Genomic DNA, 68,896 nt, shown 5'->3' with positions numbered 1-68,896 from the left:
GGAGCAATGGGGGACCCCTGCCTCTGCAGGAGTGAAAGGGAGCCCAGGGGATGGGAGGGCTTGGGGAGCAGAGACCCCCTCATTACCCCACCTGTGGGACCCTGGGGCTGTGTCCCACCAGACTCCGTCTGACAGATGCAAATCTATGTGCAGTGAGGACACAGGCGACACCAGGTGTCTCGGTCCGCTCTCTGCTGCTGTGACAGAATCCCACAGACTGGGGCGATGTCCAAGCCACACGAGCTGATTGGCTCACGGCTCTGGAGGGCCTTCGTGCTGCATCCAACATGGTGGCCAACATCCCATGGGGGTGCAGGGAGCGGCGGGTAGAGTCAAAGATGTAGAGAGAAAGAGGGAGAGAAGTAGAGGAACTTGCTTTTATTTTGAACTTTAATTTTTATTGTTTAAAGATTTATTTATTTTAAGGCCTCAGCCACTGGCCACTGCAGGCCTATGCTGAGGGGAACAGTGGATGGAAGCAACCACCCCCCAAGATCCATGAATTAAACATATGTAACAACACCTTGATGATAAGGAAACATTTGTAGCAACAACAATAGGAACTCACCCCTGTGCACCCTAAGCCACCCCAGGAGGCCAGCGCCCGTCCATGCAGGAGCTGGTTTGGGGCCCATGCACCCATGCTCCCTGCACACGGACTCTGGGGAAAAAACCTCCCCCCGAGTGAAGGAAAGTGCAATGTGGAGAACACTAAGCCTAGGCATCTGGAGTTTGAACTCAGGCAGAGAAAGGAAAACAAATGGGCGTCTTCCACCCAATTAGGAACATCTGACTGCTGAAGCTGAGTGGTCCCCATTCAGCACTCGCTGTGTTATTTTACAGCACTTTGTGAGTCTTCCAAAGAGTTTACAATGCAATTTAAAGCTGAGAAGCTGAGTTGGGGGGGGGGGGAATATAAGAATCAGTTAAAACCCAAGTGTTGCTGGACAGCATCTCTGGACACGACACAGCGGTGCACTCATTCACACTCCGCAGAGGAGGCCAGCAGGTGTGTGGGTGACCAGGGCCCTGCACCCTGTGGTCTCCATGCCAGGGCAAGGGAAGTGGGCAGAGAGGCAGAGCAGTGTGCCCTTGAAGGGAAAAGAACCGACTGTGGCCATAAGGTGGCAGCTTAGGTGCAGTGTGGGGCCCAGGACCAAGGAGGTGCTGGGGGAGGGCTGAGCCACTTTCCCAGGGGGAGCAACCTTGCGATCAGCACCCCGGGGAGCCGCGGGCCTGTGGCTACTCCTGCCTGCAGCCTGACGGGTGCTGTCCCTGTCCTTATGGTCAGCAGCAGCCCGGTGTTACCAGCATGCGGCTCAGGTGCTGGTGCCCAGGAGTTCTCAGTGCTCTGTGCCTGAAGCCCTGGCCCATGTCCAGGACAGGGCCCTGGTTCCCGCTCTGGACAGGCTGGGCCACACTGGCTTGAGGTGCTCAGCGGGATGCTCCCCTGCCTCCATCCCAGAGGACCCCTGTGTCCACCTCCTACAACTCCAGGGAAGAAGGGCTGGAACAGAGCAGGAGGGGCAGCAGAGGGTGGCAGTGCTGGGGTGGGGCCTGTGGTAGGACAGGAGGCTGCACCCTGGGAGTCTCAGTTCAGGTCATGGCAGGGGCAGCCCCGAGTGTGGGGACAGGTCTATGTGGGGCTCCCTATGCGACCTTGTGTTCAAAGAAAGAGGCCTTCACAGTTGGGCTGTAATACAATAGCAGAGGCAGAAAGGATTGGCGGGAGGTGCCGGTTGCCTGGGACTTGAGACCGTTACGGCAGGTGGCAGAGGGCCCTGGCACCCCTGGTTCCGGGGCAGTTCTGCCAGAGCCCTGCCCTCTTCACCTGGGCCCTGGGGAGAACACAGGCCCCACTTCTGGTGACCTTTAATGAAGCCAGGCCTGAGGACCCTGAGCCCTGCCACAGCAGAGCCACTAGGGATTGGCTGGCAGGCTTCTGTGATGTCACAGTCACTGAGATGCGCACTCTGGGCTGGGAGGCGACCAGAGGCCAGTAGTGCGTCTACTGCCCAACTGACCAGTTGGTAGTGTAGGCAGCAGGCGCATTTCAGAGAATCACATGGATACTCAACGGAGGTGAGTGGGACTTGCTCTCTGCATGAGCTGTGGTGTGGGGAAGGTCCTGCCAGGGGGTGGCCCTGGTCTCCCACACTGGATTCCATGAGTGATGTGGTGGAGCTCTGAGTGCTGCCCCTGTGTGCAGAGCGTGTATAGTTTTCTCATTCTTCCCGCTCTGCTGGTCACCAGTGTTGAATGGGCCTGGGTGTGAGTCCCTGTCTGGACATGGGTTCAAGACTAGGTGTCGGGTCAGCTGGTATCAGGTGGGCAGGGAGGCCGGCTCTGAGAGCCCCAGAGATGCGGGAGCTGGGAGCAGGCCAGGGAGCCCCGTAGACTTGGGCTCCCTGGAGGACACATGGATGCCAGCCTGGGGGAGGAGCATCCTTTCCAAGGGCAGGGGAGGCAAGGTGGGGGCTGTCCTTCCCCAACCGTCCCTAGTCCCTGAGCTCTGCACAAGTCATCCTCCAGGGACCCAGACACCAGGTGCCCGCCTGCCTGGCTGTGTGGCTGTCCCCCCTCTGACCAGGGGGACAGCCCTCAGGGCAGCATTCCTGTGGGCTCCCCGGTGCTGGCTCTCATGTGCGTGTGTGTCTTACAGATTGGATATGAATGCCCTGAGGTCCCGGAGGGCCCAGGAGCGAGCAGCGCTCATCAGACAATATGAGCAGGTACCGTCCAGGGTGCTGGGGGAGGAGGTGGGGCCCTGCCTCAAGGACTGTGCCTGTGAGAGCCAGACCCAGCCTCCCTGGGGACACGGGGGAGGGGGCAGGTGGACAGCTCCCCCAGTGACCTCTCATCCCGGGTCCCTCTCGGCTGCAGGGATGCCGAGGAGCGGCACTGTTGGTGCCCGAAGAAGAGGACGATGAGGGCGGCTGCCTCGTCCCAGACAGGCTTGGGTTCCTGCAGTGAGTCCTCCGCACCCCAGCTCACCCCAGGGCGGGACTGGGGTCAGAAACCCCAACATGAGGCGGCACACCTGTCCCCGGGTCCCGACCTTGAGCTCAGCTGTGGTCACAGGCAGGCACTGGTCAGCATTTGGGGGCAGGAGTCGGACGTGGAGGCTGTTCCCACAGATGTCGGGGAGAGAGGCCCCGTTGCTGGAGGGTGGGCTCCGGTAACCTGGAGGGATGGAGCCATCTCGGGCCATCTCTGGCATGACTCAGCAGCCCACCTTAGCACGGGGATAAGGGCTTCTGCCTCCATGTTGTGCCAGAACCTGGAGAATAAGTAGGAGCAGAGTGGTGGAGAGATGGTCAGGGTCTGGGCTGACAGAGGAGGGGGTGAGGTGGGGCGCATGACCTTAGGAGGCCAGGGCACAGGGGGAGGGTGGGCAGTGGGGGACCCTGAGGGGTGTGGGGGTCCCAGGTACCTCGAGCCCCAGGTGCACACTCACAGCACTGAGCATCTCTCAGGCAGGCCACCCAGACTCGGTCAGTTCCAGGGTGACGTCCTGGGCAGAGCTGATGTGGGGATATAGCTGCCTCAGCCCTGGGCAGCCTGGCCCTGCTCAGGACAGCCAGCCCCCAACCGCTGTGGGGGGCTGCCACACACCCACGAAGGTGGACCTCTGACAGGCCTGGAGCCCCCCACTGGCAGCAAGGGCCCCTGCCTGGCCCTAGGCCCCCTGTGCTCATGGTCACCAGCCCCTCCCTCCCCATCTCAGTCCCCTGGGCTGAGAGGATGAAGCTGCTCCTTCCCTGGCCCACTAGGGAGGTCGTGGTGCCTGTTGTGGTCCTGTCCTCACCTCTCCGCCTCCCTTGCTTTCCAGTGAGCAGAAGTTGCCCCAAGACAGCACCCCGGGGGCAAAGGTAAGGACAAGTCCTTGGCCATGGGCCAGTCATCTGGAAGCAGAGCTGGGCGGAGGGGCACGTGGGGCTCGGCAGTGGTGAGTGAGAGCGCCATAAGGTCCCGCGATGCGGTACTTACACGGCACCTGCTGACATCTTACCACACTCACCTGTCCCAGAAGTGAGCTGCAGCTCAGGGGCGTCTGCTGTCGGCCGCCCTGACTCATTGGCATGGTTGGCAGTGACCTGGCTGGAGCTCAGGGGCTCTTCCTTGAAGACGGGGCAGCTCGGGTCAGAGGCCAGGCCACCGATGCTCCCCCAGACAGAAGATCTGGGGCTCACGGTCTGTGCCTTTTCTGGCTCCTTCTATTTGAGCACCCACAGAGCTCCTGAGCTGCATCCGAGGGCCCCTCTCAGAGCCCCAAGCTGGGCTCACGCCATCCTGTCTCGTTTTCCAGCGTAAACAGGAGGTAAGAAGGATCCAGAAGTGGATAAAGATGATCAAGAACCATAGTAAATACCGCGGCAGCGACAAGGTACCGTGGCGATGAGGGCCCCTCGGGAACACTGAGAGCTGAATTGGGGTTTGAGCAGTGCCCATTCCTGTGCCAGGCACCGCCTGCCTCTCAGATGCCCAGGGGCAACTGTCCAGTCCCTAGAGACACAGGTCATGGGCACACCTTCCCCATACACAGAGGACACTGTCCTGGTAGAAAATCTGAAGTCACTGCTGAAGACAATCCCGGATGCAGGGCAGGCGTGGTTCCAGGAGCCCTGTAGGGGGCAGTCCGTACACGGCAGAGCCGGTGCCCCTGAGCCCTTGGCCCTCCAGTCACTGTGGGTCATAAGGCCCCCCTCTGGGCAGATCCTCCCTCTGCCAATACACAGGGAGCCCCTGGCGTCTCCCTCTGCTGTCTCACCCTGCGCTGCCTCCACGAGTGGCCACGTTCAGCACTCACCAGAGCCTCCTCTCTCCTGTAGTTTCAGCGCAGAATCTACAAAGGCATCCCTGCCCAGGTGCGCGGGAAGGTGTGGGCCGTGATGCTGGAGGTGGACAAGAGGAAGGCCCAGAACCCAGGCAAATATGCGGTACGGCTCTGCACTCAGCCCAAGGGGGCCCGGCCTGCTCGGGCCTGCTCAGGAGCCTGAGTCTCCGTGGAGGACCGTCCCTCACTGAGCCCTCGGGAGCCTCCTCCCCATCCTGCCTTCCTCTCCCTAGATCCTAGTCAGTGCCTCCTCCACGTCTCCTCAGACCCAGCTGGGACTGGACAGGTGTGTTTTGTGCCAGAGGCTTTAACCTGCTCTCTCTGAGCTCACCTGGGCAGCTTGGCATACGGCCAGAAGAGAGGACTTGCTGGTCCCTGATGGGCGGGGGTCTCCCAGGATGAGATCACAATGGTGTGAGGTAGGGAGCCCCACAGGCTCTGTGCTAACATGGCCTGCCCACAGCTGGCCGGCCCTCACCTAGGCCTGCCCACAGCTGGCCCTGCCTTCACATGGACTTGCAGCCCCTGGCATTGCCCTTGCCTGGAGAGGCCGCTCCAATGGTCACACAGCTCTCAATGCTTCTGGGAAAGGAGGGAGTGAGGACTGGTGTGAGCAGAGGGCAGTCAACTGCAGCTGGCTCTCATGGCCCCTGGCTGCCATCAGGGAGCAGGGCCCAGCTGTGTTTCCCACCCTGCCTCCCCCAAGTCTGCAGTCTGGGGCTGGCCCTGGGAGCTGGGCCTGGAGACAGTCATTGCCCAGGCTCAGCTCCAAGCCAAGGGTGGCTTGCAATGTCAAGATGGAGATGGGCCCCTCCAGCAGGGGGCAGCATGGGGCAGTGGTTAGGCTGTGGCTGACTCCTGGAGGGCAGGGCCTGAGATTTCAGCTAGGAGGCTCAGAAGCCTGGCTGGGGGCAGACCGTGTCTGTGCTGAGAGCTGGGGCAGGCAGGGGGAGTGCACAGGGACCTTTCAGAGCCCCTGTCTGCTGCTGACCGTCAGGGTTACGTGGGCACTGAGGCAAGTAGGGAGCCCATGACCCTCCCTCAAGGTGGGACCCAGAAAGGAATGAGCGCTTGCAGGGAACTCCATGTCAGCCAGAAGAGCTGACGTGGACTTGAGGTCCTTGTGTGGCAATGGGGCTTGGGCAGTTCTTGAGGCTGCCCCTCCCCCTTGTCCCTGCCCTGCAGGAGATGAAAGAGCTGGCCAGGCTGGGCGCCACTCACTTCCATCACATCGACTCCGCCATCGCATGGACTTTCAGAAACCACCTCATGTTCCGGGAACGTTACGGAATGAAGTGAGGCCTCTGGGCTGGGGAGGACCCGCGGGTGGGAGGAGCAAGGGTCCTGGGGCACATGGGGTCCCTAGGGAAGATTGGGTGCAAGCCTAAAACAGTTCATTGAGCACAGAAAACAAACTTGCCTTTTCTATAGTACACAAACTTTCCCAAGACACTGTGGAGAGACTGAAATGAAAAGAAACACCAGGGGAGACAATAGTAGCAATCTAACTAATAAAGGTGTTGTTTCCAGAATATTCAAGGAGCCCTTCAACTCAGTCACAAGGAAGCAGTGGGCAGCCCCCCAGTACCCCGGGAACACAGGATCGGGGGGACCCTTCATGAAAGCACACACACTTCACCTCCTCAGCGCATGAACACACACTTATTCCCTACACCACAAAGGGGCACCAGCGCACAGCTGTGGGAGGGGGGGAACTAAAACCACTGAGGACGCCGGGTGCTGCTCCCTACAAGGCTGAACGTGCATGGGAGGCTGACTCTGCACAGCTTGGACCCACGGGACTGCACTCCCACAGTGGGACGCTCACCTGTGCCCTGAACACCCACCTGGGAAATGAAAGTGCACGTGACTGCGCCCTGGGAGGTGTGCGTGTCCCTGCAGGCGGCGCTCACCCACATGGTGGACAACACGCAGGTGCCCTGACGACGTCACTGCGCATGAGCAGAGTGTCACGGGCCCTGCGTGTGGCTGTCAGGCTCTGTTAGGCAGAGCTGCACTGAGAGCCTCGGCAGCACAAGACACACGGCCTCTGTCCTCTCTCTTCCAGCCAACAGGCCTTATTCCACATACTGATGGCCTATTCCGTCTACAATCCTGTGAGTATTCTGGGATCATAGCGCAGGTGCTATCCCGGCAGTCCCTGCAGGGCACCCCTGGTCACAAAGATCCCAGCCTGGGTTGAGGGGGCCTCGCTCATCCACAGCTCTGAGGAAGAGCGGTGGAGGCCAGGCTCTGAGCCTCCTTGGACCCAACCTCAAGTTCTGGGAGGAGAAAGGCAGCCTTCTCCTGGGCTGGTCTCCAGACCCCAGGAGCTTGGCCGTGTTGGGATGCCCCTCCCAGGACTAGCATTCCACGCAGTGGGGCGGGGGGCGAAGGCAGGGCAGATCAGGTGTACGACTTTGCTCTGGGTCCCACTGATGCCATTACACCCACCAGCCCTGTGGTTGGACCCATGGGCCTGAATCCCACTCTGTACAGCGCCACTGCCACAACCACCCACTCAGACTTTCCCATGAGTGGAGCAGGCGCAGGGCTCCATGGGTGACCCAGCAAGGCCTGGACATCCCCACCCCCCTGACCTGCCACTGGCCAACCCTGCCTGGTGCCCTGGTTCCCAGGGGGCTTGGCACTCAGGAAGCCCAGGCCTGCACCCATGCCAGAGGCACTCCTCCTGTTCCGGTCCTGGTAGCACTTCCTGGCTTACTTCTTCCTCGTGTGAGAAAGGGCCACCGGCTCACCTGCAGAGCTCAGGGGTCCAGAAGCTTCCATGGGCATGGATCTGGATTCCCACAGCAACCTGGCCCATGCTGACATCTTGGGGGTAACAGGTGTCCATACTTGAGCTCTCCCCCTGTGCTGCCTAAGCTCAGGCCCTGCAGGATTCCCTCCAGGAACTTGGAGAACTTCTCTGGGCTCCAATTCTTGGGCAGCTGACACCAAGTGGCAGGATTCAGGCACAGGGGCTCCCTGTGCCTAAATCTTCCTGGACCCTTCAGTGGGTGACCCTGATCTGCCTGAGAGGTGGGCCATCCTAGGATATCATTCTTGCCAGGGGAGGTCTCCTAAAGGTTTTCTGGGATCTTGCAGGAGGTGGGCTACAGCCAGGGTCTGAGCCATGTGGTGGCGCTGTTGCTCATGTATATGCCCGAGGAGGACGCTTTCTGGGCCCTGGTGCAGCTCATGGAAAGCAGGAAGCACGCGATGCACGGTAGGTGGATGGCGTGTGGGGCCCAGTGCATGCAAGTCCGTGCACGGCCCTCACTGGCTCCTGAATGTGCAGGACAGTGTCACAGTGTGGGGGGGGCTCCCAGGAAGCCAGGGCTGGCAGAGGCCTCCCAGACTGAGCCAGCCCCCTTCTTTTACCACCACCCAAAGGCCCTGCAGCTTGACCATGGCCATCCTGGGTGTGGGAACCTTCAGAACAAGGGGTCCTGTCCTTGTCCAGTGACTCAGGTCGATTCTGACTCTTCTGCCTCACACGTCTGTACACAACTCTCAAGCACAGAGCCACACCCAGGGAACTTGTGGAAGGCAGCATCCCCTGTAGGGTCACCCCTCCTCGCTCCTGAGTCTTGGAATGGTCAGGAGGCACCCAGTCTGACTTGCACCCACCCCAGCGGGCTCCAGGGGGCAGCCAGGCCTGGGCTGACACAGTCACCCACCTGCACCCACCTCCCAAGCAGATCCTCTTCCCTGGCCACGTTCATCCCCACCTGCCCCTGGTCCAGCCTCCCCTGACCCTCAGTGCTCAGAAGCACCCCACCCAGGCCTGGGGCTCTCCAGCCTTCCTAGGAGGAGGCTCTCACGTGGGGGTGTGGCTGATTCTACTCAGGTTTCTACAAACCAAACACCCCCAAACTGGAGCGATTCCAGCAACACCTGGGGCTCATTGTGCATCGCGTGCTCCCCTCCCTGGAGAAACACCTGGTAAGTTAAGCATCTCCTTTCTCCTCTTGGGGGCTCTGGGCTCATGGGACTGCTTCCTGAGCCAGGGGAGGCCACGTCCTCACCAAAACTTTCCTTGGTTACTGGGGTCCGCGGCAGCTTGGGTGTTGGTTTGTTGTCCAGCACTTGGTCCCCCAGAGTTGGCGTAGATTGAAGGGAGACGCTGTCCCCAGAGCAGAGTGGAAGGAGGGACCTGTGTCCCTTCAGGAACCTGCATGGCTGGGAGGGGGGATGCCCCTGCTGCTGGGCTTCCTGCACCCAGGGGCTCTGCCCCAGGGCTCAGATTAGAGGGAGTCAGGCCTGGGCCCTGGGCCCTGGGCCCTGAGCCCCCTCTGCCTCTGCCTCTTCTTAGGAGAAGGAGGGTGTGTGCCTGGAGGACTCCACCACCCACTGGTACATCCAGTGCTTCCTGGATGGGGTAAGTGCCCCGGGGACCCCTTGCCCAGGGAAGCTCCTGCCCCAGTGCCTGGTTCTCTGGTGCCGGTGGCCTGTGACTCTGAGCTCCCCCAGCCCCAGCAGACACAGGAGGGAGCCTGCTGTGCAGACCAGGCAGGCCCTGTCCAGCCCTGCTAAGGGTGGTCCAAGCTGAGGCTGAGCCTCAGAGCCAGCAAGGAGGGGACAGGTCCCACCAGGACCTATCCTGAGAGCCTGGCAAAGGCCAGAGCCCTACAGTGAGAGGCAGGAGATCCATAGACCCCCTGAGGCAGAGGCTGGTGGCAGCACAGCCCAAGGGCTGAGCCCTCCCCAGGTCCCTGGGGTGTCTGGCATCTCCAGTGTGGCTTCCAAAGTGTGCAGACCCCCAGGGTCCAGGACAGGACATGGTCATCCTCTGTGGGTCTGGTTCGCTGAGTGGGCAGGGATGTGGCCATGAGGCATGGCCTCCCCTCCCCTCCCAGGAGGAGCTCTGGCCTTCTTGTGTGATCAGCCTCCTGGAGTCTCCCTCTGTCCTAGGGGAGTGACACTGCACACCCACCCCTGTGGGCCCTGCTGAGGCCCTGACGGGCGGGTCCTCCAATGCCTCTGTCCCCAGGTGCCGTTCCCCCTGGCTCTGAGAATATGGGATATATACATCCTGGAGGGCGAGCACGTGCTCCCGGCCATGGCATACACGGCCCTCAAGATCCATCAAAGTGAGTCCTCAGGGCCCACAGAGGCCCGGGTGCTGGGGATGGAGGATCTGGGGGTCCCCTGCCTGTCCCTCGGGAGCAGGGCTTGAGGGAGGGATGAGGGGGTTTGGGAGGCCTGGGTTCCCTTCAGGAGGGCACTGAGAATCCCCCTGTTGCATCCCCAATCCCAGGCCCCCACAGACCACAAGGAGAAGTGGCCAGGGTCATCGCACTGGAAATTGGCCCCTGAGCAGTCCCTCTAGTGGTTGGCGTGACACCCAAGGGTGTCCAAGGGTGTCTGCAGCCCATGTCTGGTGCTGGGACAGGGCTTGGAGCAGCCATGGTGGCTGCGCCATCCCTAGGGCCCCTCCCAGCCTGACACCCACCCCCATGTCTAGAGCGCCTGCTGAAGATGCCCCGGGACCACCTCCGGGAGTTCCTGCAGGTGACCCTGAAGCAGGCCTGGTCTCTGAGTGAGGATGCGGTCATCAGGCAGCTGCGGGCCTCCATGCGTGAGCTGGGGAAGCTCCAGTGCCTCCTGCCTCCCGAAGGTGAGTCCAGCACACGGCCCCGTCCCATGCTCCCTTGGGGGAGTCAGTAGTGGGAGTGCCAGGCCCTGACATCCCCGCCCAGGGCCTCACCTCTTCCTGGTCCTCCTTGTCCTCCCCGGGCTCAGCAGTTCTGCTTTCTGAAGCTCTGTCAGCATGGCCTGACAGGGCCTCGGGCAGCTTCCCAGAATCCTCCTGTGGGTGCCGGCTCTCCCCCCACCACTCTGGGGCCGGGCCGTGGAGCTGTCCTCAGGACATTTGTGGCTCTGGCTCCTTGGCTGACCCCCACTCTGGAGTGGATTGGAGGCCCCGCCTTGAGCTACCCTGCCCAGGTCTGGAGCAGGTGCCCTGGCTCAGTGCCCCCAGGAGCCTGGAGCACAGCTGGACCCCCACTCCAGCAAGATGAGAAGTGGCCCTGCCTGACCCCACACAGCCTCCTGGCCCGATGACCACAGCTGTCTGCACACAGGACCCTCCAAGACAGGGGTGGGCGGGGCTCCCACCTGCATGTGGGCAGGGCTAGAGGGAGGTGGGGCTGTGGGAGACCCTGTGCAGTGATGTAAAGCCTGCCGGCACTGGATCCCCTTCAGCCATCTGAGAACCCCTGGAAGGCCCAGGTGCCCTGAGCCCAGTTGTGGGGGCCAAGTGCACTCCTGCGAGCAGGGCTGGGCACAGAGGCAGGGCTGGGGGCCCCACGGCAGAACACAAGAGTGTGGGCTCTGCAGCCCTAGCCTCGGGCCAACAGAAGGCAGCGGGACCCGGAGCATCGCTGGCTTCTGGGCTCTAGTGGGGAGGGGTCCCCGTGCTCGTCCCCTGCTGCTGCTGCCATCATGGACCTGAGCGCCTGGGTCCCCATGCAGAGCAGAGATGGGCTTGTCCCAGCTCTAGAGGCTCTAAGTGAGGGCCCAGGTGCAGGCTGTCCAGGCACTGGGGAGGCCCCACTGTGCCTCCAGATGCTGCCTCCCTGGGTGCTCATGGGACAGTAGCGGTGACAGCCCAGTCTCACCAGGAAAGAGACAGTGGCCCAGGGGCAGAGGACACAGGGCACCCCTGCCACCTCTTTAGAAACTGCATTCCCTGTCCCCAAGGGCCTGAACCAGACTCCATGTCTGCCCCACAGCCCCAGCTCTCACCCCATCATCTTAGGCTCAGTTCCTTTCCAGCCATGTAGGAGGGACTCAGATGCGGGAAATTCAGCCAATGCACTGTTAGGGCGCAGCAGGTCAGGTGGGGGAGGGGACGGGGTCCTGAGTTGGTGCTTTAGTCCCCAGAGATTAGAGTGAGGCAAGGAGTTCAGGGCCATCCACCCTGTGATGGCTGTGCAGGAGGAGCCGGTGGTGTCCCAGGGCTCCCCTTGCCCGGGCTGCACACACCCTCCCGTCTGGGGCCAGCAGCCTGGAAGAGTCCTCAGCGTCACACGTGGTGATGGGGACCCCAGGATGAGGTCGGGGCAGGCACCCTGCAGGCCAGACGGGGGCTGTGGAGAAGCAAACCGCGTCTCTTCTTCTTCCAGCCAAGTCCATCGAACAGTGCAGCAGGCCCCTGGGGCAGGCACGCGTCCCCCAGATGCACGTTCCTGCCCCCACTGCTCCGAAGGCCAAAATCACCATTCAGGACACAGTGGCAGTGTGGGAGCAGACCAGGGGTCCCGCTACTCGTGCAGTGATGATCCGTCCTCCAGAAAGCTTTGGCCTCCGCATCGCCGAGAGGGAAGGCATGGAGGAGGAGGAGAGCTGGGAAGGCAGCCCAGAGCCCCTCGGCCTGGGCTCCCCTGTGGGGACCGCAGAGTCTCCAGGTTCTGCCAGCCCCACGGAGTCTCCAAAGTGCTCGAGGTGGGGAGGCCTGTGCCAGTGCGCCAGTCTCCCTAACCTGAGCGGGCCAGAGCACAGGGAGGACGACTCCTCCGACGCTGGCAGCCGGGAGGGCCTGTGGATGTGGGCTCCTCCACGGGCCTCGGAGCCCCCGGAACCAGGGCCCATGCAGGCTGTCCCCGCCTGGGGGCCACGGCTGAAGACTCCCCACTACTGGCATGGCAGCCCCACGCACTCTGGGGAGAGTCACGGGCTGGAGCCGGCCAGAGCCAGCCCTGGGCTGGGATACCAGGCCCACATGCCCTCCCTGGCCAGAGGCCTCCTTACCTCTTATTCTGTGGGGCACCTGGATGATGGGTGCCTCCTAGAAGAGAGGCCGAGTCCAGCATCTGTCCTGCCCAGGCTGGGCAGCAGCCTTCCGTGTGTCTTCACGGCATCCTATGCACTTGGTTGAGCCCCCACCGCCGAGGCTCTTCCTGGGGCCAGGTCACCCTGACACTGGAAGACAACAGCCGTGCCAGGAGCCACTGTACTCTCCTCCCCGCCCCCTCCCCCACCGCCACCCTCAGGTGGTGCTGAGCCTGTATTAAATTGTTCCATGGAAAGGAGTTTGCTCCAGTTTGTGACCCCGGCGCCCAGCGGCAGCAAGCTTCCCCGTGTTCCTGGGGAGATGGGTCGTTCCACAGCCCCCAGCCCCAGGCAGAGACCCACTCAGGACCCTGCAGACAATGCCTGAGATTCAGCTCTGCCCTGTGGGGACTGGGCCAGGGTGGGAGAGCAGCAGCCGTGAGTGCCCGTGACCTCTGGGACAGATCAGCACAATAAGAACAGCTGTGGTTGGAGGGCCTGTGTCACCTCTGTGCTCTCCCCTAGACCTGGGCGGCCGTGGCTGCAGCATCCCTGGCTTGACCCCACATGGCTCTCCCACGTGGGAGAGGATGTGCACTGTGGGCTGGGAGGCGACCAGTGGCCAGAGTACGTCTACTGCCCAACTGACCAGGTGTTGGTAGCGTAGGCAGGAGGCACATTTGATAGAATCGCATGGATTCTCGGTGGAGGTGAGAGGGACTTGCTCTCGGCTGTGCCTGTGTGTGAACACCACGGGAGTAGAGCCCTTGGCCCTGGGACTCAGAGAGGTTCTCCAGGAAGGGCTGCCGCAGCGCGCAGGAGGGGCCTGGTCTGTGTGCTGAGCTCATGTGCTGTGGGCGGGAAGGGCCCTAGCACGCAGGTCACCTTGCTCTCCCACAAGCACCACTGTCAGAGGTGATCTCTGTGGCCGTGTAGCCACAGCTCTCAGCCAGGCACGCGGGCCATGGCTCACCTGAAACGCAGGGGCGGCTCCAGAGCCCTGTAAGGACTGGCGGTGAATTCGCAGACTCAGCATTTCCCAGCTCCTGCCCGGCTCCTGTCTCCCAGGACACAGATGAGGCCCCGCGATGTCTCTAAAGGTTGACCTGAGGGACTTGAAGTCCTGCCGGACTCCCAGGTGCCATGAGCAGTGCTGCTGAGCTGGCCTCTGCCTGTACCCCCAGCCACCCCTAACAGAGGACTCAGACCTGGGGGTTTAGGGGGCACAGGAAGCCAGAGCTGGTTTAGGGAGACCTCAACTAAAATCCGGGATGGGGAACCCCTGATGCTTCGGGAAGAGGCTTTCTCAGAAACCCTTCAGGGACATTGGAGGGCATTTCGCTGAAGTTGGAGGGGAGTCCTGGCCACTCTGTGTGGCAATAGCAAAATACCTGAAGCCGCGTTGCTTAGAAAATGAAAGAAGTTCACTTTGCCTGTGGCTTGACCAGCCCGAGAGCGTGGCACGGCATCAGCTTCTAGTGAGGGTCTCATGGCAGACAGCATCCCCCAGCAGGAGCCCGAGTGAGATGGGGCTGGAGGAGGACTGGGCCCTGTCCCTGATGACAACCCCAGGGCAGGCAACGTGGGGAAGACACCACTGGGCACGTGCATCCCCTCCTGGACCACCCGGGGTCCATCCCCTGCCTCGGCCCCTGAGTCCAGCTTCTTCCACATGTGCACTGTTGCAGTTGATTTCTCAACAATATTGCAGTGGAGTTGTTTCTGAGAGGAGGAGCCTGGTGGCGGCTAGAGGCATGGAGTCACCACACAGACGCCGGGAGTCCGGTGAAAGTGGGCTTGAGGCAAGCAGCCCGCAGACTCATTTATTTCAGTTAGTACAACAGCTTATATAGCCAAGACAGCCAATCCGGTCATGGGGTGGTTTATACCCTAACCAATCACAGCCTGTTGTCAGGCAGTATTGGAAGCCATCCAATCACAGCCTGTTGCCAGGCAGGCTCCACTGCCAGATGGGATTCAAAGCCATTCCTGAGTAACTGACGCTCGCTTGCCAGCGGTCATCTTGACATGGCCTTCTCATTCCACCACATTTCCCCCTTTCATTTATTTTTGAGCAATGGGAGGCATGATTTTTGGCCATACCATTGTTGACCCTGTGTCCATGTGGTCTCTGTACGCAGCTGTGCCTGTCTTAGGTTGTCCCCCAGGGGATCTTACCCGTCGTTGACTAAACAGTGCTCAACACAGGAGACCACTGGTGTGCTTGCTCAGATGGGGTAGGAATGAGGAAGAATGATAACCAGGAATTGTGTGACCACACACAGGCTGTGGGCCGTTTGAGTGGCTGACTAGAGCTAGTGGGGTATGAAGCATTAATGGATGTGTCTATGGGCAGTTTCCCAGGGTAGGATGATAGGGCAGGTGCGTCTGCTAACAAGGCTGACTCTCAGTCTTGTTCAGCTGGTTCTGGTTGGCTGTCAGTTGCAGGCTGGATGTTTCTGGCTGGTACCCAAATGGGCTGTGCCGCATTCTCTGGAAAGACACAAGCATATCCTCGACCTTTGGTTAGAGAGGGTGTGGCCCCTTCCATTCTCCTGTCAGGGGTATTTCCACCTAACCATAGGGGCCGGGGTCTGGGATGGAAAGGATCCCCAGTGTTTATAAACTGGGCTGACCCCTTGGAATCAAAAGGAAGAAACTTGATAGTGAAAAGGACCTCAGTCAAAGCAAGCTGTGGGTCTGGGGACATACGGTTGTTTTTCTGTCCTTGTAAGAGATCTTTAATCGTCCTATGAGTTCTTTCAATGATTGCCTGCCCCTGTGGCTTGTATGGGATACCTGTGGCAGACTGTATGTTCCAGGACCTCAGGAAGGAATTAAATTCCTGTGGTGTATACGCTGGCCCGTTATCAGGCTTTATTGTCCAGGGGACACCGAGGACCAGCAGGGCTGACTTAACCGCCTTTATCACATTTCTAGCCTTTTCTCCGGATTGGGCTGCTGCAAATACAGCCTTTGAATACGTATCTCCCACCACATGGACAAACATAAGTTGACCAAAGGAGTTCATGTGGGTGAATTCCACTTGCCAGAGCTTCTAAGGAGCAAGTCCTCGCGGGTTCACTCCTGCTTGTAGCAGTGGGCCTGATGGGGTGAGGGGGCACAATTCTTGCAAGAGTGCACTAGGTGTTTGCATTGGCTCATTGTTAGCTCCGGGAAAAGTGATTTTGTGTCGCTTTCTGCCATATGAAGTTTTTGGTGTAGAATAGGGGCTTGTTCTAGGTGTCTGATGGCAGCCATGTTGCAGGAGATAAGATGATCGACCTTTTCGTTGCCTTGGGAAACTCACATAACAAGCAGCAAGTATGACCTGCAAACTGACATAAGCACAGCAATGGAGTTTTTTTTCTGAACTTGAGCCTTGAAGGATCAAAATTGAAAGTATGCATCAGGAACTGAACCTCACCTGTGTTTAGATGGGGCCTGCTGAGTGGGAGAAGTCCTCATGAACTCATTATGTCAGAGTTCTCAGGGCTCCCTGGGTGGTTTGAAGTGCCCCGTGCCTCCATCAGCACCAGCAAGCGGAAGCGGGAGAGAGACATCTCCCCAGACTGAGCTGTCCTGAGCCCTTCCGGCCCCCGAGGGCTGCAGCTCTACAGGCCCGCGTGTGGGGTCAGCCAGGGGCGGTGCTGCTCTGCCTAGACCCTCCAGAGAGCTCCCCCAGCCTCCGATGCAGGAGCACAGTGTGTTGGCTCCAAGGACTTGGGCCATCTTCTACTGCCTTCCCAGGCCATAGCAGAGAGCTGGATGGGAAGTGGAGCAGCCAGGACTCAAGCTGGCTCCCATATGGGATGCCAGCACTGCAGGAGGAGGCTTTAACTCACTACGCCAGAGCCACAGCACCAGCCCCAGCTTACTGTGTTTAAAAAGGAATTATTGGGGCCGGCGAAGTGGCCCATGGTTAACGCCCTGGCCTGAGGCACCGGCGTCCCATATGGGCACCGGTTCTAGTCCCAGCTGCTCCTCTTATGATCTAGCTCTCTGCTATGGCCTGGGAAAGCAGTAGAAGATGGCCCAAGTCCTTGGGCCCCTGCACCCGTGTGGAAGGCACAGAAGAAGCTCCTGGTTCCTTGCTTCAGATCGGCTCAGCTCTGCCTGTTGCGGCCATCTGGGGAGTGAATCAGTGGATGGAAGTGATCTCTCTCTCTGTCTCTTTCTCTCTCTGCCTCTCTGTAACTACGCCTTTCAAATAAATAAATAAATATGTAAAAAGCAAAACAAAAAAAAAAACAATAAGTGACAGTCGCAGAAAGAATTCTCTTGATCATGGGCTCTGAAGATTGTCCTGCTCAAAATACTATAGCCGAAATAAAAAACAAAAAAGAAATACTATAGACTTCTAAAAATTAATCAGAATCAAAAATTTTGAATCAGCCGTGCATGGTAGAAGTCCTCATGATAAATGTCAAAGTCAATTAATTATAGGAAGTAAGTCTGGATAATTACCCTATTTTTTTTTTCTTTGACAGGCAGAGTGGACAGTGAGAGAGAGAGAGAGAGAGAGAGAGAGAGAAAGGTCTTCCTTTGCTGTTGGTTCACCACCCAATGGCTGCTGCGGCTGGCACACCACACTGATCCGAAGGCAGGAGCCAGGTGCTTCTCCTGGTCTCCCATGGGGTGCAGGGCCCAAGCACTTAGGCCATCCTCCACTGCACTCCCGGGCCACAGCAGAGAGCTGGCCTGGAAGAGGGGCAACCGGGACAGAATCCAGCACCCCGACCAGGACTAGAACCCGGTGTGCAGGCACCGCAGGCAGAGGATTAGCCTAGTGAGCCTTGGTGCTGGCCTGGATAATTACTCTAGATAAAGACACTGTAGGGGCTGGCACTGTGGCGTATTGAGTAAAGCCGCTGCCTGCAGTGCCGGCCTCCCATGTGGGCACTGGTTCTAATCTAGCTCTCTCTCTTTTTTTTTTAAAGATTTATTTCTTTATTTGAAAGAGTTACATAGAAAGATAAGGAGAGAGAGAGAGAAAGAGAGAGAGGTCTTCCATCTGTTGGTTTACTCCCCAACTGGCCGCAACAGAGTGAGCTATTCCAATCCGAAGCCAGGAGATAGGAGCTTCCTCCGGGTTTCCCACATGGAAACATGCAGAGAGCTGGATTGGAAGTGGAGCAGCCGGGGCTGGAACCAGCACCTCTGCTGTGGCCTGGGAAAGCAGAAGATGGCCCAAGCCCTTGGGCCCCTGCACCCGCATGGGAGACTGGTAAGAAGCTCTTGGCTCCTGGCTTCAGATCGGCACAGCTCTGGCTGTTACGGCCAACTGGGGAGTGAACCAGCGGATGGAAGACCTTTCTCTCCCTGCCTCTGCTTCTTCTCTGTGTAACTCCGACTTTCAAATAAATAAATAAATCTTTTTTAAAAAAGACATTGCAAATGTTAAACATTAAAATTTAACCTGTTTTGTTAAAAACAACCTTTTAAAGATAAAAATAACGTGGTTGTAGTTCAATTATTCCAGACTATATTCTCACATATAGGGGTAGTGATAGAAAGAATAGGAAAAAACATGAGAGGACAGAGTAAATACCTGAGATAATAGAGAAATATCTGTTCAAGTGCTTTTCAGTGCAAGAGTAGCTGGTAGAATTAAAGACAGCGTGTGATGTTTCAAATCAGTCAGAAACAAGAGTGTAACTCCTCATGCAAAAGGGAGAGCACTGAAAGTAGCCATGAAACGTAAGCCAAAACCTTAGAAGAGAGTGACTGAAATTAGAAGACACCAACCACAACCACAAAAAATGGGTTAAATTTATTATTATTATTATTATTATTATTTGACATGCAGAGTGGACAGTGAGAGAGAGAGACAGAGAAAAACGTCTTCCTTTGCTGTTGGTTCACACTCCAATGGCCGCCACGGCCGGTGCATCGCGCTGATCCCAAGGCAGGAGCCAGGTACTTATCCTGGTCTCCCATGGGGTGCAGGGCCCAAGCACCTGGGCCATCCTCCACTGCACTCCCTGGCCACAGCAGAGAGCTGGCCTGGAAGAGGAGCAACCGGGACAGAATCCCGCGCCCCGATCGGGACTAGAACCCGGTGTGCTGGCGCCGCAAGGTGGAGGATTAGCCTAGTGAGCCGCAGCACGAGCCAGAGTAAATGTTTTAAAAGCCAATTATAAATTGTTAAAAGCAGCTTTTTCAGGAAGGCTAAAATTAAAACAAATGAAACACAAAGGAAGTAAAAAGAGATTAGAGAGTATTGATCAAATGAAGAAGTCATTGTTTATACAAAAAAGCAATAAATGAGGCAAGCTTAATTTTAGTTCAATAGTGTACAGCTCAAAATGCAAATAGAATGTTTGTAGTAAATAGCGTTGCATAAAGAAACTGTTAGAAACATCAGGATGACAAATGTATACTGGGGGGACCATGAGCAAGGCTCACTCTAACAGAGGGAGGCTCTTAAAGGCGACCGGAGTGTTGGAGGAAGGCCCTGGGCAGGCTCCAGGTGTCCACCTCTGGTTGATTCCGTAGCTGCGATGTCCCATCCCTCTCAATGGGACAGATACATGAGGAAACTAGAGCAGTTCTGCTCTGCTTCCCATTTTGCTCCCTGCTGGGATGCCTGGACGAGCAGGAGAGGACGGCCCAATTTGAAGTCCTTAATACAGAGAACTGATATTTAAGAAGAGAGAAATATGAATTAGCCTGATCATTACCTGTATCAAATTATAATACTGTACCCCATAAATAAGTACACATATGTCAGTTAAAAATTTTAAAATGAGTATGAATAGGATTCAACTCAATAGATAATTTATCTTTGTAAATCTGAATATAGATATAGTCAGTGTTTATTATTAAGTTCTTATTTTTGAAAAAAGATTTTCTTTATGTATTTGAAAGGCAGTGTTACAGACAGAGAGGGAGGGAGAGATCTTGCATCTGCTCCTTCATTTCCTAAATGGCAGCAAGAGCCAGGGCTGGCCAAAGCCCGGAGCCTGGGCCTCCATCCAGCTTTCCCACATGGATGGCAGTGGCCCAGTCACTTGGATCATCTTCCTCTGCTTTCCCAGAGGCATCAGTAAGGGAGCTGGGGCAGAAGTAGAGCAGCCTGGACTCGAACCAGCATTGCCCATAGTGGATGTTGGCGTCACAGGCAGTAGCTTTACCTGCAGCGCCATAATACTGGCCCAAAATATAAAGTTCTTTAAAGGAGAAGGTAAAACGTTTTCTTAGTAAACTTATATTGGAAAGTTGCATGGTCACATTAAGCCAACATCACATTATAAGATAATTTGAGTGAATTTTTATTTTTTGACAGGCAGAGTTAGACAGTGAGTGAGAGAGAGAGACAGAGAGAAAGGTCTTCCTTTTTCTGTTGGTTCACCCTCCCAAGTGGCCGCTAAGGCCGGCGTGTTGCGGCCAGTGCGCTGCGCCAATCCGAAGCCAGGAGCCAGGTGCTTCCTCCTGGTCTCCCATGCGGGTACAGGGCCCAAGGACCTGCGCCATCCTCCACTGCCCTCCCGGGCCACAGCAGAGAGCTGGACTGGAAGAGGAGCAACCAGGACAGAATCCGGCGTCCCAACCAGGACTACAACCTGGTGTGCCAGTGCCACAGGCGGAGGATTAGCCTAGTGAGCTGCGGCGCTGGGCAATTTGAGTGAATTATTATGAACTCTTGTTTACAGAAGTCAATGGCAGTGTTTATAGAAACAGTCAAGTGTATGCTGAAGTTTACTAGGCAGTGCAGAGTTCCAGCTTCGACTGTAATCACTGCCGGCGTCAACCGTCTCATTATCATGGGCTTTACTGAAGGAGTAACTCACTGGAGAGAACAGAACTCTTTCCACCCTGGCCCCCTGAAGATTCAAAAGACCATTCCCACCACGGCAGAGCCTTTCAGTTCCTATGAGCAGGGCCAGCATCGTGGCCTAACAGGTAAAGCCGCCTCCTGCAACGCTGGCATCTCTCCCATACGGCCCTGAGTCTCAGCTGCTCCACTTCCGAGCCAGATCCCTGCTAATGTGCCTGGGAAAGCAGTGGAAGATGGCCAAATGCTTGGGTCCCTGCACTCACGTGGGAGACCTGGAAGAAGTTCCTGGTTCCTGGCTTCTGCCTGGCCCAGACCAGACCATTTGGGGAGTGAACAAGCGAATAGAAGATCTCTCTCTCTGTCTCTCCTTCTGCCTTTCAAATCAATCAATCAATCTTTAAAAATTTTCCAATATCTTCTGTTCATCCCATGATCCCTGGAAGAGCCAGCATGTTCGTGGCAGCTCCAGTAACTTCTTTTGGTTGCTTGCAGAGCTGTTTAACTGGCAATATTTGTGATTGGGCACTATTAAACCTTCCTGCATTCCTGAGGAAGCCTTACTGCCTTATTGGCCATGGCTTAACTTTTTTTTTTTTTTAATTTGTCTTGGGTTTTACTTGGCAGCATTTTATTTGGAATTTCACCACCTGCAATAATAAGGGAAATTACTCTGTGTTATCTTTGTCACATTTTAGTACCGAAATTTAACTATCTTACAAAAATGAATTGAGAAAAAATTTTAAAGCATTCATCTCATGAGTTTATTTACAAACATATCCAGTATGAGTTCAACATATCCTACATGAGTTCAAGAGTTTGATCCACAATCAATAGATTATACCTCTTGAAATGTTCTTCATTTCTAGTGAGTAGATGACCGAAAGCATCCTCAGTTTTTAAATTTTTATTAAATTTTTTTAAACATTTCATGTTTTATTTGAAAGGCAGAGAGACAGAGACAGACACATAGAGATCTTACATCTGCTTGTTGACTAAGTCTGCAATAGCTGGGGCTGGACCAGGAGCGGGGAGCTCAATTCAGGTTTCGCATGTAGCGGCCAGGGCCCAGCCACTCGAGCCATCATCTGCTGTCTCCTAGGTGGGCATCAGCAGGAAGCTGGGATTGGAGGAGGAGCTGGAACCTGGACTCCGGTATTCTAATATAGGACGTGGCTGCAGCGGCTTAACCACTGCACCAAGGGCCTGCCCCCAGTGTGTTTCTTAAGCTTTAGGTGTCTTCGCATCAGGAAAGCAGTGGCAAATCCAGACACAAAATGCAAAGTCATCGTAATCAGTCATTGCTTTCTTTTTCCACTTACCGTGGCCAACTCTTCCCTGGGCTCTTCTGGGGGTTCCTACAGACCACAGAGCCTGAACTCCAGCTACTCTGCTCCAAAGTGGCCCAGACACCTAATGGGGACGATATGGCAGCACCACACTACGTCTTCCTTTTTTTCACAACCTTGTTCTCTTTCTACCTTTTTATGTTGTAAAGTTTTAGAATTTTTCTTTACATTTATTTATTTGAAAGGCAGAGAGACAGAGATCTCCTGGCCACTGATCCATTCCCCAAATGTCTGCAACAGCCAGGGCTGGGCCAGGCTGAAGCCAGGAGCCCCAAACTCAATTTGGGTCTCCTGTGTGGGTGACAGGGATCCAAATATTTGGGCTGTCACTTACTTCCTCCCATGATGTAGGCGAGCAGGAAGCTGGAATTCAAAGTGGAGCCAGGCCTCAAATCCAGGCACTCTGATCTGGGCTACCAGCATACCAAGCTGTGTCTTAACTGCTGCACCAAGTGTCCAAAACAATGGTGCAAGGTCTTTTAAAAAACAAACAAAAAATCTTCCCATTAGCATCAGAGTTGGGGGAGGGGGGAGCAGGTTACAGGTACAGATTCTGAAACTCTGCAGTCTTAAGAGACTGGGTGGCTGCAGCCTCATTTTGAGTATCCATCCCAGTGCAACAGGAGAGAAACAGGACTCATTTAGAAAAATATCAAGCTCCTCACAACTGGACACGTGTCCATTTCTAGCTCCAAACCAGTCAGGAGCGAGGAGTGTCAGATCCTAACCGGCAGTGACCCCTGCTGCCCTGGTAGGGACTCCTGAACGGTCAAGCATGCCCAAAATGGCCTCATGTGAACTTTCCGGGGTGATGGTATTGAGCACCATTGCTGTGGTGTGTCGTGTGCAAAAAGAGTGAAAGCCAAATCAGCGGTGCCTGTGCAGATCACCTAGCTGGGTGCCAAATGCTGTCCTGTGCCCAGGGGTTTGAGCCAGATTGAAGTGCCATGTGCACTGGGGGAACGGGCACGCCTTCCCACCCCCATGAAAGCACCTGTTCGGCTCCCATAGGACAGCAAGTTGACGGAAGCTCACCCTGCAGTGCTGTCCGTGTGTTGGAGCATGAGCGCCCCATAAACCCTGTCTGGGTTGCATATTGGCCCCTTGTCAATTTCTATCTGCAAGTGAGCCAAAGACCCTGGGCTTGGTAAGGCCACTGTGATGTACAAATAGTTCCACTTTCTGGAAGCAGGTTTGTGACAATGTTTCAGGATCACCTTTTGCAGCATGAGAGTTAGTCAAAGAAAAAAAGACAAAGGTTGTCCCTTGCATTCTTCATTAAAAAAATTTTATATATTTGAAATGCAAAATGAGAGAGAGAGAGAGAGCAGGAGGGAGGGAGGGAGGGAGGCAGGGAGAGAGAGGGAGAGAGATCTTTCATCCACTGGTTCATTCCCCAAGTGCCCACAGTAGCAGGGCCGAGTCGGGCTGAAAGCAGGAAATACAGCTGCATCTCCCACGTGGGTGGCAGGAACCCAAGCACTTGGGCCTTCCCCTGCTGCTTCTCCTGCACATAGCAGGAAACTGAACGCAAATGCAGACGGACACCCCATGCAGGGGCTCCAGCCACTGCGCTGGCACATCGCCTGCCCGTGTTCTCCACCTCCTTTCAGGCCTGGGACCTTCCACGTCTCACCTGTCGACAGGCGTGTTGGCCTGCCAGGTATGTAGCCTGCTTCCTCGCCACCCCCCCACCCAGCACCAGGTGAACACCATGCTCCCCATCAGCAGCTTCCTGCCTGACTCGCAGGCGCACACCTGTCCTTTCCCAAGGTCCTCCTGGGGGGACGTCAAGCACACACCTGTGGGGCCTGTAGAATCAAGCTTTTTTTTTTTTTCCTTGCATTTTTATTTTTTTAAAGGTTTACTTGAAAGTCAGTTACCGAGAGAGTCGAGCTTATTTTTTAAAACTAGAGGCTTACCTGAACATCTTGCTCCCCCAAGCACAGAACCTAACAATTCCCATGCTCTCTCTAATCTGGTCTTCTACTATTTTGTTGGTTGCCCCTATCAATTAACACATTTCCACATAGAGCTTAAGAAACCTTGCGCCCACCCCCACCCCCCCATTGAAATATTAAGGAATTCAGCTGTAAAAGCTTCCTGGCCCAGGATTTGGGGGGGGGGTGTCGAGGTTTCTTTCATTTTTTAAAAAAATATTATTTATTTATTTATTTGAGTGCTAGTTAGAGAGAGAGGGAAAGACAGAGAGAAAGGTCTTCCATCAGCTGGTTCACTCCCCAGATGGCCAGAGCTGGGCCAATCAGAAGCCAGGAGCTTCTTCTGGGTGCAGGGACAGAGCCTTCCAAGTGAGAACTCTGGTGGCTGCTTCAGTCACAGGAGCTGCAGACCCCGGCCCACTCAGAGGACGGGGTCGTGCACACTTCCGCTAAGACAAGCAAGCCCAGCACAGAGACCTGGGGAGCGCGGCCCGCTGGACGCTGGGGGTGGACAGCCCAGCAGGCCCCGCGCGCTCCCGGCGGGGAGGCCAGCCCAGGTCCCCAAGCCCCCGGGCGCCCCGCGGCCCAGGAAGCGAGCCGCGCGCCAGGACCGCGGGACCCCACGCCCCTCCCCGCCGCACGGCGGCGCTGCGCAAGGCCGGCCGTTGTCCGGGGCCGTTGGGCGCCCACGTGGCTTCTGGACGCCTCGAGGCCGGCGCGGGGGCGGGCGCCATTACGAGAGGCCGGGGGCGCGGGGTGGAGCCCACGAGGAGCCCAGAGCGCGCCCGCGGCGGCGGCGTCGGGTGGGAAGACGAGGCGCGGCACTGGGGGGCGTGGCGGCCGGCCTGCAGGCGGGGGCGCGTCCAGGGCAGGAAGCTGGAGTCCCCGTGGAGCTGGTGGGCGCGGCCCCCGCAGAGGCCTGAGGCGTCCGGCGCGATGGCAGGGGCCGCCCCCGGGGCGACGGGAGGGGCCGCGCGGCTCGCCACGCCCGCCACGCCCGCCGCCCGGCGCGTCGTCCAGGGCGAGCGGGCCAGAGGCGCGGCGAAGATGCTCCAGGTCCTGGTGCTCCAGGTGAGCGAGCGGCCCGCGCACGGACGGTCGGGCCCGGGTCGGTGCAGGCGGGAGGCTGGAGTGCGGGTGGGGGTCGCTTCAGAAGGGGGCGCGTGCGCTGTTCCCGACGACCCCGGAGGGCGGTTGCTGCGAGCTGTCTCCCACTAGGTGTGCGTTCCTGACTCGGGCAGGTTGGCAGGTGTGTTGGTGCCCCGCACACCCCAGCCCACGTCCGCCCTAGGTCAGGGCCCTCGCGGGGAACCGTGGACCTGGCTCCCGCCCTTCCCCCGCCGCCCTCGGGGCTCGGCTTCCGGGACCCCCCCCCACACGCCCTCTCCTCACGCGGGTGTCCTGGTCCCCGGGGCGGGCATGGGCCTCCACCTTGGAGACTTGAGGTGCAGGGAGGGCTCCCGAGGAAGCCGGAGGGGAGGCGCTGGAGGAGGGAGTTTACAAACCGGAGCCAGAGTGTGGGATGGGGAGGGGCGCCGCGAAGGAGGGGGATGGGTGGTGTCTGTGTTCTGTGGATTCACCCGACCAGAGCGTCACACACCCCCGAAGCCGCTGACTCCTTGCAAGGAGGCCTGGCTCTCAGACTTTTCAATCTGTTTTATTTATTTCACAGAGTTAGAGACAGTGAGAGAGACAGACAGACGGACAGAAAGGTCTTCCTTCCTTTTGTTCACCGCACAAATGGCCGCCACGGCCAGCGTGCTGCGCCGATCAGAAACCAGGAGCCAGGTGCTTCCTCCTGGTCTCCCATGCGGGTGCAGGGCCCAAGCACTTGGGCCATCCTCCACTGCCCTCCCGGGCCACAGCAGAGGGCTGGACTAGAAGAGGAGCAACTGGGACTAGAACCCGGCGCCCATATGGTTCGCTGGCGCCCCAGGCAGAGGATGAACCAAGTGAGCCATGGGGTCGGCCTCGGCTCTCAGACTTTGAAGGGATTTCAGGTCTCCCTGGGAGGCTCCTCTGCACTAGTCAATGTTCTCCATCAGTCCTAAATATGTTAGTCCCAATTCCTTCCTGTGAAAGGGCTCTCACCCATCCTGCCACGTGCACGCCCGTGGGTGCAGGACTTGGGCAAGAAGTGCTGGGCTCGTGCCCTCCTGCTTGGGAACCCGTCTGTGTGTTGGGCCCTGGAACCTGCTTATGTCTGCCCTCAGCTCTGCCCGGCCTCCACTTATGACTGCGACCTGGCTCACCCTTGGAGCAAATCTTCTGTCCCTTATAGGAGTATGTGCCCCAGTGAGGTCCAGGTTCTGGCTGTCCTGATCCAGATTGATGTGGCATTTCCATGGATACGGTGCCCCCTCCCACCCTGTGCCCATCAACAGGTGATGGGGTACCCTCAGGGTGGTGTGCATGGAGGATGGGAAATTATTTAGCTTTCACATTAGTTAGTTTGGAGGTGTCCTCTTACACATGAGGATGTCATATGAAGTGAGGTGAGCCAAGCAGAAAGGCCCACGTGCTGTATGATTCTGTGGGCGAGTTGAATGGCAGCTGCCAGAGGTTGGGTTTGTGCGTACAGGACAGAGATTCACTTTTGCAAGGTGAGGAATTCTGGAGATGGCTAGTGCTCATGGTTGCACAACAGTGCCAGTCTACGTAATGCTACTGAACTGTACACTTAAAATTGCCCAAAAGGATGAATTTTATCTGGAGTTTGCCACGACTTTTTAAAAAGATTTACTTATTTGAAGAACAGAATGACAGAGACCAACAGAGAGGGAGGTCTTCCATCCACTGGTTCATTCCTCAAATGGCCGCAACAGCCAGATCTGGCAGAGTCTGAAGCCAGGAACCAGGAACTCCATCCGGGCCTATCATGTGGGTGGCAGGGGACCAAGCACTGGGACCCCGAGGCACATTCCCAGGGAGCTGGATCAGAAGTGGAACAGGCGGGACTCGAACTGGTTCTTGGTGGTCATGAGACAGGAACCCGGCAGAGAAGAGAAGCAGCGACCCAGAAGACAGCGGCCTCCCTGAGTGACGCAGACAGAGGCGAGAGCTGTACCTGGAGAGCCGCATCACCAGGAGCCCTGTAGCAGGGCAGCTGTGCTGTTCCTGAAGAGTCCGGCCTGCAGGAGACTCTGCCACATCTGGCGGGGCCGAGACCTCTCCTGGCTAAGGAGGGCCGAGAAGAGCTGTTGGCTGCCAGGAATGGGAGGAGGGCTCGCACGCCCCAGCTGGTTAGGTGCCGCGTGTGATGTCTGCATCGCACATCAGGGTGCCTGTTCAGATCTGACCGCTCAGCTTCTGGTCCAGCTTCCCGTGTGCTCACATGGGAAGGCAGCGTATGATGGCCCAAGTACTTTGACCCCTGCCCCTGTGTAGGAGGTCAGAGTGGAGTTCCTTCCCTCCTCCCAGACTTGGCTGTTGTGGGCATTTGGGGAGTGAACCAGCAGATGGAAGAGCTCTCTCCCCATCCCCCACCTTGCTCTTGCTGTCCATCTCTCTCTGTCACTCTGCTTTTCAAATACATAAGTACACACAGCAAATATGAGGAAAGCATCCCGGGCCACACACGTCTGTGTTTGAAATCTGGGAGGCCGTAGCACCCTGATGGCTGGGCACGTGGCCTTGGAGAGTGGCAGAAAGCAGTAGTCCTCGGCCTTCCCTGGGAAGCTCCTGGAGGAACTGGCAACTAGAACTGTGTGTGCTGCTGTCTGCAAAAACTGGGCCTGGCTTGCATTTTACAGGTTTTAGAAGCAGATTTTTTTTTTTAATGAAACATTCTAGCAGCCTCAACATTTAACATTAAAAAATTTATTTATGTATTTTCATTGGGAAAACAGGTCAGCAGAGTTCTTCCATCTGCTGGTTTACTCCAGAATGCCCACAGCAGCCAGGGCTGGGCCAGGCCAAAGCTGGGAGCCTAGAGCTCAGTCCTGGTCTCCCACGTGGGTGACAGCGCCACAGTGCTCGGGCCATCATCTGCTGCCTGACCAGTAGGCACGTTGGCAGGAAGCTGGATTGGTGGTTGTGTGGCCTTGATGTGAACCAGGCACTCTGAGTGTGCCAAGCCGTGAGCTGACTGCTGCCCCAAACGCCCACCCCTAAGAATGCTTTGTAAACGTCTTTCCTAAATTACTCTTTGGAAAATTTTCAAACACAAAACAGCATCATGAATGCCTGTGTGTACTACACCCACACTAACTGGTTGGTAACGCTTTGCTGCGTTTGCACTTCAGAAATATGTGTATGTAAAAATTACTTTTTCTTTTTTGGTTGAGCCATTTGAGAATGAGTCTAGAACTCAGAGCACTTAAGTGATTTTTCTAGGAACAAAGCCTTCCTCTTATAGAACTATAATGTAATCATCACACTTGAGAAATTTAATGTTGGTGCAAGTCTGTTACCTGATACACAGTCTGTACTCCCTTTGTCCTGATAAGGTCTACTGTAGCTTGTTTTTTCTGATAAAGAACCCAGAACTACACATGCATTTAATTGTCATGGCCTTGTAGAGTTCATTCAGGCAAGACATTGGTCTATCTTTGATGATACTGAAATTTCTGAAGAATAAGGGCAGTCACTTTGCAAAGTATTCCTCAATAATTATAACTATATTAATATATTTAGGTTAGACACTTTTAGTAAAAATGCTACATAAGTTATGCCACGTCAGAGGACAAGATGTTTTAAAAAAAAAATTTGATGCTGGGGCCAGCATTGTGGTATAGCAAGGTAAGCTACCACCTGTGATGTCAGGACCCCATATGGGCACCTGTTCAAATCTCATCTGCTCCACTTAAGATCTAGCTCCCTGCTAATGTGCCTGGGAAAGCAACAGAAGATGACACAAGTGCTTGGGCCTCTGCCACCATGTGGGAGACCCAGATGAAGCTCTTGGCTTCAGCCTGGTCCAGCCCTGGTCATTGCAACCATTTGGGGAGTGAATTGGTGGGTGGAAGATCTCTCTCTGCCCCCCTCTCTGCCTCCCTCCCTCTCTAACTCTGCGTTTGAAATAAATAAGTAAATCTTTTTAAAAAATTCAGATTAATTTAAAAATTTTAACTTTTTATTAGAAAATACATTGGAGATGCAGAAAAGTGTGGGAAATAGTATCAATATTGGGACACCCACCAAACTCTTATCTATTTGAAAGGTAGAGACACAAGGAGAGACAGAGCTCTCCCAAACCTTTGTTCACACCCCAGATGCCCACAGTAGCCAAGGCGGGGCCAGGCCAAAGCTTGGAGCTGGGAACTCACCCTGAGTCCCCCACACTGAGGACAGGGACCCAGTCACTCAAGCCATGGTCAAGAGGCCTCCTAGAGTGTGCACTGATTAGCAGCAAGCTGGAATCTGCATCAGAACGTGGACGGAAACCTAAGCACTCCCATGTGGAATGCAGACCCGGCCTGAGGATTCACTGCTATGACAAAAGCCCACCCCTATTTTTTAATTGATGTATAATTTATTTACAGAAAAATTCATTCCTTTTTGTGTAGAATTCTGTATTTTGAAAAATGCATAGCATCGTGTAATCACCCCCACAGTCAAAATGCAGAAGCATTTCCTCACTTCCCCATATTCCCATGATGACGCTCCTTTGTAGCTGTATCTTTCTCCACCTGTAATGCTTTATAAAGAAGATTGTTTTCTGCTGCTATTAGTTTTTCTTTTCTAGAATGTCACAGAAATGGGTGCGTGCAGAATCCCAGAGCAGTAGTGGCCTTTCACTGTGGCTTCTTCAAAGACGACACATTGGATACTGCTTTGTGTTGCTGCGTAGGGTCAGTGGCAGAGTAGTATTCCGTTGTGTGCACACACAGCAGTTTATACTCACAGGCCACTGGAGTTGTTTCAGTTTAGGGAGATGATGAACAGCATTGCTATCATCTTTGCATACAGGTAGTTGTATGGACTCGAGTTCATTTCATTTGGGAGAATAACAAGGATGGAATTACTTGTGTTTTAACTTTATGAGAAACCGATGGACTGTGTTCCAATATAACTGCCTTTTTGCATTCCTGTCAAAAATGTCTGAGTTCCCTTTTTCTCTCTCTCACTGTCTAACTTTGCCTGTCTAATAAAAAGGTGGGGGGGGGGAGGCGGTTCTGTGGCTCACTTGGTTAATCCTCCGCCTGCGGCGCCGGCATCCCATGTGGGCTCTGGGTTCTAGTCCCGGTTGCTCCTCTTGCAGTCCAGCTCTCTGCTGTGGCCCGGGAAGGCAGTGGAGGATGGCCCAAGTGCTTGGGCCCTGCACCCCATGGGAGACCAGGAGGAAGCACCTGGCTCCTGGCTTCGGGTTGGCGCAGTGTGCCGGCCATAGCAGCCATTTGGGGGGTGAACCAACGGAAGGAAGACCTTTCCGTCTGTCTCTCTCTCTCTCACTAACTCTAATAAAAAAAAAAAGTCTGAGTTCTATTTGCTCTTCATCCGTATATACAATTAGTATTGTCAGGTTTTTTGTTTGTTTTTTAAAGATTGATGATTTCGACAGGCAGAGTTAGAGATCTTCCATCTGCTGGTTCACTCTTTTTTTTTTTTTTTTTTTTTTTTTACAGAGTGGACAGTGAGAGAGAGACAGAGAGAAAGGTCTTCCTTTGCCGTTGGTTCACCCTCCAATGGCTGCTGCTCCCGGTGCACTGCGGCCGGTGCATCACGCTGATCTGATGGCAGGAGCCAGGTGCTTCTCCTGGTCTCCCATGGGGTGCAGGGCCCAAGCACTTGGGCCATCCTCCACTGCATTCCCAAGCCACAGCAGAGAGCTGGCCTGGAAGAGGGGCAACCGGGAGAGAATCCGGCGCCCCAACTTGGACTAGAACTCGGTGTGCCGGCGCCACAAGACGGAGGATTAGCCTATTGAGCCGCAGCACCAGCCTTGGTTCACTCTTGAATTGACCGCAAAGGTGGGAGCTGGGCCAGGCCAAAGCCAGGAGCCCCGACTCCATCTGGGTCTCTTTTGTGGGTGCAGGGGCTCAAGCACTTGGGCCATCCTCCACTGCTGTCCCAGGCAATTACATTACAGGGAGCTGGATTGGAAGTAGAGCAGCTGTGACTGGAACCCACGCCCTTATGGGATGCAGGGGTTGCAGCAGCTTTACCGGCTAGGCCTTAGCGCCAGTTTATAAATTGTAGCCATTCTAGTAGGTGGGCAATGGTATCTCATTGTGGTACTAATTTGCATTTCCTTGTCACCAGCTTGTTTGCCATCTTTGGTGAGGTATATGTTAAGATTTGTACATTCTTCTAATAATTATGAACTCCTTAAAGTTCTTTATATATTACAAAGTTCTTTGTTAGATGTATGATGTGTGAATACTTCCTCCCAGTTTCCTTTCTCTTATGTTTTTCAAGGAGCAGAAGGTTTTAATTTGGATGGACTTTAATTTATCAGTCTTTGCTTCTATGAATTACACTTTTGGTAATGTTATCTTTGTCTAATTTAGCCACAAAGGTTGCCTCCTATTCTTTTAGGAGTTTCACATTTAGCTATGTGATCCATCTGACTTAATTTTTTGTTTGGGGTCAGGAATGGATGGAGGTTTTGTTTTATTTGCATGTGGGTATCTAATTGCTGCAGGACCATTTGTTGAAAAGAGTATACTGTGTACATTGCATTCCTGTGTGCCTTTATCAAACAGGAGCTGACCATGTTCACGTGTGTCCCTTTGTGTGTGTGTGTCCTATGGAGCTCAGCACCTGTGCTTTGTCCAGTGCCACCCTCGCCTGATGGCTGTAGTCTCACGGCTGAGACTGGGACTTGAGGTCGGATAGTGAGTCCTCCAGTTGTGTTCTTCTTTCTCATGATTAGTTAGGCTGTTTGAATTCCTTTGATTTTATTTAACCAAAGATTTATTTTTATTTATTTGAAAGTGAGAGTTACAGAGAGAGGTGGAGCCAGAGAGAGAGGTCTTCCCTCTGCTGGTTCACTCCCCAAATGACTGCAATGCCTAGAGCTTATCTGATCTGAAGCCAGGAGCTTCTTCCAGGTCTCCCACGCAGGTGCCGGGCCCCAAGGACTTGGGCCATCTTCTGCTGCTTTCCCAGGCCATAGCAGAGAGCTGGATCGGAAGTGGAGCAGCCAGGACTCAGACTGATGCCTATATGGTTTGCCATTGCTGCAGGCTGTGGCTTTAACCCGCTGCACCACAGCACCAGCCCCTAATTCCTTTGTCTTTCCAAGGAGGATCTCATTATTAGCATGCTGATTTGTAACCACCCCTTCCCTGCAAAAATCAACCAGTAAAACCTGTTGGAATTGCGTTGTGTTTCTAGAGCACTTCAGGGGAAAACAGCCGTTTCTTAATTACGGCCCCCACAGGTGCTAGGGGGGTTCCCACCCCCAGCACTGCGCAGCATCGCGTGAACGGCCTCCATTACTGTCAGCCACCCCTCAAGGCGCATAGCCCATGGTGCTGAGGGTCCAGTTGGGCCCTCCGCTGAGGTGGATGGACAACCCCTGCCCCAAGGGTGACCTTTTTCGTTTGATCAGTAATTGTTTTTATGATCTTGTCCTCATCACCTATTTGTATACAAAAGTTGCTTAAAATTTTAAAACCAATCTAAAGAGACAAAAACTAAAGGATCGCTGCATTTATTTTATTGGGCAGCTGTTTCCTCAAGCTCCGGCCTGGGTAAATCAGTCCACTTCCGGAGTTTCTCTGCAGCCACCGGCCCTGCTGGTCTCTTTAGGGCTGACCCTCCTGTTTGAGAGGCTCAGCTTGTATGGTATTGCTGGATTTGAGCTGCACTCCAGTTTCAGCCCACCTGCCTGTCTGTTGTGGTGGGTCCAGGGAGCTATCTTGTGGACTTTGACTGTAGTAGGGGTGGATGGAACAAGGGTCTGTTTATTTCTAAGGGTTTGTTTTATCTGGTTGAAGGCTTTTTTATTTGATTTAAAGATTTTATTTATTTGAGAGGTACAGTTAGGCAGTGAGAGGGAAAGACAGAGATAAAGGTATTCCTTCCGTTGTTTCACTCCCCAGTTTGCCACAATGGCCAGAGCTAAGCTGATCCGAAGCCAGGAGCCAGGAGCTTCTTCCCGGTCTCCCACGCGGGTGCAGGGGCCCAAGGGCTTGGGCCATCTTCTATTGCTTTCCCAGGCCATAGCAGAGAGCTGGATCGGAAGTGGAGCAGCTGGGACTCCAACCAGCGCCCATCTGGGATGCCAGCAGTTCAGGCCAGGGTGTTAACCCGCTGCACCATAGCGCCAGCCCCGAGAAGGCTTTTTTACAATAGAGGACTTTTCCCCACTTTGTGGCTTTCTAAGTCTGGAATTTGCAGGTCTAACAAGCAAATTAGATACAACAGGATCTAAAACAAAAAGATTGAATCGTTATTAGAGTACCTAAGAAATGTGTTCTCTAAACCAGGAGCAGGTTTTCTCACAGAGAGAGGCATGTAGGCCTGGCCAGGTACGTATGAGGCCCGACCTCTCTCTGTCTTTACATGGGATAGTGGAAGAGACATCATAAGAAAGGTGTGAACCTCTTGAGGGAAGACGCCCTGTTGACTCCATTACCTAGGCGGCCTGGGAGAAGAGCTGGCTTGAACAGGAGGTTAGTACAGAAGAGGCGGCACTTCTGAAAGGAAGATTGCAGTCCTGCCTGTCCTGACCCGAGGCCTTGCCCTCAAAGGCAGTAGTTATCTTGGAAGCTGGCAGAGTAAAGGGCTCTTTGAGCTTGGAGCCAGTAGGATCTGTGGTTCTAACCTGGGATCCCTTCAGCCCCAAGGCAATTCCATTCACTCAGCTCTTGACAAAATTTGGTAGAGGCTGGCTTTTTTCAGGATGGCTGTTTGCCCCATCTCCTGGCTTTCCAAATTGAAGCCTGATGCCATTTGGGATGGACTGGCCTCACTGGGTCTTTTTGATGGCAGAACACTGTGTAAAGTAGCTATTAGTTGGCTTGACAGCTATCTTTACATTCCTCCTGCTAAAGCAGACCACAGAGGCATCCTCTAGGATGTCAGTTAAGGGGTTGTTGCATTCTGTCCTTAATCTTTGGTGGCTGAGCTAGAAGTCTGTAGTCACAGGCATGTTTTGACAGTTTTTTTTTTTTTTTGAAACAATGCAGTGCCCATGAGGAGAGCTATGTTCTTTAAGTAAGTCAAAACATGAAGATGGTTTCACTAATTTGTCTATAAATTTTGTTATTAATTTGCCAAGAACAACTTTAACTTGGACTTTAGAGGGAGCAATGAGCACTGTATTATACCTCTAACTATATTGTTTTTAGATAAATAGTATACCTTTATGGTTGCAAATACCTAACACAAGTGCAACTTGTTTGACCAGCAGACCCAAATGCAAACATGTCAATAACTTAAAAAAAAATTTTTTTTTTAGTTTTTCTTTACCAACAAATTGAGAACAGCCTATTTATCATATTTATTTAAGTCAGGTGCACCAGAAAGGTAATTTGTGTTAATTTAGCAGTTTTTAATAATTTTTATATAGACACACAATCTGCACATAAGTATCTGGCTCCTGCCATCGGATCAGCCCAGTGCGCCGGCTGCAGCGGCCATTGGAGGGTGAACCAACGGCAAAAAGGAAGACCTTTCTCTCTGTCTCTCTCTCTCACTGTCCACTCTGCCTGTTGGAAGAAAAAAAAAGAAAAGAAAAGACAAAAAAAAAAATTAATGGGGCTGGCTCTGGTGCAACAGGTTAACGCCCTGGCCTGAAGCGCCGACATCTCATATGGGCGCTGGCTCCTGGCTTCAGATTGGCACAGCTCCGGCCATTGCGGCCAATTGGAGAGTGAACCAGCAGATGGAAGACCTCTCTCTAACTCTTGACTTTCAAATAAAGAAATCTTAAGAGTGTTAATTTTTTTTATCTATGACGTCAGTAACCACCTGAGGCTCTTGACATGAGCTGCATAGGTTAAGGAAGCCTTTTGAGTCCACAACTCTCAGTATTTGGACAAGGCCATAAGCAAAGTGGAAGTTCTCTCCTCCCTTTAGAGAAAAGTACATCCTCTTTTGATGGCTGCTGCTTTCCACTGGGGCCTCACGGAGATCCTTCATGTAGAACATTTTTTGCCACAGTGTCTTAGCTTTCTATGCTTGACATGTAAAACAAGTCCATATTTAAACAGACTTTTAAAACTTTGAAACTTTTAGAACTCAGCTGTTTTTAAACAAGTAGAACTTAATGAGACAAGGATTATCTCAGTAGGATACAAAAAGACTATTTTCCCAAATATCTATTAACACTTATGTATTTCATCAACCTCATTGCTTTTACAGAGGATCAGATTTTAACCTTACGTCAAAAAAAAAAAAAAAACAGATTGATATTTAGCAACTACCCAGATTGTTAGGGTTGGAATAGCTGGGGTTCTGGCCTTTTGTACCCCCCCCCCCCCGCCGCCACGGGATGAGAGAACTGACATCAACGGAGACAGGTCACTTCATTAAGGCAAAGAGGGAAAAGCATCCTGTTCTAGAAAAGTCTGGTCTGGAGTGCACTTGGGGCTGGGGTTTTACCTGGTTAAGGAGGGAGTTTGCCACTGTCGCTGTGGGGGAGGGAGAGGACTTTGCAGCTGGTGGAAAGTGGAACTAGGGGGCTCTGGGAAGCCTTGGGAACTTTCCTCAAATCTAATTAGAAAGCTGCCCTGTGCAGCTCATCTATTTAATTAGTTGTTTTGCAAGGAGTCTGGGGGAGGTTGCACCTGGTTCCCCAACCAGAGGAGGTTGCACTGGTTGTCAGAAGGAAGGGAGGAAATGGGGAGGGGGTGGGCTGAGGGCAGAAGGAATGGGGAAGGGGCCATGAGCCCTTTACAGATGACTGAAGATACTGGCATTGTATCATGCTTTGTCTGAATTAATGTCAGAACTACATTTATATGGAATTTTATTTTTTATAAAACTGGAAATCAGTTTTATCAACCTGAGATCTGTTAAATGGCCATTTTTCATTTAGTCACCTGCTGTCTGGCAAGGGTTAGCATCATTGCAGAACCTGTAATGGTTGCATAGAAGCCAATAGGGATTACAGTTGAAGCCTTCATAGGTAAGCAGATGACAGCCACATTTCATTCCCAGGACAGATTTCTCTTTCTTCTTTGGACCTTGGGAAAGCCTCTAGCACAACTTCAATGGTGTCAGCTAGAAACAAGTTTAAGTAAAAGACAAAGGCCTCTGCCACACTTGGGGAGGCTCGGTTCCTGCACCCTGCTTGGCTGTTGCCGTGAGAGCACAGGCTCTTGTTCTGCAGGGAGGGCTCTGCTCCGGCACTGAACCCTGAGCTGCTTCCCGCCCTCTGGTTGGCGGGCTCCACTCTTTCCTTGGGGTGAGTGTCCGGGCTTTTTTGTTTGTTTGTTTGTTTGTTTTTTGTTTGGAGGCCAGAGACTAGTTAAAGCAGTGAAAACAGATTTTATTCAGTACCTCCTGAGGAGAGCTGAGCTCCATTACCAGTGGTGCGGAGGTGCCTGGGTGTTTTAAAGGGAGGGCTGGGGTTGGCACAGCTCAAGGGAAGAGTGAGAAGAGGTCATTCAGGGTAAATGCGTGATCCCAGCTGTGTGTGCTAGCTGGAAGTTATGGAAGTTAGCACGCTGTCTTCTTGCAGAAACTGGCATGGCGGCCCTGGCCTCATAGGAGTGGCTACTGAGCAGGGACACACTTCCAGATTTGTAAGCTTTTTTGAGTGAAGCTTCTAAGAACGGAAGGTTGGGGCCTGCCTCAGATGATAGCCTGAACAGTCAGTTCTTCTGGCATTGTGGAGCTTATTCAGGCAGGCAGGCAGGCTTGCTTATTTATCAATTTTATTTAAGAGTGACAGGGGTCGGGGGAGAGAAATAGCTCTTATCTACTGATACACTTCCCAAACGCCTACCATGGCCAGGACTGGACTGAAGCCAAAGCTGGCAGTAGGGAACCCATTCCAGGTCTCCTGCATGGGTAGCAGGAACCCAGTTGGGCCATCACTGCTGCCTCCCAGGCTCTGCATTAGCAGGAAGCTGGAGTCAGGAGCTGGAACTGAATATTGAATCTTTAGCACTCTGGTGGGGGGATTCAGTGAGTGTCATGACTGTTAGGCCACATGCTCACCACTCAAGTGAGCACTTTAATGAATAATTGCAGTCATCCCAGGGTTGTGGCCTTGTGCTGCTGGAAGCCGGAATCTGGTTGTCTCTGAGTGCGAAGGACTGAATGGAGCCACATGCCCGGAGTGCTGTTTCTAGGGGCAGCAGCTGTAACTGCGTGCTCCTCTGAGCCCTGCACTGCTCACTTACTCAGTACTCCTTGCTGTCTCCCCCATTGCCGTTCAGGACTTGGCAAGGGTGGGAGGGGTGTTGATGTGCAGACATCAGGGCTCCCTCTATGGCTCTATTTCAGAATTTCTCCCCCTAATCCTCACTGGCACCGACAGCTCTGATTCCCCGAGCCACAGTGTGACTTTGTGTTGCGTTGTTGCCACTCTGTACAACTGGGAGGTGTTCTGGGATAGTGCCCAGTGAAGTTCCTTCTTTCGAGGGTCAGCTCTCCAGTGTCTGTTGCTTATGCTAGCTCTTCATTTATTTTGTGTTTTTTCAGGGTTCATAATTGTGCTGTGTGTGTAACTTATACACTATTTTGCCCTTGCCAGAATGACTGCTGTTCATTTTCCAGTTATTTATTATGAGAATAGTCAAACATTCAGAAAAATAATACGATTACTAAGATGAACTCTTCTATTCCTGCCACTGGTAACTTAGACTCCATATCTCTGGGTGTTTCTGCTTCCATACCTTTTCAGTAGACAGAGTTAGGGAAAACCTCTGAAAACTCGTGAGTTCTGGCCGGCGCCGTGGTTCACTATGCTAATCCTCCGCCTGTGGCACCGGCACCCCAGGTTCTAGTCCCAGTTGGGGCACTGGATTCTGTCCCAGTTGCTCCTCTTCCAGTCTAGCTCTCTGCTGTGGCCCGGGAAGGCAGTGGAGGATGGCCTATGTCCTTGGGCCCAAAACCTGCATGGGAGACCAGGAGGAAGCACCTGGCTCCTGGCTTCAGATCGGCGCAGCATGCTGGCTGTAGCGGCCATGTGGGGGGTGAGCCAACAGAAGGAAGACCTTTCTCTCTCTCTGTCTCTCACTGTCTAACTCTGCCTGTCCAAAAAAAAAAAAAATCATGAGTTATTTTTTAAAATTTAATTTTATTTATTTGAAAGAGTTACAGAGAGAGGTAAAGACAGAAAGAGTGTTCTTCCATCTGCTGGTTCATTCCCCAGATGGCTACAACGGCCGGAGCTGTGCCAATCCGAACCCAAAAGCTTCCTCCAGGTCTCCCACGTGGATGCAGGGGTCCAAGGACTTGGGCTATCTTCTACTGCTTTCCCAGGCCACAGCAGAGAGCTGGATCAGAAGTGGAGCAGCTGGGACTCGAACCGGCACCCATATGGAATGCTGGCGCTTCAGGCCAGGGCTTTAACCCACTGCACCACAGCGTCTGCCCCAAATCATGAGTTCTTAGTGATGTTGTCAATCAAACTTAATTTTGGGGGGCTGGTGCTGTGGCATAGTAGGCTAAGCCTTTGCCTGTGGTGCCGGCATCCCTTATGGGCGCCAGTTCATGTCTTAGCTACTCCTCTTCTATCCAGCTCTATTGTATGGCCTGGAAAAGCAGTAAAAGATGGTCCAAGTATTTGGGCCCCTGCACCTGCATGGGAGACCCAGAAGAAGCTCCTGGCTCCTGGTCTCGGATCTGCCCAGCTCTGGCCATTGTGGGCATTTGGGGAGTGAACTAGCGGATGAAAGACCTTTTTCTCTGTCTCTCCCTCTCTCTGCAACTCTACCTCTCAAATAAATAAAATCTTTTTAAAAATTTAATTTTCCATTTTATAATTCTTTTCCCTAACAATAAAAATCTTGGTTTCTAATAACAAGAGTAGATAAGACCCATTCAGAGAATTCAGTCGAAGTTTCATCCTTATTCTTTCTACTCCATTCTTTTCTCCTGTAGGAGGTAATCTGTATTTGTTTTGGTTCATCTGCTGTCATTTAAAAAATATGAGCAGGCTGTATATATATTCATACTTATTTTTCTTACACAAAAAGAATACTAAAAATGTTCTGAACCTTTTATATATATGGATGTTTTAATAGGTATTTTAATAATAAGAATATTTTTAATATTTATATTTTTAAGCTACAGGAGACCAAATAGAACTGATTGCTTTTTGAGTTGTAATACATAATTGAGAATTACATATTATTGATTACATGTTTTAAATTTTATCTTTGGCTCTTTGGTATGACCATTTAAGATAAAGGTAGTTGTCAAAAATGATAGATCACTTAAATTAGAAAGTTACATGGTTCTGAGGTTTATTTGGTTTTAAAAGAAATCATGCATGATTTTATAATCTTTTAAAAATTCTGCAGGTTGAAGACCCAGATTGCTTCTGGGTTATTATAAAAGGATGTAGTCCCTTTTTGGATCATGAAGTCGACTATCAAAAACTAAATAGCGCCATGAATGGCTTCTATAACAGCATGTGTAAAGATACAGAAATAAAACCATCAGTGTTGGAAGAAGGACAGGTATGTATCTGAATGCACTTTATTTATTGTATCTTTATTATTTATTTATGTGCCATCAGTTACCCGTAAGCAGGTTTTGAAGGTCTGGGTTCTGCAGGAGGCAGCCTGTGAGTTGGTGCTGGTCAAACTGGCTGTGAGTAGTATTCTCTGGCACCCCCTCCCGGGCCTGAGCTCTGTGCCTTTTGACTTAAAAAAGCAACTTATAAAAAGTAGTAGCAGCCAGGACTTGAACTGACACACATATGTGATGCCAGCACTGCAGGCAGTGGCTTTACCTGCTGCACCACAGCACCGGCCCTGTTAATAGGCTTTTTAATTTCTGCTTGTTTGCTGGGTGAACATGATCTCTTGTTTTAACTTGCATTTTTTCACTTGCAAAGTTGGGTATCTCTTTAGTGTTTATTGTGTGTGTGTGGAGAGAGACTGATTTACCTGTTATTTTAGATTGATATTTCTCTTTAGTTATTTGACTTTATCTTATTAGAAATCTAATATTTGTTTAAAAAGAAAAGCTCATTAAGTATTTTTTATGTGAATAGTTTTAGAACTGCTATATTGTACTTTATCCTTGTAATTTTTTTTATTCGAAAGTCAGAGTTAGAGAGAGAGAGAGAGAGAGAGAGAGAAATATCTTCTATCTACTGGCTTACTCCCCAGATGGCCACAATGGCTGGTTCTGGGCCAGGTGGAATCTGGGAGCTCCATCTGGGTCTCCCATGTTGGTAGCAGTGGCCCAAGCACTTGGGCTACATTCTGCTACTTTTCCTAGGCCATCAACAGGGAGCTGGATTGGAAGTAGAGCGGCCTGGAAATGAACCGGTGCCCATAATGGGATGGTGGCTTCACAGATGGTGGCTCCACCTGGGACCCCGTAATACCTGCCCCCTGTAATTATCTAGATGTAGTGTAGATACTACCTTTCTTAGTAAAAATAAAAATAACTACTACTTTTGAACATTGATTATGTCTAGGCTGTGGGGTAAATGTTCTCTATATACTTCCTCATTGTTGTTTTTTTTTTTTTTTTTTTTTTTTTTTTTTTGTAAGAGTTAGAAGTAGAGTCAGCGAGAGAGCGAATCCATTCCTTCCATTGGTTCTCTCACCAAAAATCCGCAGTGGCCAGAGCTGAGCTGATCCAAAGCCAGGAGCCAAGAGTTTCTTCCAGGTCTTCCACGCAGGTGCAGAGACCCAAGGACTTGGGCCATCCTCTACTGCTTTCCCAGGCCATAGCATAGAACTGGATCAGAAGAGGAGCAGCCAGGACATGAACCACTGCCCATATGGGATGCCAGCACTGCAGGCTGGGCTTTAACCCACTGCACAACAGCACGCCTCACCCCCCAGAGTTGAGTTGACCTGAAGCCAGGAGCCAGGAACCTTCCCTGGGCCTCCCACATGGGCACAGGGGCCCAAGGACCCGGGCCATCCTCTGGTGCCTTCCCAGGTCATTGCATAGAGCTGGATTGGAAGTGGAGCAGACAAGATCCGAACTAGCACCCACATGGGATGCAGGATGCTGGCACCACAGGCCTAGGCCCTAAGACGTTGAACCACAGCACTGGTCCTTTATTTATCTTTTTTGAAAAAGATTTTCTTGGCCAGCTCCGTGGCTCACTAGGCTAATCCTCTGCCTGCAGCGGTGGCACCCCGGGTTCTAGTCCCAGTCAGGGCGCCGGATTCTGTCCCAGTTGCTCCTCTTCCAGGCCAGCTCTCTGCTGTGGCCTGGGAGTGCAGTGGAGGATGGCCTGAGTGCTTGGCCCCTGCACCTGCATGGGAGACCAGGAGGAGGCACCTGGCTCCTGGCTTCGGATTGGAACAGTGCACTGGCTTCAATGCGCCGCCCGTGGCAGCCCCTTGGGGGGTGAACCAACGGAAAAAGGAAGACCTTTCTCTCTCTCTCTCTCTCTCTCTCACTCTCTCTCTCACTCTCTCACTCTCACTGTCCTACTCTGCTTGTCAAAAAAAATAAATAAAATAAAAAATATTTTATTTTTTTTAACTTTTATATAATGAATATAAATTTCCAAAGTACAGCTTATGGATTACAATGGCTTCCCCCCATAACGTCCCTCCCACCCAGAACCCTCCCCTTTCCCACTCCCTCTCCCCTTCCATTCACATCAAGATTCATTTTCGATTCTCTTTATGTACAGAAGATCAGTTTAGCATACATTAAGTAAAGATTTCAACAGTTTGCTCCCACACAGAAACATAAAGTGAAAAATAATAGATGATTTTTAAATGATGATGAAATCAGATCAGACCTATTGTCATGTTTCATCCCAGTGAGAGTCAAGTTGGGAATTGATAATTTCTTTTTTTTTTTTTTTTACAGAAGATCAGTTTAGTATACATTAAGTAAAGATTTCAACAGTTTGCACCCCCATAGAAACACAAAGTGAAATATACTGTGTGAGTACTCGTTATAACATTAAATCTCACTGTACAGCACATTAAGGACAGAGATCCTACATGAGGAGTAAGTGCACAGTGACTCCTGTTGTTGACTTTACAAATTGACACTCCTGTTTATGGCATCAGTAATCTCCCTATGCTCCAGTCATGAGTTTCCAAGGCCATGGAAGCCTTTTGAGTTCTCCAACTCCTATCTTGTTTAGACAAGGTCATAGTCAAAGTGGAGGTTCTCTCCTCCCTTCAGAGAAAAGTACCTCCTTCTTTGAAGACCTGTTCTTTCCACTGGGATCTCACTCACAGAGATCTTTCATTTAGGTTTTTTTTTTTTTTTTTTTTTCTGCCAGAGTGTCTTGGCTTTCCATGCCTGAAATACTCTCGTGGGCTTTTCAGCCAGATCCGAATGCCTTTAGGGCTGATTCTGAGGCCAGAGTGCTGTTTAGGACATCTGCCATTCTATGAGTCTACTGTGTATCTCGCTTCCCATGTTGGATCACTCTCCCCTTTATTTATTCTACCGGTTCGTATTAGCAGGTACTAGACTTGTTTATGTGCTTCCTTTGACTCTTAGTCCTTTCATTATGATCAATTGTGAACTGAAATTGATCACTTGGACTGGTGAGATGGCATTGGTACATGCCACCTTGATGGGATTGAATTGGAGTCCCCTGGTATGTTTCTAACTCTACCATTTGGGGCAAGTCAGCTTGAGCATGTCCCAAATTGTACATCTCTTCCCTCTCTTATTCCCACTCTTATGTTTAACAGGGATCACATTTCAGTTAAATTTCCACACTTAAGAATAACTGTATTAATTACAGAATTAAACCAGTCATATTAAGTAGAACAGACAAAAAAAATACTAACGGGGATAATGTATTAAGTTGTTAACAGTCGGGGCTATGCTGATCAAGTCACCATTTCTCATAGTGTCCATTTCACTTCAACAGGTTTCCTTTTTGGTGTTCAGTCAGTTGTCACCGATCAGGGAGAACATATGATATTTGTCCCTTTGGGACTGGCTTATTTCACTCAGCATGATGTGTTCCAGATTCCTCCATTTTGTTGCAAATGACTGGATTTCATTGTTTCTTACTGCAGTATAGTATTCTAAAGAGTACATATCCCATAATTTCTTTATCCAGTCTACCGTTGATGGGCATTTAGGTTGGTTCCAGGTCTTGGCTATTGTGAATTGTGCTGCAATAAACATTAGGGTGCAGACCGCTTTTGTGTTTGCCAATTTAAATTCCTCTGGGTAAATTCCAAGGAGTGGGATGACTGGGTCGAACAGTAGGGTTATCTTCAGGTTTCTGAGGAATCTCCAGACTGACTTCCATAGTGGCTTGACCAGTTTGCATTCCCACCAACAGTGGGTTAGTGTCCCTTTTTCCCCACATCCTTGCCAGCATCTGTTGTTGGTAGATTTCTGTATGTGGGCCATTCTAACCAGGGTGAGGTGAAACCTCATTGTGGTTTTGATTTGCATTTCCCTGAGTGCTAATGATCTTGAACATTTTTTCATGTGCCTGTTGGCCATTTGGATTTCCTCTTTTGAAAAATGTCTATTGAGGTCCTTGGCCCATCTCTTAAGTGGGTTGTTGGTTTTGTTGTTGTGGAGTTTCTTGATCTCTTTGTAGATTCTGGTTATTAACCCTTTATCTGTTGCATAGTTTGCAAATATTTTTTCCCATTCTGTCGGTTGTCTCTTCACTCTCCTGACTGTTTCTTTTGCAGTACAGAAACTTCTCAATTTGATGCAATCCCAGTAGTTGATTTTGGCTTTGACTGCCTGTGCCTCCCGGGTCTTTTCCAGAAACTCTTTGCTTGTGCCAATATCTTGAAGGGTTTCTCCAATGTGCTCTAATAACTTGATGGTGTCAGGTCGTAGATTTAGGTCTTTAATCCATGTTGAGTGGATTTTTGTGTAAGGTGTAAGGTAGGGGTCTTGCTTCATGCTTCTGCACGTGGAAATCCAGTTTTCCCAGCACCATTTAGTGAATAGACTGTCCTTGCTCCAGGAATTGGTTTTAGATCCTTGATCAAATATAAGTTGGCTGTAGATGTTTGGGTTGATTTCTGGTGTTTCTATTCTGTTCCACTGGTCTATCCATCTGTTTCTGTACCAGTACCATGCTGTTTTGATTACAACTGCCCTGTAGTATGTCCTGAAATCTGGTGTTGTGATGCCTCCAGCTTTGTTTTTGTTGTACAAGATTGCTTTAGCTATTCGAGGTCTCTTTTGCCTCCATATGAATTTCAGCATCATTTTTTCTAGATCTGAGAAGAATGTCTTTGGTATCCTGATTGGAATTGCATTGAATCTATAAATTGCTTTTGGGAGAATGGACATTTTGATGATGTTGATTCTTCCAATCCATGAGCATGGAAGATTTTTCCATTTTTTGGTATCCTCTTCTATTTCTTTCTTTAAGACTTTGTAATTCTCATCGTAGAGATCTTTCACGTCCTTGGTTAAGTTTATTCCAAGGTATTTGATTGTTTTTGTAGCTATTGTGAATGGGATTGATCTTAGCAGTTCTTTCTCAGCCATGGCATTGTTTGTGTATACAAAGGCTATTGATTTTTGTGCATTGATTTTATATCCTGCCACTTTGCCAAACTCCTCTATGAGTTCCAATAGTCTCTTAGTAGAGTTCTTTGGATCCCCTAAGTAAAGAATCATATTGTCTGCAAAGAGGGATAGTTTGACTTCTTCCTTCTCAATTTGTATTCCTTTAATTTCTTTTTCTTGTCTGATGGCTCTGGCTAAAACTTCCAGAACTATGTTAAATAGCAGTGGTGAGAGTGGTCATCCCTGCCTGGTGCCAGATCTCAGTGGAAATGCTTCCAACTTGTCCCCATTCAATAGGATGCTGGCCATGGGTTTTTCATGCATTGCTTTGATTATATTGAGGAATGTTCCTTCTATACCCAATTTGCTTAGAGTTTTCATCATGAAAGGGTGTTGAATTTTATCAAATGCTTTCTCTGCATCAATTGAGATAATCATATGGTTTTTCTTTTGCAGTCTGTTAATGTGGTGAATCACATTGGTTGATTTGCAAATGTTGAACCATCCCTGCATACCAGGGATAAATCCCACTTGGTCTGGGTGGATGATTTTTCTGATGTGTTGTTGTATTCTATTGGTGCGAAATTTATTGAGGATTTTTGCGTCTATGCTCATCAGGGATATTGGTCTATAATTTTCTTTTAGTGCTGCATCTTTCTCTGGCTTAGGGATTAAGGTGATGCTGGCTTCATAGAAAGAATTTGGGAGGATTCCATCTTTTTCAATTGTTTGAATAGTTTGAGAAGAAATGGGATTAGTTCTTCTTTAAATGTCTAGTAGAATTCAGCAGTGAATCCATCTGGTCCTGGGCTTTTCTTTGTTGGGAGGGCCTTTATTACTGTTTCGATTTCTGTTTCAGTTATGGGTCTATTTAGGTTTTCTATGTCTTCATGGTTCACTTTTGGTAGATTGCATGTGTCCAGGAATCTATCCATTTCTGATAGATTTTCCTGTTTGCTGGCATACAAGTCCTTGTAGTAATTTCTGATGATTCTTTTTATTTCTTTTTTATGGTGTCTGTTGTTACATTTCCTTTTTCATCTCTGATTTTATTGATTTGGGTCTTTTCTTTTTTTAGTTAGTTGGGCCAATGGGGTGTCCATTTTGTTTATTTTTTCAAAAAACCACCTTCTCGCTTGGCTGATTTTTTGTAATTTTTTTTTGGATTCAATCCTGTTAATTTCTTCTCTGCTTTTAATTATTTCTCTTCTCCTACTAGATTTGGGTGTGGTTTGGCTGCAGTTTTTCTAGGTCCTTGAGCTGTGCTGAAAGCTCATTTATTTGGTACCTTTCCAATTTCTTGATATAGGCACCTATTGCTATTAACTTGCCTCTCAATACTGCTTTTGCTGTATCCCATAAGTTTTGATATGTTGTGTTGTGAAAACTTCTAAATGTTCTTATCATAAATTTTTTGAAATCCATATCTTGCATTTCTTCTATCTCATCATCTTCATAATCTTGGCTTGGGGTGTTTTGTTTATTTGGAGGCATCATAGTGTCATCGTTGATCTTGTTCCCTCGATTTCTGTGTTTGTTGCTTGGCATAGTTAATTCTTCTTTCGTCACTGTGTGTGTGTGTGTTTTTTTTTTTTAATACTATGTCTGTGTTAAGTGGACTGCCTGCTGTTGGAGGAGCCTTGGAGGCTTGAGATGGGTGTGGCCTGAGAGCTCTGCTTGGTTCTTCTGGGTTACGGGTGTGCAAAGGTGACACCCTCAGGTTATGCGTGGTAAATCTCTCCTTTTTATTTATTTATTTATTTAGGAGGTAAGTAATACCGCACCGCACTGCTGTGCAGAATTGATGGTATTTAGCTTCCGATCTCTGGCTTCTACCCAAAGAGTCTGTGCAGGCTCTGTTTCTCCTCTGGACTCCCACTGGGTTGCCTAGGCTACTGAATTGTAGTGACTCAGTTCCTTAGCTCTCCCTAGTTGTTATCTAAATCCAGAGTGAATGCCTGCTCTTTGTCTCTTGCTTGCCTTTGCAAGGTTGGCAGAGAGAGAAACTCCTCTGTACCAGTACCCCCCCACACACCTTTTTTCCTTCTCTCCTGTAGTCAGTCTGGTGAACTTTCCCGCTCCCCTCTAGATTCTGACCGCCATTTCCCCGCCAATGTCTCAGGTTACTGAGCTCACCTCCCCTTCCAGCACCGATGTGTGGACTCAGAGCCCTGGGCGTCCCTGCTCTCCCTGCTGGTGTCTGTGTGACATCCACTCCCCTTCCTGCACTGGCGCGCAGACCATGCAGCTCCCGCAGCTCGGCTTCCGCGCGGTGGGCGACCTTGTTCTCCCAGTAGGTCCTCCGAGTCACAGCCACTAGATCCGGAAGAGTTTCCTCTGCAGTTTTTTCCTGATCCTTTTTCTGAGGCTACCATAACTCCACTTTTATTAAACTAAATTTTCCTGGACTATCGGTGCGTGCCCTCACTATTCCACCATCTTGGCTCCACCCCGTCCTTCAATAAAAATATTTTATTTATTTGAGAGGTAGAGTTATAGACAGAGAAAGACGTAGAGAAAGGTCTTCCTCTGCTGGTTCACTCCCCAAATGGCTGCAGTGGCAGGAGCTGAGCTGATCAGAAGTCAGAAGCCAGGAGCTTCTTCCAGCTCTCTCACAGGGGTGCAGGGGCCCAAGCACCTGGGCTATCTCCCACTGCTTCCCAAGGCCATAAGCAGAGAGCTGGCTTGGAAGAGGAGCAGCTGGGATGCAAACTGGCCCCATACAGGATGCCGGTGTGGCAGGTGGAGGCTTAGCCTACTGTACAGAGCACAGGCCCCTATTGATCTTGCTATTTCTTTGAAAGGCAGAGAGACAGAGATCCTCAATATCCTGGGTCACTGCTCCTGGAGTCTCCCCCTGTCCCCTGTAGTGACACTGCACACCCACCCCTGTGGGCCCTGCTGAGGCCCTGACGGCGGGTCCTCCAATGCCTCTGTCCCCAGGTGCCGTTCCCCCTGGCTCTGAGGATGCGGGACATCTACATCCTGGAGGGCGAGCACGTGCTCCCGGCCATGGCATACACGGCCCTCAAGATCCATCAAAGTGAGTCCTCAGGGCCCACAGAGGCCCGGGTGCTGGGACGGCGGAGCTGGGGGTCCCCCTGCCTGTCCCTCGTGAGCAGGACTTGAGGGAGGGATGAGGGGGTTTGGGAGGCCTGGGTTCCCTTCAGGAGGGCACTGAGAATCCCCCTGTTGCATCCCCAATCCCAGGCCCCCACAGACCACAAGGAGAAGTGGCCAGGGTCATCGCACTGGAAATTGGCCCCTGAGCAGTCCCTCCAGTACTTGGCGTGACACCCAAGACATCCTGGCCCGATGACCACAGCTGTCTGCACACAGGACCCTCCTAGGACAGGTGGGTGGGTTCCCACCTGGATGTGGGCAGGGCTAGAGGGAGGTGGGGCTGTGGGAGACCCTGTGCAGTGAAGGGGAAACCAGCCGGCACTGGATCCCCTCCAGCCATCTGAGAACCCCTGGAAGGCCCAGGTGCCCTGAGCCCAGTTGTGGGGGCCGAGTGCACTCCTGTGAGCAGGGGTGGGCACGGAGGCAGGCGCTGGGGGCCCCTGCGACAGAACTCAAGGGCAACTGAGTGTGGGCTCTGCAGCTCTAGCCTCGGGCCAACAGAAGGCAGCGGGACCCAGAGCATCGCTGGCCTCTGGGCTCTGGTGGGGAGGGGTCCCCGTGCTCATCCCCTGCTGCTGCTGCCATCATGGACCTGAGCGCCTGGGTCCCCATGCAGAGCAGAGATGGGCTTGTCCCAGCTCTAGAGGCTCTAAGTGGAGGTCCAGGTGCAGGCTGTCCAGGCACTGGGGAGGCCCCACTGCGCCTCCAGATGCTGCCTCCCTGGGTGCTCCTGGGACAGTAGCGGTGACAGCCCAGTCTCACCAGGAAAGAGACAGTGGCCCAGGGGCAGAGGACACAGGGCACCCCTGCCACCTCTTTAGAAACTGCATTCCCTGTTCCCAAGGGCCTAAACCGATCTCCATGTCTGCCCTACAGCCCCCGCTCTCACCGCCATCATCTTAGGCTCAGTTCCTTTCCAGCCATGTTGGAGGGACTCAGATGTGGGTAACTCAGCGAATGCACTGTTAGGGCGCAGGAGGTCAGGTGGGGGAGGTGACGGGGTCCTGAGTTGGTGCCTGGGTCCCCAGAGATGAGAGTGAGGTGGGGAGTTCAGGGCCATCCACCCTGTGGGGCTGTGCAGGAGGAGCTGGTGGTGTCCCAGGGCTCCCCCTGCCCGGGCTGCACACACCCTCCCCTCTGGGGCCAGCAGCCTGGAAGAGTCCTCAGCGTCACACGTGGTGATGGGGACCCCAGGATGAGGTCGGGGCAAGCACCGAGCAGGCCAGACGGGAGCTGTGGTAAACAAACCGTGTCTCTTCTTGAAGCCAAGGCTATAAAACGGTGCAGCAGGCCCCTGGGGCAGGCACGCGTCTCCCAGATGCACGTTCCTGCCCCCACTGCTCCGAAGGCCAAAATCACCATTCAGGACACAGTGGCAGTGTGGGAGCAGACCAGGGGTCCCGCTACTCGTGCAGTGATGATCCGTCCTCCAGAAAGCTTTGGCCTCCGCATCGCCGAGAGGGAAGGCATGGAGGAGGAGGAGAGCTGGGAAGGCAGCCCAGAGCCCCTCGGCCTGGGCTCCCCTGTGGGGACCGCAGAGTCTCCAGGTTCTGCCAGCCCCACGGAGTCTCCAAAGTGCTCGAGGTGGGGAGGCCTGTGCCAGTGTGCCAGTCTCCCTAACCTGAGCGGGCCAGAGCACAGGGAGGACGACTCCTCCGACGCTGGCAGCCGGGAGGGCCTGTGGATGTGGGCTCCTCCACGGGCCTCGGAGCCCCCGGAACCAGGGCCCATGCAGGCTGTCCCCGCCTGGGGGCCACGGCTGAAGACTTCCCCCTACTGGCATGGCAGCCCCACGCACTCTGGGGAGAGTCACGGGCTGGAGCCGGCCAGAGCCAGCCCTGGGCTGGGAGACCAGGCCCGCGTGCCCTCCCTGGCCAGAGGCCTCCTTACCTCTTATTCCGTGGGGCACCTGGATGATGGGTGCCTCCTAGAAGAGAGGCCGAGTCCACCATCTGTCCTGCCCAGGCTGGGCAGCAGCCTTCCGTGTGTCTTCACGGCATCCTATGCACTTGGTTGAGCCCCCACCGCCCAGGCTCTTCCTGGAGCCAGGACACCCTGACACTGGAAGACAACAGCCGTGCCAGGAGCCACTGTACTCTCCTCCCCGCCCCCCTCCCCCACCGCCACCCTCAGGTGGTGCTGAGCCTGTATTAAATTGTTCCATGGAAAGGAGTTTGCTCCAGTTTGTGACCCCGGTGCCCAGCGGCAGCAAGCTTCCCCGTGTTCCTGGGGAGATGGGTGGTTCCACAGCCCCCATCCTCAGGCAGAGACCCGCTCAGGACCCTGCAGGCACAGAAGAAACTCCTGGCTCCTGGCTTTGGATCGGCACAGCTCTGGCGGTTGTGGCCGTCTGGGGAGTGAATGAGCAGATGGAAGACCTCTCTCTCTGTCTCTGCCTCTCCTCTCTCTGTGTAACTCTGACTTTCAAATAAATAAATAAATCTTTAAAAAATGGAATTATTTATGTATTCAAAATGTAGAGTGACAGTGAAAGAGAGACAAATCCTTCATCTACTGGTTGATTCCCCAGAAGTCCTTGAGGTCCAGTTCTATGCCAAGCGAAGGTCAGGAACCAGAATTCCAACTGTGACTCCCATGCGGGAGCAGCGGCCTACATATTGGGGCCGTCTTCCACTGCTTTCCCAGGCCTGTTGGCAGAGAGCTGGATCCGAAGCTGAGCAGCTGGGACTCGAACCAGCTCTCCACTATGGGATGCCATCATTGCAAGTTAGCACCACCCTGGCCCGTGCACTTTAAATGCTAATATCCATGAACTTATTCAAGTCCTCTCCTACCCATGTGAACGTGTCCTTGTTTAGAGACTTCGGAGAAGCAGGCCACGCCCTCAGCTCCTCTGACAGCCCTCATGTTCCTGGAGCTCCCGTCCCTCCACAAGGGAGGGAAACCATGGAGAACTGAAGACGGGAGGGCGAGCCCGAGCGCGCAGGGGCGAGTGTGCACTGGGGCTGAGCCTGGCTGTCGCTCCTACTGGGCTCCCAGCTCCTGCTGGGCTGCACCCTGGGGAGCCCCAAGCACATCAGCGCTCCCCACCAGGCCCTCTTGCTGCTCCTGGCCACAGTGGACAGCAGAAGGCAAGCGTGTGCAGGTGGACGAGAGCAGAGCAAGCCAAGGAAGCGGAACTCGCCTTAGCACAAGCTTCCCTCTACCAGCCCAGTCCTGCCACAGCAAGAACTCACGTGCGGGGCAGGTGCTGGGGCACAGCGGGTTCCACTGCTGCTTAGGATGTGGGCATCACAGGTCAGAACGCCTAGAGTCCTGTCCCACTGCTGCTTCCTGGCCAGCTTCCGGCCAGCCCCAGCTGTGCTCCCCTGTGTGGGGGAGGTGAACTTGCAGCTGCAAGACTTCCCTCACCATATGGGTGGTGGTTCCAGTCCCAGGCATTCCTCTTCTGATCTAGCTCTCTGCTATGGCCTGGGAGAGCAGTAGAAGATGGCCCAGATTCTTGGGCCCCTGCACCCACATGGGAGACCCTGAAGAAGCTCCTGGCTTCGGATCGACGCAGCTCCAGCTGTTGTGGCCATCTGGGGAGTGAACCAGCGGGTGGAAGACCTCTTGCTCTCTGACTCTGTCAATGCTTCTCTGTAACTGTGGCTTTCAAATAAATTAAAAAAAAAAAAAATGGAAGGAGGCCATGGAGGGAGGGAGACTGGGCAGGAGGTGGCAGAGGCAGCAGGGTGGGAGAGGGTGTGTGCGGGGAAGCCAGGGACAGAAGGGAGCTGGGCTCCCCTGGGGCGTCTTTCGGGGAGCACAGGTGCGGGAAGAGATGGAGAAGTCGTGCACGACCCCTGCCTTTTGACAAGGCTGCACTTCTCTGTGTGTCCTGGTTCTGTTCTCCCCACGGGAAGACAAGGACCTGGGCGTCTCTCCCAGCCCAGCCAGGGCCCTCGAGCCCCAACGAGCAGAATGTGGTCAAATGCCAAGTAGGTGTTTAGAGACAACTGGTCTACCCCGTGTCCCCTAGCCTTCAGGGCCGTGAGTGCAAGAGAGAAGCAGAGGAGCTGTGCTCCAGCCTGCCCGCCACACTGGCACTGGGTGTCCTGCAGTTCCCATAGTCACAGCAGCCAGTCGTCAAGGTCCCAGCCAAGGTGCGAGAGGCTGAGCTGGCCCAGGGCTCCAGAGGCCCTGTGTGGTGCTTTCTCCCCTTGCCCAGGCAGGGTTTCCACTGGTTCTGCGCCTTCCCTGCACCCAGGCATGGGCCCATGGTCAGGTCCCCGGGAAGAGAGAGGGAGAAAGAGCTAAGCCCTGTGTTAATCCAGGGCTGGACTTGGCCACTATCCACACACACACACGTGCGCCCTCTGCAACTGCAGGTCATGCAAGCTGTGGCCTGGGTTGGGCGTGGAGCCCCCCATCCCCGGGAGGACAGGCCCCTCCTGCCCCACTGGGGACACAGAGCAGGTATAAAGGGCCCCGCGATGGCAGCGGCTGTCCCTGCACCATGAAGCCTGCTGCTTGCCTGGTGCTGCTCGGCGCTGCCTGGCTCCTGTTCTCTCTTGCCAGTGGGTGCCAGCCACGGACGCCTGGGCTGGGGGTGCTCTGGGGGCAGGGGCCAGCTTTCCAGGGCAGTGCTGGCTCCCAGGGCGGGGGAAGGGACGCACCTGCCGTGACCCATGCCTTCCATTTCTCTTCAGATTGTGACATCTGCCGGCTGTGCAGACAGCTGTTTATGAATTTCTGTCAGGACCCTCCGATGAGTATATTTCCTATGTGCAAAATTACCAAAGTGACCCGCTAGTGCAGCCCTTGCGCTGAAGCAGTGCGAGATGGGAAACTGACAGCAGAGGAGAAGGGGCACGCGATCAGTGCCGTGGTGAGTCCAGCTGGGCCTGGCCCAACACCGGCTCCTTCCGGGGCCCTGGGGAGGGGGCACTGCTCGTGCCCACCACAGCCCAGCCTGGGACTCTGTGGGAAGAACCTCCAGATGAGGATGCAGAGTTGGGGGCCGCCCCCCCCCCCAAGGTGCGGGCAAGTACAGGGAGGGAGACTGTGTGGACCCGGAGCCCTGGGCTCCATGGCTGTTCAGCTCCCCCAGGCAGGCCCAAGACCCTCCAGGGCCGCTGTCCCCACGGCAGCCCTGCCTCTGTAAAATCTCAGCTCTGGCCTCCCTGCCCACAGCCTCTCCAGCGCCCGAGTCGAATCTTCTCCAAGCGGTGACCACTGGGTGCTGTCTGCCTTCAAATCTCACTAACTCACCCTGACCCCTCAGGTGCCCTCCTCCACCCCCAGACCTCATGTTTCCTTCTCCCTGGACCCCAAACGGCCATCTGGGGCTCCGGAGCCTGGAATTAGACCTCCAACAGCCCTTCCTGTCCTCCCGGGCCTGGCGACAGCTGGGGAAAAAGCAGACCAAACCCTGACTGCAGGTGGAGCACAGGCAGGGATGGGCACTGCTAGGCTGCAAGTGTGCCAGAGACAGAAGGGGCCAGCGGACTGGGGTCTGTGCATTCCTGGAGGCCCCCGGTGCCACTGCCACCTTGCCAGGCCTTCTGTGTAGCCCCTGCCTGTCCCAGCCTCGCCTGCACCCCCCACAGAGAACCTCCCCCCCATTCCTCATCAAGGGAAGGATTTTTACGAGAGCTTCTCAGGCACCCAGGGTGTAGGAGAGGATCTGACTTCAGCTGCCCAGATCCAGTGCCAGGCTGCAGCTCCTCCCCAGGAAGTGCCCTGTGCCTGCGCCCTGCAGGTGTCTATGGGCCCCGGCCTCACCAGGTGTCCCAACTTCTCTTTGCAGAGTAAAATCTTCTCAGATCCTCTTTGTTAAGGGAGCCCTCCCAGCCAGAAGACCCAGGGCCACCCTGGGCCTACGTTCTCAGCAGGTGCAGCCCCGCGCACTGGCGGCCTCTCAAAGGAGGAGGCAACAATAAAAGCCCGCATTGCACAGAGTCGGCTCAGTGCTGGACCGGACACCGGGCAAGGGTGTGGGAGGCGGGCGGTGCAGCGGGGCCAGCTGCCGTGACTGCCAGTGGTGGCTGGATCCAGGGCTGTCCGTGTTGTTCCTGCAGGGGTGCAGTGTGGGGCGGGGCGGGGGGGTGTGTGGTCTCCGTCGGCATGGCCGAGATCCGCAGGACACACGCGTCACTGACCAGGCATAGCCAGCTAGCCTCCTTCAGAGCGGCAGTGAGAGTCCCAGCGTCACCGTGAGCACACTGCGGCTCAGAGCCGGGGCGCGTGCCCAACTGCACAGCCGCAGCCACTCTGCTGCCCCGCCCTCTGCAGGGAGACCTGCTCGGCTGCTCAGTGTGAGGCCATGCACGGTAGCAGTGGTGCCCACCTATAGATGGATATGAGACCTCCCACCTCCAGGCCCAAGGGACATAAGGGGTGGGAAGAGGTCCCTGACCGGACAGGAAGACCTAAAGCTCAGGGGGCATGAACGCCCCTGGCCATGATCCAGAAATCCTCTCTCGTGCCTCAGCTGGTCCCAGTGCCAACCCCCAACTGTGGACGCAGCTGTGACCCCGCAAACACACCCCGCGTGGGGTCTCCCGCACAGTGGGCCCAGGGTCTGGGTGTCTGCGGTGGCTCAGCCCTGTGGTCATGATGCTGCTGCCTGTCTCAGGCTCCCCGCATTCCTGTCTGTGCCCTCTGGGCCTGGATCTGCTACCTGCCCCCTGCTCTGTAACAACTCACTGAGGGCACTCGGCACAGGGCTGTCTCGGGAGGAACATCTGTGTCATCCTGGTGACCAAGGAGCTGCTGGGAGGCCCTGATAGCAGCCGCTCCTGTCACCGGTGGCTTGCTGGAGGGGGGCAGGGTGGGCTGATTCTTTTCCTGTTTCTCCCACACTTGTACCTGGGCTGGCTTCACAGAGAGAAGAGGTCGGGGTGGGCGCTCCAGGCAGCGGTGAAGTCCCGGATTGGGGCGCCCACATCCCCAGTCAGAGGGCCTGGTTCTACTCCCAGCTCCTTGGCTGCCATTCCAGCTCCCCGCTAATGCACACTCGGGGGTTCAGGTGGCACCTGCAGGTGGTGGTCCAAGCACTGGGGTTCCATCACCCAGGAGGGAGGGAGACCCAGATGCATTTCCTGCCTTTGGCTGGCCCAGCCCTGATTCTGGGAGCCCAGCACTCATGCCTTCCCAGGGCCCCACCCCATCTCACCTAGCAACCTCCTACTCTGCCCACCTCTTAAAGGTCCCACAGCCCTCTTGGTGCCACAAACTCTGTCTAAAGCACTTACCCCAGGGGAGACCTGCTCTTTGTGCTCACTGAGCTCCCTCCACAGAGGAGCAATGGGGGACCCCTGCCTCTGCAGGAGTGAAAGGGAGCCCAGGGGACGGGAGGGCTTGGGGAGCAGAGACCCCCTCATTACCCCACCTGTGGGACCCTGGGGCTGTGTCCCACCACACTCCGTCTGACAGATGCAAATCTATGTGCAGTGAGGACACAGGCGACACCAGGTGTCTCGGTCCGCTCTCTGCTGCTGTGACAGAATCCCACAGACTGGGGCGATGTCCAAGCCACACGAGCTGATTGGCTCACGGCTCTGGAGGGCCTTCGTGCTGCATCCAACATGGTGGCCAACATCCCATGGGGGTGCAGGGAGCGGCGGGTAGAGTCAAAGATGTAGAGAGAAAGAGGGAGAGAAGTAGAGGAACTTGCTTTTATTTTGAACTTTAATTTTTATTGTTTAAAGATTTATTTATTTTAAGGCCTCAGCCACTGGCCACTGCAGGCCTCTGGTGAAGGGAACAGTGGATGGAAGCAACCACCCCCCAAGATCCACGAATTAAACATATGTAACAACACCTTGATGATAAGGAAACATTTGTAGCAACAACAATAGGAACTCACCCCTGTGCACCCTAAGCCACCCCAGGAGGCCGGCGCCCGTCCATGCAGGAGCTGGTTTGGGGCCCATGCACCCATGCTCCCTGCACATGGACTCTGGGGAAAAAAACCTCCCCCCGAGTGAAGGAAAATGCAATGTGGAGAACACTAAGCCTAGGCATCTGGAGTTTGAACTCAGGCAGAGAAAGGAAAACGAATGGGCGTCTTCCACCCAATTAGGAACATCTGACTGCTGAAGCTGAGTGGTCCCCATTCAGCACTCGCTGTGTTATTTTACAGCACTTTGTGAGTCTTCCAAAGAGTTTACAATGCAATTTAAAGCTGAGAAGCTGAGTTGGGGGGGGGGGGGGAATATAAGAATCAGTTAAAACCCAAGTGTTGCTGGACAGCATCTCTGGACACGACACAGCGGTGCACTCATTCACACTCCGCAGAGGAGGCCAGCAGGTGTGTGGGTGACCAGGGCCCTGCACCCTGTGGTCTCCATGCCAGGGCAAGGGAAGTGGGCAGAGAGGCAGAGCAGTGTGCCCTTGAAGGGAAAAGAACCGACTGTGGCCATAAGGTGGCAGCTTAGGTGCAGTGTGGGGCCCAGGACCAAGGAGGTGCTGGGGGAGGGCTGAGCCACTTTCCCAGGGGGAGCAACCTTGCGATCAGCACCCCGGGGAGCCGCAGGCCTGTGGCTACTCCTGCCTGCAGCCTGACGGGTGCTGTCCCTGTCCTTATGGTCAGCAGCAGCCCGGTGTTACCAGCATGCGGCTCAGGTGCTGGTGCCCAGGAGTTCTCAGTGCTCTGTGCCTGAAGCCCTGGCCCGTGTCCAGGACAGGGCCCTGGTTCCCGCTCTGGACAGGCTGGGCCACACTGGCTTGAGGTGCTCAGCGGGATGCTCCCCTGCCTCCATCCCAGAGGACCCCTGTGTCCACCTCCTACAACTCCAGGGAAGAAGGGCTGGAACAGAGCAGGAGGGGCAGCAGAGGGTGGCAGTGCTGGGGTGGGGCCTGTGGTAGGACAGGAGGCTGCACCCTGGGAGTCTCAGTTCAGGTCATGGCAGGGGCAGCCCCGAGTGTGGGGACAGGTCTATGTGGGGCTCCCTATGCGACCTTGTGTTCAAAGAAAGAGGCCTTCACAGTTGGGCTGTAATACAATAGCAGAGGCAGAAAGGATTGGCGGGAGGTGCCGGTTGCCTGGGACTTGAGACCGTTACGGCAGGTGGCAGAGGGCCCTGGCACCCCTGGTTCCGGGGCAGTTCTGCCAGAGCCCTGCCCTCTTCACCTGGGCCCTGGGGAGAACACAGGCCCCACTTGTGGTGACCTTTAATGAAGCCAGGCCTGAGGACCCTGAGCCCTGCCACAGCAGAGCCACTAGGGATTGGCTGGCAGGCTTCTGTGATGTCACAGTCACTGAGATGCGCACTCTGGGCTGGGAGGCGACCAGAGGCCAGTAGTGCGTCTACTGCCCAACTGACCAGTTGGTAGTGTAGGCAGCAGGCGCATTTCAGAGAATCACATGGATTCGCGATGGAGGTGAGTGGCACTTGCTCTCTGCATGAGCTGTGGTGTGGGGAAGGTCCTGCCAGGGGGGTGGCCCTGGTCTCCCACACTGGATTCCATGAGTGATGTGGTGGAGCTCTGAGTGCTGCCCCTGTGTGCAGAGCGTGTATAGTTTTCTCATTCTTCCCGCTCTGCTGGTCACCAGTGTTGAATGGGCCTGGGTGTGAGTCCCTGTCTGGACATGGGTTCAAGACTAGGTGTCAGGTCAGCTGGTATCACGTGGGGCAGGGAGGCCAGCTCTGAGAGCCCCAGAGATGCGGGAGCTGGGAGCAGGCCAGGGAGCCCCGTAGACTTGGGCCCCCTGGAGGACACATGGATGCCAGCCTGGGGGAGGAGCGTCCTTTCCGAGGGCAGGGGAGGCAAGGTGGGGGCTGTCCTTCCCCAACCGTCCCTAGTCCCTGAGCTCTGCACAAGTCATCCTCCAGGGACCCAGACACCAGGTGCCCGCCTGCCTGGCTGTGTGGCTGTCCCCCCTCTGACCAGGGGGACAGCCCTCAGGGCAGCATTCCTGTGGGCTCCCCGGTGCTGGCTCTCATGTGCGTGTGTGTCTTACAGATTGGATATGAATGCCCTGAGGTCCCGGAGGGCCCAGGAGCGAGCAGCGCTCATCAGACAATATGAGCAGGTACCGGCCAGGGTGCTGGGAGAGGAGGTGGGGCCCTGCCTCAAGGACTGTGCCTGTGAGAGCCAGACCCAGCCTCCCTGGGGACACGGGGGAGGGGGCAGGTGGACAGCTCCCCCAGTGACTTCTCATCCCGGGTCCCTCTCGGCTGCAGGGACGCCGAGGAGCGGCACTGTTGGTGCCCGAAGAAGAGGACGATGAGGGCGGCTGCCTCGTCCCAGACAGGCTTGGGTTCCTGCAGTGAGTCCTCCGCACCCCAGCTCACCCCAGGGCGGGACTGGGGTCAGAAACCCCAACATGAGGCGGCACACCTGTCCCCGGGTCCCGACCTTGAGCTCAGCTGTGGTCATAGGCAGGCACTGGTCAGCATTTGGGGGCAGGAGTCGGACGTGGAGGCTGTTCCCACAGATGTCGGGGAGAGAGGCCCCGTTGCTGGAGGGTGGGCTCCGGTAACCTGGAGGGATGGAGCCATCTCGGGCCATCTCTGGCATGACTCAGCAGCCCACCTTAGCACGGGGATAAGGGCTTCTGCCTCCATGTTGTGCCAGAACCTGGAGAATAAGTAGGAGCAGAGTGGTGGAGAGATGGTCAGGGTCTGGGCTGACAGAGGAGGGGGTGAGGTGGGGCGCATGACCTCAGGAGGCCAGGGCACGGGGGGAGGGTGGGCAGTGGGGGACCCTGAGGGGTGTGGGGGTCCCAGGTACCTCGAGCCCCAGGTGCACACTCACAGCACTGAGCATCTCTCAGGCAGGCCACCCAGACTCGGTCAGTTCCAGGGTGACGTCCTGGGCAGAGCTGATGTGGGGATATAGCTGCCTCAGCCCTGGGCAGCCTGGCCCTGCTCAGGACAGCCACCCCACAACCGCTGTGGGGGGCTGCCACACACCCACGAAGGTGGACCTCTGACAGGCCTGGAGCCCCCCACTGGCAGCAAGGGCCCCTGCCTGGCCCTAGGCCCCCTGTGCTCATGGTCACCAGCCCCTCCCTCCCCATCTCAGTCCCCTGGGCTGAGAGGATGAAGCTGCTCCTTCCCTGGCCCACTAGGGAGGTCGTGGTGCCTGTTGTGGTCCTGTCCTCACCTCTCCGCCTCCCTTGCTTTCCAGTGAGCAGAAGTTGCCCCAGGACAGCACCCCGGGGGCAAAGGTAAGGACAAGTCCTTGGCCATGGGCCAGTCATCTGAAAGCAGAGCTGGGCGGAGGGGCACGTGGGGCTCGGCAGTGGTGAGTGGGAGCGCCATAAGGTCCCGCGATGCGGTACTTACACGGCACCTGCTGACATCTTACCACACTCACCTGTCCCAGAAGTGAGCCACAGCTCAGGGGCGTCTGCTGTCGGCCGCCCTGACTCATTGGCATGGTTGGGAGTGACCTGGCTGGAGCTCAGGGGCTCTTCCTTGAAGACGGGGCAGCTCGGGTCAGAGGCCAGGCCACCGATGCTCCCCCAGACAGAAGATCTGGGGCTCACGGTCTGTGCCTTTTCTGGCTCCTTCTATTTGAGCCCCCACAGAGCTCCTGAGCTGCATCCGAGGGCCCCTCTCAGAGCCCCAAGCTGGGCTCACGCCATCCTGTCTCGTTTTCCAGCGTAAACAGGAGGTAAGAAGGATCCAGAAGTGGATAAAGATGATCAAGAACCATAGTAAATACCGCGGCAGTGACAAGGTACCGTGGCGATGAGGGCCCCTCGGGAACACTGAGAGCTGAATTGGGGTTTGAGCAGTGCCCATTCCTGTGCCAGGCACCGCCTGCCTCTCAGATGCCCAGGGGCAACTGTCCAGTCCCTAGAGACACAGGTCATGGGCACACCTCCCCATACACACAGGACACTGTCCTGGTAGAAAATCTGAAGTCACTGCTGAAGACAATCCCGGATGCAGGGCAGGCGTGGTTCCAGGAGCCCTGTAGCGGCCACTCCGTACACGGCAGAGCCGGTGCCCCTGAGCCCTTGGCCCTCCAGTCACTGTGGGTCATAAGGCCCCCATCTGGGCAGATACTCCCTCTGCCAATACACAGGGAGCCCCTGGCTTCTCCCTCTGCTGTCTCACCCTGCGCTGCCTCCACGAGTGGCCACGTTCAACACTCACCAGAGCCTCCTCTCTCCTGTAGTTTCAGCGCAGAATCTACAAAGGCATCCCTGCCCAGGTGCGCGGGAAGGTGTGGGCCGTGATGCTGGAGGTGGACAAGAGGAAGGCCCAGAACGCGGGCAAATACGCGGTACGGCTCTGCACTCAGCCCAAGGGGGCCCGGCCTGCTCGGGCCTGCTCAGGAGCCTGAGTCTCCGTGGAGGACCGTCCCTCACTGAGCCCTCGGGAGCCTCCTCCCCATCCTGCCTTCCTCTCCCTAGATCCTAGTCAGTGCCTCCTCCACGTCTCCTCAGACCCAGCTGGGACTGGACAGGTGTGTTTTGTGCCAGAGGCTTTAACCTGCTCTCTGCTGAGCTCACCTGGGCAGCTTGGCATACGGCCAGAAGAGAGGACTTGCTGGTCCCTGATGGGCGGGGGTCTCCCAGGATGAGATCACAATGGTGTGAGGTAGGGAGCCCCACAGGCTCTGTGCTAACATGGCCTGCCCGCAGCTGGCCGGCCCTCACCTAGGCCTGCCCACAGCTGGCCCTGCCTTCACATGGACTTGCAGCCCCTGGCATTGCCCTTGCCTGGAGAGGCCGCTCCAATGGTCAGACAGCTCTCAATGCTTCTGGGAAAGGAGGGAGTGAGGACTGGTGTGAGCAGAGGGCAGTCAACTGCAGCTGGCTCTCATGGCCCCTGGCTGCCATCAGGGAGCAGGGCCCAGCTGTGTTTCCCACCCTGCCTCCCCCAAGTCTGCAGTCTGGGGCTGGCCCTGGGAGCTGGGCCTGGAGACAGTCATTGCCCAGGCTCAGCTCCAAGCCAAGGGTGGCTTGCAATGTCAAGATGGAGATGGGCCCCTCCAGCAGGGGGCAGCATGGAGCAGTGGTTAGGCTGTGGCTGACTCCTGGAGGGCAGGGCCTGAGATTTCAGCTAGGAGGCTCAGAAGCCTGGCTGGGGGCAGACCGTGTCTGTGCTGAGAGCTGAGGCAGGCAGGGGGAGTGCACAGGGACCTTTCAGAGCCCCTGTCTGCTGCTGACCGTCAGGGTTACGTGGGCACTGAGGCAAGTAGGGAGCCCATGACCCTCCCTCAAGGTGGGACCCAGAAAGGAATGAGCGCTTGCAGGGAACTCCCTGTCAGCCAGAAGAGCTGACGTGGACTTGAGGTCCCTGTGTGGCAATGGGGCTTGTGCAGTTCTTGAGGCTGCCCCTCCCCCTTGTCCCTGCCCTGCAGGAGATGAAAGAGCTGGCCAGGCTGGGCGCCACTCACTTCCATCACATCGACTCCGCCATCGCATGGACTTTCAGAAACCACCTCATGTTCCGGGAACGTTACGGAATGAAGTGAGGCCTCTGGGCTGGGGAGGACCCGCGGGTGGGAGGAGCAAGGGTCCTGGGGCACATGGGGTCCCTAGGGAAGATTGGGTGCAAGCCTAAAACAGTTCATTGAGCACAGAAAACAAACTTGCCTTTTCTATAGTACACAAACTTTCCCAAGACACTGTGGAGAGACTGAAATGAAAAGAAACACCAGGGGAGACAATAGTAGCAATCTAACTAATAAAGGTGTTGTTTCCAGAATATTCAAGGAGCCCTTCAACTCAGTCACAAGGAAGCAGTGGGCAGCCCCCCAGTACCCTGGGAACACAGGCTCGGGGGGACCCTTCATGAAAGCACACACACTTCACCTCCTCAGCGCATGAACACACACTTATTCCCTACACCACAAAGGGGCACCAGCGCACAGCTGTGGGAGGGGGGAACTAAAACCACTGAGGACACCGGGTGCTGCTCCCTACAAGGCTGAACGTGCATGGGAGGCTGACTCTGCACAGCTTGGACCCACGGGACTGCACTCCCACAGTGGGACGCTCACCTGTGCCCTGAACACCCACCTGGGAAATGAAAGTGCACGTGACTGCGCCCTGGGAGGTGTGCGTGTCCCTGCAGGCGGCGCTCACCCACACGGTGGACAACACGCAGGTGCCCTGACGACGTCACTGCGCATGAGCAGAGTGTCACGGGCCCTGCGTGTGGCTGTCAGGCTCTGTTAGGCAGAGCTGCACTGAGAGCCTCGGCAGCACAAGACACACGGCCTCTGTCCTCTCTCTTCCAGCCAACAGGCCTTATTCCACATACTGATGGCCTATTCCGTCTACAATCCTGTGAGTATTCTGGGATCATAGCGCAGGTGCTATCCCGGCAGTCCCTGCAGGGCACCCCTGGTCACAAAGATCCCAGCCTGGGTTGAGGGGGCCTCGCTCATCCACAGCTCTGAGGAAGAGCGGTGGAGGCCAGGCTCTGAGCCTCTTGGACCCAACCTCAAGTTCTGGGAGGAGAAAGGCAGCCTTCTCCTGGGCTGGTCTCCAGACCCCAGGAGCTTGGCCGTGTTGGGATGCCCCTCCCAGGACTAGCATTCCACGCAGTGGGGCGGGGGGCGAAGGCAGGGCAGATCAGGTGTACGACTTTGCTCTGGGTCCCACTGATGCCATTACACCCACCAGCCCTGTGGTTGGACCCATGGGCCTGAATCCCACTCTGTACAGCGCCACTGCCACAACCACCCACTCAGACTTTCCCATGAGTGGAGCAGGCGCAGGGCTCCATGGGTGACCCAGCAAGGCCTGGACATCCCCACCCCCCTGACCTGCCACTGGCCAACCCTGCCTGGTGCCCTGGTTCCCAGGGGGGCCTGGCATTCAGGAAGCCCAGGCCTGCACCCATGCCAGAGGCACACCTCCTGTTCCGGTCCTGGTAGCACTTCCTGGCTTACTTCTTCCTCATGTGAGAAAGGGCCACCGGCTCACCTGCAGAGCTCAGGGGTCCAGAAGCTTCCATGGGCATGGATCTGGATTCCCACAGCAACCTGGCCCATGCTGACATCTTGGGGGTAACAGGTGTCCATACTTGAGCTCTCCCCCTGTGCTGCCTAAGCTCAGGCCCTGCAGGATTCCCTCCAGGAACTTGGAGAACTTCTCTGGGCTCCAATTCTTGGGCAGCTGACACCAAGTGGCAGGATTCAGGCACAGGGGCTCCCTGTGCCTAAATCTTCCTGGACCCTTCAGTGGGTGACCCTGATCTGCCTGAGAGGTGGGCCATCCTAGGATATCATTCTTGCCAGGGGAGGTCTCCTAAAGGTATTCTGGGATCTTGCAGGAGGTGGGCTACAGCCAGGGTCTGAGCCATGTGGTGGCGCTGTTGCTCATGTATATGCCCGAGGAGGACGCTTTCTGGGCCCTGGTGCAGCTCATGGAAAGCAGGAAGCACGCGATGCACGGTAGGTGGATGGCGTGTGGGGCCCAGTGCATGCAAGTCCGTGCACGGCCCTCACTGGCTCCTGAATGTGCAGGACAGTGTCACAGTGTGTGGGGGGGGGGGGGCTCCCTAGAAGCCAGGGCTGGCAGAGGCCTCCCAGACTGAGCCAGCCCCCTTCTTTTACCACCACCCAAAGGCCCTGCAGCTTGGCCATGGCCATCCTGGGTGTGAGAACCTTCAGAACAAGGGGTCCTGTCCTTGTCCAGTGACTCAGGTCGATTCTGACTCTTCTGCCTCACACGTCCGTACACAACTCTCAAGCACAGAGCCACACCCAGGGAACTTGTGGAAGGCAGCATCCCCTGTAGGGTCACCCCTCCTCGCTCCTGAGTCTTGGAATGGTCAGGAGGCACCCAGTCTGACTTGCACCCACCCCAGCGGGCTCCAGGGGGCAGCCAGGCCTGGGCTGCACACAGTCACCCACCTGCACCCACCTCCCAAGCAGATCCTCTGCCCTGGCCACGTTCATCCCCACCTGCCCCTGGTCCAGCCTCCCCTGACCCTCAATGCTCAGAAGCACCCCACCCAGGCCTGGGGCTCTCCAGCCTTCCTAGGAGGAGGCTCTCACATGAGGGTGTGGCTGATTCTACTCAGGTTTCTACAAACCAAACACCCCCAAACTGGAGCGATTCCAGCAACACCTGGGGCTCATTGTGCATCGCGTGCTCCCCTCCCTGGAGAAACACCTGGTAAGTTAAGCATCTCCTTTCTCCTCTTGGGGGCTCTGGGCTCATGGGACTGCTTCCTGAGCCAGGGGAGGCCACATCCTCACCAAAACTTTCCTTGGTTACGGGGGTCCACGGCAGCTTGGGTGTTGGTTTGTTGTCCAGCACTTGGTCCCCCAGAGTTGGCGTAGATTGAAGGGAGACGCTGTCCCCAGAGCAGAGTGGAAGGAGGGACCTGTGTCCCTTCAGGAACCTGCATGGCTGGGAGGGGGGATGCCCCTGCTGCTGGGCTTCCTGCACCCAGGGGCTCTGCCCCAGGGCTCAGATTAGAGGGAGTCAGGCCAGGGCCCTGGGCCCTGGGCCCTGAGCCCCCTCTGCCTCTGCCTTTTCTTAGGAGAAGGAGGGTGTGTGCCTGGAGGATTCCACCACCCACTGGTACATCCAGTGCTTCCTGGATGGGGTAAGTGCCCCGGGGACCCCTTGCCCAGGGAAGCTCCTGCCCCAGTGCCTGGTTCTCTGGTGCTGGTGGCCTGTGACTCTGAGCTCCCCCAGCCCCAGCAGACACAGGAGGGAGCCTGCTGTGCAGACCAGGCAGGCCCTGTCCAGCCCTGCTAAGGGTGGTCCAAGCTGAGGCTGAGCCTCAGAGCCAGCAAGGAGGGGACAGGTCCCACCAGGACCTATCCAGAGAGCCTGGCAAAGGCCAGAGCCCTACAGTGAGAGGCAGGAGATCCATAGACCCCCCGAGGCAGAGGCTGGTGGCAGCACAGCCCAAGGGCTGACCCCTCCCCAGGTCCCTGGGGTGTCTGGCATCTCCAGTGTGGCTTCCAAAGTGTGCAGACCCCCAGGGTCCAGGACAGGACATGGTCATCCTCTCTGGGTCTGGTTCGCTGAGTGGGCAGGGATGTGGCCATGAGGCATGGCCTCCCCTCCCCTCCCAGGAGGAGCTCTGGCCTTCTTGTGTGATCAGCCTCCTGGAGTCTCCCTCTGTCCTAGGGGAGTGACACTGCACACCCACCCCTGTGGGCCCTGCTGAGGCCCTGATGGGCGGGTCCTCCAATGCCTCTGTCCCCAGGTGCCGTTCCCCCTGGCTCTGAGAATATGGGATATATACATCCTGGAGGGCGAGCACGTGCTCCCGGCCATGGCATACACGGCCCTCAAGATCCATAACAGTGAGTCCTCAGGGCCCACAGAGGCCCGGGTGCTGGGGACGGAGGAGCTGGGGGTCCCCTGCCTGTCCCTCGTGAGCAGGACTTGAGGGAGGGATGAGGGGGTTGGGGAGGCCTGGGTTCCCTTCAGGAGGGCACTGAGAATCCCCCTGTTGCATCCCCAATCCCAGGCCCCCACAGACCACAAGGAGAAGTGGCCAGGGTCATCGCACTGGAAATTGGCCCCTGAGCAGTCCCTCTAGTGCTTGGTGTGACACCCAAGGGTGTCCAAGGGTGTCTGCAGCCCATGTCTGGTGCTGGGACAGGGCTTGGAGCAGCCATGGTGGCTGCGCCATCCCTAGGGCCCCTCCCAGCCTGACACCCACCCCCATGTCTAGAGCGCCTGCTGAAGATGCCCCGGGACCACCTCCGGGAGTTCCTGCAGGTGACCCTGAAGCAGGCCTGGTCTCTGAGCGAGGACGCGGTCATCAGGCAGCTGCGGGCCTCCATGCGTGAGCTGGGGAAGCTCCAGTGCCTCCTGCCTCCCGAAGGTGAGTCCAGCACACGGCCCCGTCCCATGCTCCCTTGGGGGAGTCAGTAGTGGGAGTGCCAGGCCCTGACATCCCCGCCCAGGGCCTCACCTCTTCCTGGTCCTCCTTGTCCTCCCCGGGCTCAGCAGTTCTGCTTTCTGAAGCTCTGTCAGCATGGCCTGGCAGGGCCTCGGGCAGCTTCCCAGAATCCTCCTGTGGGTGCCGGCTCTCCCCCCACGACTCTGGGGCCGGGCCGTGGAGCTGTCCTCAGGACATTTGTGGCTCTGGCTCCTCGGCTGACCCCCACTCTGGAGTGGATTGGAGGCCCCGCCTTGAGCTACCCTGCCCAGGTCTGGAGCAGGTGCCCTGGCTCAGTGCCCCCAGGAGCCTGGAGCACAGCTGGACCCCCACTCCAGCAAGATGAGAAGTGGCCCTGCCTGCCCAGGGGGCCCCTCCCCAACTGACCCCACACAGGCTCCTGGCCCGATGACCACAGCTGTCTGCACACAGGACCCTCCTAGGACAGGGGTGGGCGGGGCTCCCACCTGCATGTGGGCAGGGCTAGAGGGAGGTGGGGCTGTGGGAGACCCTGTGCAGTGATGTAAAGGCTACCGGCACTGGATCCCCTTCAGCCATCTGAGAACCCCTGGAAGGCCCAGGTGCCCTGAGCCCAGTTGTGGGGGCCGAGTGCACTCCTGCGAGCAGGGCTGGGCACAGAGGCAGGGCTGGGGGCCCCACGGCAGAACACAAGAGTGTGGGCTCTGCAGCCCTAGCCTCGGGCCAACAGAAGGCAGCGGGACCCGGAGCATCGCTGGCTTCTGGGCTCTAGTGGGGAGGGGTCCCCGTGCTCATCCCCTGCTGCTGCTGCCATCATGGACCTGAGCGCCTGGGTCCCCATGCAGAGCAGAGATGGGCTTGTCCCAGCTCTAGAGGCTCTAAGTGGGGGCCCAGGTGCAGGCTGTCCAGGCACTGGGGAGGCCCCACTGTGCCTCCAGGTGCTGCCTCCCCTGGGTGCTCCTGGGACAGTAGCGGTGACAGCCCAGTCTCACCAGGAAAGAGACAGTGGCCCAGGGGCAGAGGACACAGGGCACCCCTGCCACCTCTTTAGAAACTGCATTCCCTGTCCCCAAGTCCTGAACCGGACTCCATGTCTGCCCCACAGCCCCAGCTCTCACCCCCATCATCTTAGGCTCAGTTCCTTTCCAGCCATGTAGGAGAGACTCAGATGCGGGAAATCAGCCAATGCACTGTTAGGGCGCAGCAGGTCAGGTGGGGTAGGTGATGGGGTCCTGAGTTGGTGCCTGGGTCCCCAGAGATGAGAGTGAGGCAAGGAGTTCAGGGCCATCCACCCTGTGGGGCTGTGCAGGAGGAGCCGGTGGTGTCCCAGGGCTCCCCTTGCCCGGGCTGCACACACCCTCCCGTCTGGGGCCAGCAGCCTGGAAGAGTCCTCAGCGTCACACGTGGTGATGGGGACCCCAGGATGAGGTCGGGGCAGGCACCCTGCAGGCCAGACGGGGGCTGTGGAGAAGCAAACCGTGTCTCTTCTTCTTCCAGCCAAGGCCATCGAACAGTGCAGCAGGCCCCTGGGGCAGGCACGCGTCCCCCAGATGCACGTTCCTGCCCCCACTGCTCCGAAGGCCAAAATCACCATTCAGGACACAGTGGCAGTGTGGGAGCAGACCAGGGGTCCCGCTACCCGTGCAGTGATGATCCGTCCTCCAGGAAGCTTTGGCCTCCGCATCACCAAGAGGGAAGGCATGGAGGAGGAGGAGAGCTGGGAAGGCAGCCCAGAGCCCCTCGGCCTGGGCTCCCCTGTGGGGACCGCAGAGTCTCCAGGTTCTGCCAGCCCCACGGAGTCTCCAAAGTGCTCGAGGTGGGGAGGCCTGTGCCAGTGCGCCAGTCTCCCTAACCTGAGCGGGCCAGAGCACAGGGAGGACGACTCCTCCGACGCTGGCAGCCGGGAGGGCCTGTGGATGTGGGCTCCTCCACGGGCCTCGGAGCCCCCGGAACCAGGGCCCATGCAGGCTGTCCCCGCCTGGGGGCCACAGCTGAAGACTCCCCCCTACTGGCATGGCAGCCCCACGCACTCTGGGGACAGTCACGGGCTGGAGCCGGGCAGAGCCAGCCCTGGGCTGGGAGACCAGGCCCGCGTGCCCTCCCTGGCCAGAGGCCTCCTTACCTCTTATTCTGTGGGGCACCTGGATGATGGGTGCCTCCTAGAAGAGAGGCCGAGTCCACCATCTGTCCTGCCCAGGCTGGGCAGCAGCCTTCCGTGTGTCTTCACGGCATCCTATGCACTTGGTTGAGCCCCCACCGCCCAGGCTCTTCCTGGGGCCAGGACACCCTGACACTGGAAGACAACAGCCGTGCCAGGAGCCACTGTACCCTCCTCCCCGCCCCCTCCCCCACCGCCACCCTCAGGTGGTGCTGAGTCTGTATTAAATTGTTCCATGGAAACGAGTTTGCTCCAGTTTGTGACCCCGGTGCCCAGCGGCAGCAAGCTTCCCCGTATTCCTGGAGAGCGTAGGCAGCTCCACAGCCCCCAGCCCCAGGCAGAGACCCACTCAGGACCCTGCAGGCAATGCCTGAGATTCAGCTGTGCCCTGTGGGAACTGGGTCAGGGTGGGAGAGCAGCAGCTGTGAGTGCCCGTGACCTCGGTGACAGATCGGCACAATAGGAACAGCCGTGGTTGGAGGGCCTGTGTCACCTCTGTGCTCTCCCCTAGACCTGGGCGGCCGTGGCTGCAGCATCCCTGGCTTGACCCCACATGTCTCTCACAGGTATGGGATACCTGTGTCACACTGTATGTTCCAGGACCTCAGGAAGGAATTAAATTCCTGTGGTGTATACGCTGGCCCGTTATCAGGCTTTATTTTCCAGGGGACACCGAGGACCAGCAGGGCTGACTTAACCGCCTTTATCACATTTCTAGCCTTTTCTCCGGATTGGGCTGCTGCAAATACAGCCTTTGAATAAGTATCTCCCACCACTTGGACAAACTTAAGTTGACCCAAGGAGTTCATGTGGGTGACGTCCACTTGCCAGAGCTTCTTAGGAGCAAGGCCTCGCGGGGTCACTGCTGCTTGTAGCAGTGGGGCTGACGGGGCGAGGGGGCACAATTCTTGCAAGAGTGCACTAGGTGTTTGCATTGGCTCATTGTTAGCTCCGGGAAAAGTGATTTTGTGTTGCTTTCTGCCATATGAAGTTTTTGGTGTAGAATAGGGGCTTGTTCTAGGTGTCTGATGGCAGCCAAGTTGCAGGAGATAAGATGATCGACCTTTTCATTGCCTTGGGAAACTCACATAACAAGCAGCAAGTATGACCTGCAAACCAGCGTAAGCACAGCAATGGAGTTTTTTTTCTGAACTTGAGCCTTGAACCCCCTGGGCGGTTTAAAGGGCCCTGTGCCTCCATCAGCACCAGCAGGTGGTATCGGGAGAGAGGCATCTCCCCAGACTGAGTTGTCCCGAGCCCTTCCAGCCCCTGAGGCTGCAGCCCTACAGGCCCACATGCCGGGTCACCAAGGGGCGGTGCTGCTCTGCCTAGACCCTCCAGAGAGCTCCCCCAGCCTCCGATGCAGGAGCACAGTGTGTTGGCTCCAACAAGACGAGGGTGTCCATGGAAACGTTAGCAGAAGCGAGCCCAAGACAGCTGCTTGTGCTCTTATCTGGAACCCGGTGAGCAGCAAGAGGAGTAACTTAATATCAGGTTATAACCATGAATAAAACCCCACATGTGAGTGCATCCTGATACAAACAGATGACTGCATAAGCAGACGGATGGAGAAGAGACAAATACTCCTGAGACCCTAAGTAGTCAATGGCTGACTCCGCTCCAGCAGGGGGAGCTACTGCCCCTCCCTGACAGATGTGGACAG

At 55.0% G+C, this 68,896-nt stretch overlaps 2 protein-coding genes across 8 annotated transcripts; both read left to right on the top strand.

The window, feature by feature from the left end:
* The first annotated feature begins 5,163 nt into the window (after positions 1–5,163).
* Positions 5,164–16,359, top strand: LOC138846700 (uncharacterized). 3 transcript variants are annotated; one of them, XM_070063215.1, is made up of 5 exons: positions 5,164–6,954; positions 7,946–8,066; positions 8,691–9,221; positions 9,834–10,460; positions 11,971–16,359. In XM_070063215.1, exons 4-5 carry the CDS (start codon positions 10,322–10,324, stop codon positions 12,720–12,722), a joined length of 891 nt encoding a protein of 296 aa, XP_069919316.1. In that variant the 5' UTR covers positions 5,164–6,954; positions 7,946–8,066; positions 8,691–9,221; positions 9,834–10,321; the 3' UTR covers positions 12,723–16,359. The 3 variants fall into 3 exon arrangements, with proteins under 3 accessions (XP_069919316.1, XP_069919315.1, XP_069919317.1); XM_070063214.1 differs by having other exon boundaries at positions 7,946–9,221; XM_070063216.1 differs by lacking the exons at positions 5,164–6,954; positions 7,946–8,066; positions 8,691–9,221 and having other exon boundaries at positions 9,269–10,460.
* A 7,570-nt stretch (positions 16,360–23,929) lies between these two features.
* Positions 23,930–66,549, top strand: LOC138843235 (USP6 N-terminal-like protein). 5 transcript variants are annotated; one of them, XR_011384255.1, is made up of 7 exons: positions 23,967–24,753; positions 39,054–39,212; positions 47,143–56,652; positions 57,235–58,444; positions 58,882–59,511; positions 60,595–64,512; positions 64,887–66,549. XR_011384255.1 is itself a non-coding variant. In XM_070063263.1 (3 exons), the coding sequence occupies exons 1-3, from the start codon at positions 24,619–24,621 to the stop codon at positions 47,326–47,328; spliced, it is 480 nt and encodes a 159-aa protein (XP_069919364.1). In that variant the 5' UTR covers positions 23,930–24,618; the 3' UTR covers positions 47,329–49,779. The 5 variants fall into 5 exon arrangements, 1 of the variants encoding a protein (XP_069919364.1); XR_011384253.1 differs by having other exon boundaries at positions 23,968–24,753; positions 47,143–57,541; positions 58,405–58,444; XR_011384252.1 differs by having other exon boundaries at positions 23,966–24,753; positions 47,143–58,444.
* Positions 66,550–68,896: the final 2,347 nt, after the last annotated feature.

This window comes from Oryctolagus cuniculus, chromosome 18 (genome assembly GCF_964237555.1).
Source record: "Oryctolagus cuniculus chromosome 18, mOryCun1.1, whole genome shotgun sequence".
Taxonomy (NCBI): domain Eukaryota; kingdom Metazoa; phylum Chordata; class Mammalia; order Lagomorpha; family Leporidae; genus Oryctolagus; species Oryctolagus cuniculus.
The sequence above is the reverse complement of the archived record's forward strand: the minus strand, read 5'-3'. Positions and strand labels throughout refer to the sequence as shown.

Excerpts from the sequence above, each read along its gene's own strand:
- LOC138843235 (XM_070063263.1), top strand. The coding sequence starts at position 24,619 with ATGGCAGGGGCCGCCCCCGGGGCGACGGGAGGGGCCGCGCGGCTCGCC. Across the intron at positions 24,754-39,053 it reads TCCAGGTCCTGGTGCTCCAG|GTTGAAGACCCAGATTGCTT; the intron begins GTGAGCGAGCGG and ends AAAATTCTGCAG. Across the intron at positions 39,213-47,142 it reads CAGTGTTGGAAGAAGGACAG|GTGCCGTTCCCCCTGGCTCT; the intron begins GTATGTATCTGA and ends CTCTGTCCCCAG.
- LOC138846700 (XM_070063215.1), top strand. The coding sequence starts at position 10,322 with ATGCCCCGGGACCACCTCCGGGAGTTCCTGCAGGTGACCCTGAAGCAG. Across the intron at positions 10,461-11,970 it reads GTGCCTCCTGCCTCCCGAAG|CCAAGTCCATCGAACAGTGC; the intron begins GTGAGTCCAGCA and ends TTCTTCTTCCAG.